This window comes from Opisthocomus hoazin, chromosome 7, assembly GCF_030867145.1.
Source record: "Opisthocomus hoazin isolate bOpiHoa1 chromosome 7, bOpiHoa1.hap1, whole genome shotgun sequence".
Classification (NCBI taxonomy): Eukaryota; Metazoa; Chordata; class Aves; order Opisthocomiformes; family Opisthocomidae; genus Opisthocomus; species Opisthocomus hoazin.
Genome location: NC_134420.1, coordinates 57,398,702 through 57,456,195, shown reverse-complemented (window position 1 = coordinate 57,456,195; position 57,494 = coordinate 57,398,702). Strand labels below are relative to the sequence as shown.

The following is a 57,494-nucleotide window of genomic DNA, read 5'->3' as shown; positions in this document are numbered from 1 at the left end:
AGTGGAAGAGGAGAAATAGTGTTATTCATGCCTTCTAAAGCAATAAACTCTAAATGCAATACAGACTAAGATCAAAAAAGACAAAACAGATTACTTTGTACCTAAAGGATTCTTCAGGTACACTGACTCGACCTAATGGCTCTCAAGTGAAGGGATTTGTCATGTTGCACAGATGCACAGTTCTCCTTTGCTACCCAGCAGTTAGGTATCTGCCTTCTGGAAATTGCTCTGAAAAGGTTGCAACTCTTACTTTACCTGTTACACGTTCCCAAAGAGTTAACCTGTAAATCAAATTACTCACACAGAAGTTGAAAACTTAGGAAATCTCAGCATGTATTGCAATGCCTGAATCAGCTGGAATATGAAGAAACTGGTTTGGGGGATATAGAAAGACATGCAAAGAAATGCTTTTAGGCAAAATGTGTGCACTCTTGATTTAAAGCCAGAATTTCTTATGCAATGGCCAAACCAAACAAGGAGGAAAGAGTCAGCAGAATATTTTTCGATTATGTTGAGGGGGGGTTGGGAATTTTGGTCCAACTTGAAAGTAATGCTTTCTTTCCGGGGTGGGTTTTTTGGGTTTGTTTGTTTGTTTGTTTTTAATTTGGACTCCTGAACAGTTTCCATAAAGGTCAAAATTAAATTAAACATTTCATTCTTCATTTCCCCTTTTTTCTGTTAATTTAATATGCCACAAAAACTAAATACCGTTTCATAATGTACACTATCTAGATTATGCACTGTGTAATCACAGTTCTGCGCAAGACTCAGCACCTACACTGTGCAGAAGTTCAACTCAGTCTTTGCATCACCACCAAGAGACAGCCAGAGCTCGATCAACCGTTGCTCACCATTTCCAAATGAGCAACCTCTGATTGGAATGGTTTGTCTTTTTTTTTTTTTTTACAGTTCACCAAACCTTTTAAAAAACCACAGCTTTAATGTTCCATCTAATGCATTAGCCTTACAAAACAAGATTTTTTTACTCCATTCATACTCCAAGAAGAATGTCTCCATGAACTGTGGTTCTTCATAAAAACTCACATGTTGAGGCAAACCTGTAAGAAAATTAATCTAAAAGAACCACACAAAAAAATCTGGGTCTACTTCAGAACAATGTTTGTAATGTAGCATACACAAACCTCAGCAGAAAAAAGAATATTATTAAGCATATTTTCCAGTTTGTTGCTAAGAAACTGTTGCTTCATTTCACTATTGTCATTTGCAGAAAATTTCAGATTGTTCTTTTGCCACTTCGGTCCTCTTGTTGTAACAGCTATATAATTAAAAGGGGTATAAAGGAAAAAACACTGGAATGTACTCACTGTGCTTTCATTGTCTGTAAACTGGTCTCCCATATTCTCTCCTGTAACTTAGCACCCTCCAGTAAGATCTAAAAAAACAGAAAGATTTTTTTACAAGAACGCAGAAAAGATCCTTAAATTTGTTTTGCTTTTACATAATATATAAAATTTGTAAGATTGTAATCACTGCATTCTCTGTGTCTTTGTGTAAGAATTAGTAACGTTCTCCTCCTACAGTGTCTAATCTGCTACCCTCTGTCCAGAAGTAGTTAATAACACATGCACAAAGACAGAATAACAACAGAGCAAACAGAAAGCACCATTATTCCTCATATCTTCCAGCTATTCGTAGGATTTTTGACCTGAGAGTAGGATCTAACAGCAAATTACTTTACAAAGTTTAAGTGCATTATTATCTATTGTAAAAAAAAGAAGATTATGATTTTTTGTAAATGTCACACAAAACAGATTTATTTACATTTTAGAAATAGGAACAATAATGGCAAAAATCTCAGTGCCATCAGTATTTCAGCAGAGAAGTCTATACTGTACTCTACCAGGAATTTTCTCAACCCTTCACAATGAGCAGGGAAGGGAAAACATCTCTGGAACCAGTAACAGATTAAACGATACTGGGCACGGCACAGGGACTGGAGCTCAGTCTTTCACACAGTGAAATTGCCAGCGCAGTCCCCAAGGCTGGCCTATACGCTCCCACATGGTTCCCTGGGTTAGGGCCAGCCCAGACACTTCCCCGTAGGCAGTAAGGATGCAAGCGCCCTAACTGGGGAGGTTGAGAGAGTTTACCAGTACGGAGATGGTCAAGCCACACCAGTCTGCCTCAGAGCCCAAGAGTCTGCCTCTATTCATAGCACAGAGGTAGCCGATGAGTCCAGTTCCTTGCTATGACAACCATGAACACTGTCTGTCATATGCATGTCAAACTTTATATTAAAACTAACAACTTTTTGCCTTCAAGTATTCTTTACTCATTAGTTGCCATAGAAACTTCACATTTCCTACCTAAAATTACTGTTGGCCACTTTACCGAGTTTCTTCCTGTGCCAGTGTTGTCTTTTAAATTATCCTTCCTTTCCTGGTATTTGAAGACTGCAGTCATATCTACTCTAATCCTGAGTTAAACAAGCTAAGCTCAGCATTTAGTCCTCACTCCTAAAACAGGCTCTTCCTTCCCCGCTCATCCTAGCAGTCCCCTTGGCATCTGCTGCAGTTTGACTTCACCTCTCTTGAATTAAGGTGATCAGAATATAGTATCGCAAATAAAAATTTCAGGGAAGTAATGCCTCCTGTGAAGAATGAATGTGTGTACAGGAATTAGTTTACCAAATGTACTACATGGGCAGCTCACAGTTATCTTGTGATCAGTTAATATGAGGTCATTCTCATCCACAGTGATGTAAAACTAATTAACTCCCATCTTAATAGTACAAATTCTCACTATTAGCCTTAGCTGAATGGTGCTGCACTTTGTATGAGTAAATTCATCCAATTATTCTGGACCTCAATGTCCTTTCAATCTGTCTGATATCATAATTCTCCTGTGTATTAAGAACTGTGTCATCAGCAAATTTAGTACTGTATCACAGTATTAAAGATTAGCCCACGAGACTTCAAGAAACTCCTCGAGTAAACTCCATATATCTGATAGGTTAATCTATTAATATACACACCAATGTGCTCCCTCAAATGAAACATGCATTTCCCTTCCTCTTTAGCCAACTCCTTTCACCTCAAAGTTCTCCCTTACTCCTTGTTGTTAATCATTTTGAGGATGTCCAGATAGACAAACTTTATTTTTCTGCACAGAAAATCAGTTACTCTGTCAGGTGACATGGCCTGACTCCTCCTTTCCCCTCGTTTAACCAGTACAGCATTTTATTTAATTCCCTGTTATCTTCCTAACTTCCTTTATCGTTATTCTCTTCAAAATACATTCTGAACTATCTATTGCATCTGACTGCATCTGCAACCATTGCAAATGTTTCCCTCGTCTGAAATGAAGATATCTTTGCTATTCTTCAATCATGCAGAAAAATCTTCGCCTTGATATATCTGTACTTGAAAAAGTCTTTGCCATTGTAACTAGAGTTAAATATGCCAGTACTCTTAAATCTCACGCCTGGAGATTACTTTGTTCTCGTGGTTTTGTGAATGCATTAGCTGAAGAAGCAGGACTATGTCTTTCATAAAGCATGCTATATACCAAAAATGCTTCACAGAGGTAAGTAAGCAACTCATCTGTGAAGTCAGAAAAAAGGACAAAGACAGAAAAAGAAAAAAAAAAAGCAGGGCAGGCAACGGGGTGTATGATTTTAAATGACATTTAACAGTAGAGAACTAATAAATTGGACAAACATAGGAAAAATGGTGCAGAATGCTCCAGAAGAGAGAAAGAAGAATCTAACCTAAAACTCTCCTCCAGCTAACAACCCATCTCCCAGAGTTACTGTTTTTATGGTGCTATGCCTGAAAATCTTGTCAGTCCTAGAACAATATTCCAGAACTTCTGAATATGAGAACAAAGGCCTTGAGCCCGAGAGAACCAAGATTTTACCTTCCCACTTCAGGACCAGGACAATGGGCCTCATCTGTCATACCAGAAAAGACAGAATAACATATTCTCCAGTCTGCGAAGCACAGGAGGCTTCAAGTACCCCGCAGGACAGTGTCTGCGTCTTTTTCATGTGCAAAATGCACCATGAGTATCAATATAAATCACGGTGTAGTAACATTCTTTTATAAGCAGTAATGGCTATTAAAATCAGTAGCTAAGCAGATACTGATCTTCATGCAAGAGACAAAAAAACAAGAGAGAAACCAAAGAAATTGATTACTAAGTAAAAGCTTACATCAGTTGCTCACACGCAGACTCAGCTGTTCCTGCTGCTGAATTCAGCTCCTGAATCCCCAAATTAAAGGTATTGGTCAAAAAGATCTCTGGCTTGAGCTACCTTAGAAGAAATCTTATATATTTTACAAAATATCAAAATATTAATTGATAAAAATTATAATATCTGGTATCTAATACTGCACAGTAGGTACCAATCCACTATCTCTGGGCTACTGATGTGCAGGACCATAACTTTACAGCTCAGAAGGACAGAAGGATCTGTTGTCAGCTAAAGTTCTGTAATAAAGATATCAAGCCCCTGAATCTCTCTTGGGCCCTGAGACATACTGGCTTAAATTGTTTGGAAATTATTGATAAAATAATCAGATATTTATGTACTGACAGGAGTTATGCAAGCATACAAATAGCGTGACTCGTTAACTATTATTAATACATGTTATTATCTTCAATTCACAATTTCCTGTTGTTTAAATAACCGTTGATCTAAAGAAGTCTTGAGGGGGGTAAAGCAGACATCTGTTTTGTTTGTTGTTGGCATTTTAACCAAGACCTGGCTTTACACTGTCAATAATGGAATTGTATTTACCAAGAGTGTAACAGCTGACTACCTGGCAGCACACAAACGTGCACTTCTTGTTGACAAAGCCTTCTCACAACATACCAAAGCTGTGTCACTTTCAGGTTATGAAGGCCCAGGAAGATTAACATTACTCTAAAACCAAGCAAATGTTTAGTTTCCTTGGTTATCTCTTTTCAAAGCAACTCAGAAACTTAATGCCTCTTGTACAACCAGTTCACACCACAGCAGTAAGAAGAGTTGCCACCTCTATGTAGGTAAGACCATTTTGAACCTCCACACTCATTACAAATAGGCATGTGCCTTCTTTCAAATTAAGATTTAGGGACAGTAATTCTGTCCCTTAGTCTGTAAATAGTATATAGAGCTCAACACTGATCAAGAAGAAGAGTCAGCTGCATCCACAAATGGACTTTTGAGGAAAAAAATCAGAACGTTAAATCTTTCTGTCAGAACAGAGCTGTAAACTCCAAAGCTGTGTAAGGACAGATTAACGGCTAAGAACTCTCCTGTCCACATTCTTTTTAGTCTTTATTCGGGATCAGCATTAAGTCAGCCACACCAGAATTTTGAGAGTAATCAGTTTCTTTTCCTTCTGCAAATTTGCTTTTGCTAATATTCAGTAAAATACAAAGAGATAAAGGGGAAAAATTGTGAACTAGCAAAATTGTCACATATAAATTTGAATCTACACAACCTGGAAGGAAAGATACTTTTAATGAAGGAATGCATAAAGACTGCTGAGACCCCTCATTAAACTTGATCGTGAAGATGCAGTCACAGCTCCTATCAGCAAGCTAGCACTATCTGTCATCGCTGTCTCCAGTTCAGTACTACATAAATAAGGTTTGCTGGTTGAAGCGTTCAAGCTACCATATCAAATCCTGCTCCCTGAACTCACTTTGGGACTCTCACTGGTTTCAACTCATTTCTTACAGAACATGAGCACAAAAGCATCAAATGCTCTTTAGCCTTGCTCGCATGAGGGTATGAATTGGAAGCAACTCCTCGTGTTGTGCATTGGCAGATCTGTGTTAATGATGATGACCTGGAAGTGAAACTGTCCTCAAAAATATTTAATATGCTTCTTTCTGCCCTTGGCACATTAAAAAAATCCCACCAAACCCAAAACCAGTCCTCCATATTCCAGTCTTCTCCCAGAACCAAGAAGCACCTGCAGATACCACAGAAAAGAAATAATTTTAATTGTTGCTGTAATTGCATCTTAATTTACTGTCCTAGTTTCTATCACCTAGAAACCTGTTTTTTCCTCTCTTCCCCATGTCTCATAGCAAAAGCAGCTCTTCACAGTATCTGCCAATCCTTCAGCAGAAATAAAAATCTTCCATTAAAATAGTATGTAATTTATGACGTCTCCTTCCTACACCAAGATCAAACTGCAAAGAGCACTTGATCACACAGGAGGGAAAAAAAAATCATGCTGTGACCTCAGCGGTATGCTTGCTTCTATAGCTATTTGCAACTTTTCTCCAAATTGCACTGCTTCACCCACAATGCTCTTCTAAACAGCGAATAATAAAGACCACATTAACACATAAGCAAGCATGAATAACAAGTTTTTTATTGAATGAGCAATGCTGATGACGTTCAACCTTAACTGCCAATTTTAGAGTTGAAACTTAAGAGGCCCTTTACACATTCTTTCTTGAATGAGATGTATTATGCACACAACAATACACAAATGATCTATAGAGATGTTGATTGTGTTTTGAAAGAAAATTTTCAGTTGCAGGAAAGTAAACAAATTTTCCTATTCCTTGTCAGGGCTGCAGCAGTACGTCTAATCGACACTTTAGCAGTATTTATGCAAACGGCACCACAGCTGCTAATGTACTCGTGAAAGGTAAGGGCAGTGCCTTATTAGAAGAGAGGTGTGTCCTCTTCCACGCTGGTGAAGGAGCTGTCACGACCAACACGGCCAGCCCAGGGGACTGCCAGCCACAGCTTGCCTGCCGTTCGCTTTGTTCAGAATACAGGCTGCAGGAGCGAGCAAAGCTGGCAGTAACACTGGCAGGCAGACAGCATTACTCTGCAGTAACCCGAACACTGGAAAGAGGACGGAGCATCCTCCTTCGTTCCTGCCACCTGCTCACATTAAAGGCTGTCTCCTTCGGCTCGCCATGCAGCCACACAGAGAGGTGCCCTTGAGCTCTCAGGGGCCGTGTTACAGCATCTCACAGAATGGCAGGGGTTGGAAGGGACCTCTGTGGGTCATCTGGTCCAACCCTCGTGCCGAACCAGGGTCACCTACAGCAGGCTGCACAGGACTTTGTCCAGGCAGGTCTAGAATATCTCCAGAGAAGGAGACTCCACAACCTCCCTGGGCAGCCTGTTCCAGTGCTCCGTCACCCTCAGAGGGAAGAAGTTCTTCCTCATGTTCAGACGGAACTTCCTATGCTTCAGTTTGTGCCCGTTGCCACTTGTCCTGTTGCTGGGCACCACTGAAAAGAGCTTGGCCCCATCCTCCTGACACCCACCCTTCAGATATTTGTAAGCATTTATAAGGTCCCCTCTCAGCCTTCTCTTCTTCAGGCTGAACAAGCCCAGCTCCCTCAGCCTCTCCTCATAGGACAGGTGCTCCAGTCCCCTCATCATCCTCGTAGCCCTCCGGTGGACTCTCTCCAGTAGCTCCTCATCTTTCATCTCAGTCAAGACCTTGCCGAGAACCCCCCTCGCCCTCGGCCAGCACCCACGCACGCTCTACCTCGGGGCGACTACACAGCGCCCCTCCGCACGGCCCGGCCCGGCTCGCCCGGCCCAGCCAGCCGTGCCGGTGAGGGACGCGACAGGCCGGGACACCGGGCTGATAAGACGCCCGTCCACCGGAGGCACCACCCACTCACTCACTCACCCACCCACTCACTCACTCACTCACCCTTCCTCTCTCCCCTCCGCTCCGCTGACAGGCGGCGCGGAAACCCGCCCGGTACCGCAGCCACTGCCCTCGAGCCCGCGGCTCCCCAGTGCCGGCTGCCCGCGCACCGGCGGGAACTGAGGCCCGGGAGCCCGCGCTCCTCCCCCCGCCGCTGGGGCGCATGCGCAGTGCCTCCTCCCACCGCCCACCCCAGCACCGCCCCCTGGGGCCGCGCTAGCGGGCGCTGCGCAGTGACGTCACGCGGCCATGGCGGCGCCCAGAGGCGCACGCGGCGGGCGGCAGCGTTAGCGGGGCCCCGCGGCCGCTCCCTGTCCCTCGGGCCGTGTCCCGCGGCCGCGCAGCGCGGTAAGCGCCGGGGGGGGGACACCCTCAGCCGGGGGCTGCAGGCCGGAGGGGTCCCTCGGGCCTCCCGCGGGTGCCCGGCGCTCCCGCGTGCGGCGGTGGAGGCCCGGCCGGGCCTGTGGCTGGTGATGCCCGGGATAGGCAGGGGCGGGAGGGCTCCGCGGCCTGCGGGAGTTCGTTCCGGCGACTCTGGTTATAACCCCGGAGCTGTTCCAGGAGCCAGGCTGCAGGCCTGGCCTGCTGTAGGTATAAGGCCATTCATATTAACAGTATTTCCAGAAAGAAAATAATTATGCCTTTCATTCCCATGGGTTTGAATATAATCAAAGTAATCCTCATTCTTTTGATCTGATGCCCTGCTTTTTATCCCCCAGTTTCCTGTTAGGTAAAAATGAAGACCAAAAAAGGAGAGAGATTCAAATCTTCCTTTAAATTGAAACAGAAAGGCATTGAAGTCATTGGAAAATGGAAAACTGTGCAAATCGACCCCAATTTATTTGCTGATGAGGATTTTGGAGATATAGTATGCCTGGAGGAACTTACAGAGTACAAACCAGTAAGTTCTTCCGAAGTGGGGAAAGTAAAAGAAAAGAAGAGAAAGGCTGAGAGTGTTTCAGAAGAAGAGAATGAGGAGGAAGAACCTGGCATCCCTCCCAAAAAGAAAAAGAAAAGCAAAGACACGAGAAGCAAAACAGATAAAAACAGTGAGCATCAAGAAATTGATGTGGTGGTTGACAAAGAGGCAGAGTCTAACAAAATAATCGAAGCAGCAAATTGTGAGAACCATGGACATGTGGCTGAGAGCACTTCAAGCACAAAGGATGCTCCAGAGAAAAAGAAGGTGACTAAAAATAAAGCTTCTCAAGCTCAAGAAGCTCTTCCGTCAGTAACTGCTTCTAAAAAAGTGAAAAACTGGACAACAGAAGTTTTATCCGCCTCAGCTGATCACAAAGCTGATGTGTCTGCGTGGAAAGACCTGTTTGTCCCTGAACCAGTGTTGCGGGCCTTGAGCTACCTGGGCTTTAGTGCTCCGACTCCTATTCAAGCCTTAGCCTTGCCCTCTGCCATCCGGGATAACATGGATGTTCTTGGTGCTGCAGAGACAGGTACAAATCTGTTAAAACTGGTTGTATATACTGGGAGCTTCCCATCTCCCCTCTTTGAATGCAGCTCGTTACGAATTTTTATATGTAGCAGAAGAAGCATTTATGTGTAGGAGAAGAGCTGGTATATTCCTCATATCCAGTACATTAGTAATGATTCATTGGGAAGCATTAAAACTTTGTAACTTACCAACAGTGTGCAAAGCTATGAAGTCTCAATGAGTTTTTATGCGTTTGACAGAAGTCTGTTTTTCTGGTGTTTCTCAAATTGTTTCCTATTTTAGGAACCGTAAGGCGATACACTGCAAAGGGCAGAGTTACTGAAACCAACAGAGTCACGTTCCAGCAGCTGGACTGCTGTGGATGTCCCCGTGCCAGGGCAAAGCAGAGAGCTAGGTTCCTCTGAAGATGATTCAGTACTAGCTTGGAGCAGTAAATAAATATTAGGCACAGTGTTAGGCATTGTGGGTATGGTCTTTTATCATAGCGAGACAGGCCCACGCTGTGCACTGTCTCTGGGATTGCTTGTACATTGTGACCAGCCCTTCTCACTGCTTGTGCTTGAAGTATTACATTGATCCATTAACTAGAGAGGTGCTGTCTCTTGTCCAGCTTGTGATCAGCTCGTGACTTTGTCTTTGAGCATTGGTAGCCTTCGGAAAATTTGTTATAGCTTCTTCTTTACTTACATAGTGCTGCGGAGTCTCAGAGCAATACTTTCTCTTTACCTGTTTTTTGCTGCTCATATGTTTGAAGTTTTGTGTTTAGCAGTGCAGCATTTTTTTTCCCCATAAAAACTAAAAATAGGAAGCACAATTGAAAGCTGCATTGGTTTAAAGGTTTCTTTTGCATTCTTTTCATCTGTTCCAGTTGCTTTATCTCACTGCTTGTCTTGTAAAGCCATTTACTGCTCACGAGCATGAAGGTATAGTAACTAATAAGATACGCAGTTGTTTGCATTTTTATTTTAATTGGAAGCTAGGCTGGTGCTATTAGCTTTAATAAGATTAGAAGGCCCTGTGGGGAGTGTTTTGAAAATGGAACTGAAAATTTAAATGGTGTCTTTGTGCTGCAAAAAAGCACTATTTTGGCTGGAAAGCAAATCCCTCTCTAGCTACAGAATGGAAAGCATGGTTGGTGGCAGGTTGTGTTGTTGCTGTCTAATTTTGCATAACCCTGAGGCAGTAGGACTGCGTTTTGCTCATTTATTTTCTTCTTTCTTGATAGAAAGCCAGGTTCTCTCCAGAAAACCCAGTGGGTCATTGGTGTTCCTGTAGAAACATGAGAGAAGATGTGGGCAGTTGTCTGTTAGGAAGTGCTGCAGCTGGGAGAGGCTGAAACTCTCTAGTTCTTTTTTCTACATCTTACAGCTTCCATTGGCATTTGGCCTGAGATGAAGGTGACAGGTGAAAGAACTGTTCACCTTCCCTTTTGGTAGCAACATAGGGAAGAATGGCAAGATTTTGATATGGCAGTAGATCCCTGTGGAGATCAGATGCAGGGGATGTCAAGGCTTGTTGTTTCTGTAGTGGATCTAACCAGTTCTGGAACTAGTGATTTTTTTTGTTAAGGAAACGGATTTTATATCTGTAAAAGCTTACAATCTAAAACCATTTAGAAGAGTTTGAATTGGCTTGAGCTGGAGTATCTGGGGGTACCAAGATGCACTTTTCTCCTGGGTTTGCAGGCCTGGCTATGGTCTGTGATCTGTGTATTGTGAAGATAACGTGCCCTGTGAGGTGATTATTGGTTTAATTTGTGGGTGAATCTAGTGCCTACAGTACAGTCCTGATTATCACAGCAGTAATCTAGCTGGGTGCAGTACTGACATTTGCACCAGCCAAATTGCATTACATTTAATTCAGGATCAGCAGTGTTCTTCACCTTAAAAACGGATGTTCTGGTAATGAAGAATCTTGTTGTATAAGTGTTCTGCAAGTGCACACTATAAACAGTTTGTGCTTTGAGTGCAGAAGTCATGAGACCTCCCAGACATGCAGAAAGCTGGGGAAGCGTGTGCGAGGACACTTTGTAGCAGTATTGGTCAGGATAATGATGCTGGGCTTAACTGTTTATTAACTAATACTAAGGTTCTCCCCTAAATAGGCAAAATTCTGTGTTGCTGAATTTGGCAGACCCTAATGGGTTTGTAATACGGACAAACAGTGCTCAAGGAATCGAGATGAGATTGCCAGAGGACTGCTTCCCAGCAGTGGCTTATTACAGGAATGGCAGAGTAGCGTCTTGTGCTCTGGATGCTGCTTTTGTGGTCAATGAACTGATACTTGTGAGAACCTTAGCTGGGGTGGATGTGCTGCCAGGCTTCTCCTGACATCTTTATTAGTGACAGATAGTTCAGAAGGGAATATGAGGCAGGGATGTGACTTGCAGTTTGGTAGAGTGAACCCCTGAAATTAAAGTCGGGGGGCATTTTTGTATTTAACAACTCCCTTCTCTCTAAAGTGGATTATCTGTTTTAAGTCAGATTTATGTGTTTCGATTATGAAAATGTGAGCTGGTGATAGATCAGGAAAGTAGACGGTGGAGTATTTCAAAACACAATTTCTTAGAAAGTCGTAAACACAGTACTATAAAGTGAAGATGGAAGCAGATCCTTCAAGTACATTCCAGTTTGTCCTTGGCCTCATTTGCAATTCCTTTATTTGGAGAACATTGATCAGTACTGTCAATTAGGGCATGGTATTCTCCTTACGGGGATACAGTTCTTTAAAAATATCTTGGCTGCAACTGCAGCATTTAAAAACCACTTTCAGAACAAATGAATCTACCTGACCTGCTAGAGATTGGAAAAATACCTGTTCTCCAGAAAGTATGCTATTGGTAGCCTCAAGGAGATGTATAAAGGGAACAAGAGAAAAGATGCTGCTGCTGCAAGTTTCTGGTTTCTAAAGATAAAGATTTTGTCTGTTACAACTGTATGTTTTAAGAACAGTGTGTGAATGGCTGTTGCTTTTCTCATCTTTTCAAATAAATGACTTGTCGGTCTGTATTACTCTTCTTATTTGTTTTTTTTTAGGAAGCGGCAAAACGCTTGCATTTGCAATTCCAATGATTCACTCTGTGCTGCAGTGGCAAAAATCAAATAGCTCGACAAGTAGAAATGACAGTGTTTCTAAAGAGTCCCATCAACATCGTGGTGAAACAAGATGGGAAAATGAGGATGAAGCAGAAAAACTAACCCATCAGCAGGCTGAAGATAGCGGAGATGAAGATGATGCATCTTTCACAACAGGCTGTGTGAAGGTGCTGGAAAACTTCGAATTTGATTCTGTTGACAAGGCACATGCTGTTGGCGCCCATAAAAAGAGACCTCTTTTAGGACTGGTCCTTACTCCCACAAGAGAATTAGCTGTACAAGTAAAACACCACATTGATGCAGTTGCGAGGTTTACAGGTATGTAGACCCCACGTGCCGTGTCCTGGATTACGCTGCGTTTGGATCCTGGCAGTAGTGTTGAGCCAGAATGTGTGCCACGGTTTCTTCCCCATCATAAAACTGGGGTGGCTTTTGAAGGGTTAGGCTTCGTAGTCACTAATATTCAAGAAATGCTTTAGGATTCTTCAGTGAGATGCATGTGGAAGTAAACAGTTAACGTGGGATATTTTGCTTTAAAATGTTTCTTCCTTCAAACAGCTATTGACTCATGCTTTGGCAACACAGAATCAGCACTAGATACCCAGCCACAGCTGAGTTTGTCCTGGTTTTGGATGATGTAGGTTATATATAAAAAATCATTTCATGTTATATACATATTCTGTATTTTTTTTCATAATTTCCTTTTTTGACAGGTACATCAATCGATATAGATACTAGATAGATACCATTTTGCTCTCTATATCAAAAAAAAGAAATTACGGCCATAAATTTTAAGGGTAGAATGCATTGCTAGATTGTCTGACTTACTGCAGTCAGGTCACAGCATATTGCTGGGTGACACATCTGATGAAAGCAATTCCATCCTGTTCCTTTCTATTCCAAACCAGACATCAGCACATCTGTTAGGTGAATGAGTGAGTATGTGAAACTATGCAGGATGGGGAGAACTGGGAAACAACCCCCCAGTCCTTCAGTAGTAGTAATTGTTTAGTTATTGAAGAGGATATGTAGTGTAGTGAACTGCTTTTAAGCACGTCTTCCTTTGGTGTCTATGCGTCCTGCTGTGCTCATCAGTCTACAGCTGATTACAAGGCTAATTTTAACTCCTAGCCTGAAATGGTTGATTTATGTCAGTACAGTTCTGATAGGAGCAGTGCTATTTGTATGTAAAAATCTGCTGCCCAAGTGATGTATAGTTGCTGCAGCAGGAGAGAAAATACGTTTTTTACTGTGGGCTTTCTTTATTGTCTCAAACTTACTTAGAAAAAAAATCCCACCTGGAAGCATGGGATTCCACAAGGTAGTAGGCAGGAGAGATCTCTGGTAGCTTGTATACTGGGGGAATCTTGCACAGTAGCATTGAGTTTGTCATGGGCCAGTGTATTCTTTGAAGAAGCAGGGTGAAGTAAGCCACGTGTGGAGTCTGTGTTTCCAAAGCTAAATTCTTTTTTGTACCTTAACAAACTGCTTAAAGCTAACTTAAGGTCTCTGTGCTACTGTGCAGTCCAGAGCATCATTAACTGAGAGGGAGCATTCTTGTTGGGATTGTCCCATAGCAAATGAGCAGTTATTAGCAAGACAAGCATTTCTCAGTCTTCTTTGTGGAGGGCCTGCTGGTTATTCATAACAGGAACATGCTTGCTTGTGCAGATAAAGTTGACGTAACATGAGATTCTGAACTACGGGTAGACAAAGCTTAACAGCTGTGGAGGACATAGGTGGTTCTTCCTGCTGTTGGAAGACAGGTGCACTAAAAGAAAGACTACTTTATTTTTGGTATCTAACTGTAATGAGGATTTTTCTGCAAAATTGAGGTCATTGCTGTGTTCAGTGTTATATAAACCCCCTGAAGTTTCCTGGCAAAATGCTTCCTAGAAGTTGCAGTATAGACTTTTTAAAATAATTCTTTGAGTGGCTATATGTAAAGATGTTCACTGATAAATTAGTGAGATAAAAACTATTATTTATATGTTCTAGGCATTAAGACTGCAATTCTAGTTGGAGGCATGGCTGCACAGAAGCAAGAACGTGTACTGAATCGAAAGCCAGAAATTGTAATTGCAACTCCAGGCCGTCTGTGGGAGTTAGTTAAAGAGAGACACCCACATCTTTCAAATCTTCGGCAGCTCAGGTAAAGGTGCCTTTTAGAGTAACTGCTGGATACTGAACTGGACATCACTGTGTACTGATTATGTTTACTAGCTGATTAAATAATTTAGCCTACATAAGATCACTTACTTCTTTGCCAGAGTATTTTGTTGAAATGCGTAGTGATGATATTGATGGAGGGAAATGTCAATTAAAGCCAGTAGCAAAAACTTCATTTTTCCTTCAGAAATCTGTTTTTTCAAAAAGAAATGTGGAGTGCTACTGTAGCTACCGCAGCGTAGCTGGTGTTCCTTTGGGTTTTACATGCAGAACATCCCTTAACATGTTTAGCAGGAAAGATTCTTTTGAAGTGTATCGGATTTGTATTTATCTGCGAAAGTGCATTTTTACTGTGTGTTTTCTATTTGACAGGTGCCTTGTAATTGATGAAGCGGACCGAATGGTTGAGAAAGGTCACTTCTTAGAGCTGTCTCAGTTGCTGGAAGTCTTAAATGATTCACAGTATAACCCTCAACGACAGACTTTTGTTTTTTCTGCCACTTTGACTTTAGTCCATCAGACTCCCACAAGAGTTTTACAGAAGAAGCATGCTAAAAAGATGGACAAGAAGACCAAACTAGAATTGTTAATGGAAAAAGTAGGAATAAAAGGCAAACCCAAAGTGATAGACTTAACGAGGAAAGAGGCTACTGTTGAGACTCTGATGGAAACCAGAATCCACTGTAATACAAACGAGAAGGACTATTATCTCTATTATTTTCTTCTCCAGTATCCAGGAAGAACCATGGTCTTTGCAAACAGCATAGACTGTGTAAAACGCCTCAGTTCTCTCCTCACAATCTTAAATTGCGATCCTCTTCCTTTGCATGCCAACATGCACCAAAAGCAAAGGCTGAAAAACCTGGAAAGGTTTGCTGAGCGAGAGAGGTGAGTTGATGTTTTCCACTTCCTAGCAGAGAAGAAAAGAAATTGTGTAAAGGGTAGTGGGGCGAGGAAACAGCTCTTTTAGAGTGGGAGCTGGATGGGGGAGTTAGCTGGGGATGTGAGTCCTCTGTTCATGAGCCCAGGTTGTCAATGGTTAAGGGTGAGGTTTCACAGGATGGTTGAGGTGATGAACTGAAGCGAGTTCAGTGGAAGGCCACCAAGATGGTCAAGAAGCACTGGCTCTGCAAGGGGAGAGTCTGAGGGCATTGGGTTTATATCACCTGGGAAAAAGGCTTTGTGGGGACCTAATGGCAGCCATCCGGTATCTTAAAAGAAGATTATCAAGAAGATGGAGCTGGGCTCTTACAGTGGTGTATGGTAGGTGGATGAGGGATAACAGGTGCAAGTTTGAAACGAGAAATTCAGGCTGTATGTAAGAAAGAGCTTTTTCTGTGTGAGGACAGTCAGGCATTGGAACAGGCTGCTCGTTCTTGGAGATTTTTGAGGCTCAGTTGGATAAAGCGCTGAGAAACATGGTCCAGCCTTATAGCTAATCCTGCTTTGAGGAGGAGATTGGACTAGAGGCCTCCTGAGGTCGCTTGGAGCCTGAATTATCCTGTGGTCTGACAGCTCATTGCTGCTGAAGGAGCTGTCACTTGCCCTGTTGTCAGCCATATGGTTTTATAACCATCCTGCACACCTCTCTGCCCCTGTGCCCAGGTCCTGCAGCTCATTTGAGCCTTCTGTAATTTGGTTCATCTCACTAAGCCATCAGAAAACTAACCACTTGTTGCTGGGTAGGGGTTTTAGATGAATCACCTTCCTGAGAGTCCAGGTGTCCTAGAGCAGTGTGAGAGGAGGGGCAGTTGAGCCTTTCAGCAGCAGTGGGCAGCTGGGTTTACCCTGGCAGGCCTGTCCTGCCATATTAAGAATTATTGTTTCCTGCTGGCTTTGGGATGGCCTTTGTGAGGAGGCTGGTGGTCTCAGTACTTCCATGATCCAGAAGCCTCACAGTTTAGTTCTGCTGTGAAGTGCTGCGTGCTGTCTGACTGCGTGGGAATTTGTACCTTGGTAATCAGCTCAGTCAGGGAGAGCAGAGGTTGAATTGCTGTGATAGATCTGCAGATCACTTGGCAAAATGTCGTGTGAATGGCATTGGTCTAGGCCAGACGGAGCGTTTTCAGAGACTGCAGATTTTCAATGCAAGAAGAAATCTATGAGACCATCTATCACGGCCTCATGCAGATTGCAAGCTGTGGAATTTTCTCTGTTTATTTCTGCTTTGAACCTTGTAGCAATGGAGTATGCAGTCAGATGCCATAAAATCTTAACAAATTCCCGTTACCTACAAGTAACTCATTTCAGTTGCTGGGAGATTTTTTTAAAAACAAATTGTTCAATACCCTAGGGAGACTTTTGTCTCTGTAGTAGACTGCTTATATAAAAGAATGACTTTTTTGAGTAGTGCTTCATTTCTAGGGGTAAGGAGAAACACTAATTGTCAAAACAGAATCCTCCCCTTTATAATTCTAGCTTTTAATTTACTGAGGGAACTTACTTGAGTGCAACTTGGTAGAAGATATTTCAGCCCCAAAAAGCTGCCAATTAAATCTATGATGTTAATAATGTGATTTTTCTCAGCTGGTGAAACTTGTAATAACCTATCTGTCCTGCCAAAAGATCAACTGTGTTGTTAATGGTCTGGTCATACCAAGCTGAAGATATTTTTTAAACGCAGCCTGGGCAGAGCACTGAGAAATGTAATGAAGGGGAGCACACTCCCCTGCCAAGTGATTGGATTAGGTCATTGAACAGTGATTTGCGCTAGCGTTCCTGTGAATTGGGAGAGAATAAAAGCATAGGAAAACAGGATCCAGCAAGGTAGTGAATTTCTTTGTTGGAGACAGAGTAGACCTGCTGAAGGTAACATTTGCATTTTTTTCTTTTGCTTTAAGAACTGCTGTTTCAAGACTGCCTCTGATGTAATAATGGGTATAATTTGCTGTAAGGGCAAACAAATGGCCTTTCCAGCAGATGATACGGTACAAATCTGTTCCTTAAATTGCTGTGGTAGAATTCCAGGTCACTGTGTTTTATGTTCCTTGGCAGATGGTTTAGTCTTCAATCTTATGTTTATTAAATGTTATCACTTTCTCAGCTGTGTCCTCCTGACAACAGATGTTGCAGCTCGTGGTCTTGATATTCCCAACGTGCAGCATGTCATCCACTACCAGGTTAAACATTTTTTATGTTTATGCTTTTACTGTTTTGGTTTTGAAATGAGCTTTTGCTGATCCAAACCATGAACACTATAAAGCTGTTATTTTCAGTCCTGTGTATAGTATAATCCTGAGTATTGAGATTTAATCATTATTAATTTAACTCTCCTTAGTGCTTTGTACTTAAGGATCTCATTGCTGCAATGACTGACTGTAGTAGGTAGCACTTCATGAATGTGTCATTATATATCAGGAATGACATAACAGATAAGATTGGGTAAGGAATTGGCTGGATGGTTGCACTCGAAGAGTTGCGGTCAATGGCTCAATGGCCAAGTGGAGACCAGCGGCATGGACAGTGGGATGGAGTGCACCCTCAGCAAGTTTGCTGATGACACCAAGCTGTGTGGTGCGGTCAACATACTGGAGAAAAGGGATGCTATCCAGAGGGACCTTGACAGGCTTGAGTGATGGGCCCCTGTGAACCTCATGAGGTTCAGCAAAGCCAAATGCAGGGTCCTGCACATGTATAGGGGCAATCCCAAGCACAAATACAGGCTGGGTGGAGAATGGATTGAGATCAGCCCTGAGGAGAAGGACTTGAGGGTGTTGGCTGATGAGAAGCTCAATATGACTTGGCAATGTGTGCTCATAGCCCAGAAGGCCAGCCGTATCCTGGGCCACATCAAAAGCAGCGTGGCCAGCAGGTCAAGGGAGGGGATTCTGCCCCTCTGTTCCGCTCTGGTGAGACCTCACCTGGAGTCCTGCATCCAGCTCTGGAACCCGCAGCACAAGAAGGGGATGGACCTGTTGGAGCAGGTCCAGAGGAGGCCACAAAAATGCTTAGAGGGCTGGAACACCTCTCCTGTGAGGAAAGGCTGAGAGAGTTGGGGTTGTTCAGCCTAGAGAGGAGAAGGCTCCAGGGGTGATGGCTTTAAACTGAAAGAGGGTAAGTTTAGATATAAGAAAGAAATTCTTCCCTATGAGGGTTGTGAGGCACTTGAACAGATTGCCCAAGGAAGCTGTGGATGCCGTCTCCCTGGCAGTGCTCCAGGCCAGGTTGGATGGGGCTTTGAGCAACCTGGTCTAGTGGAAGGTGTCCCTGTCACCATTCTGTGATTCTCCTTGCTTTTTGCTTAACTTTGATACCCAGAGGTGTCAAAAGGCTCAGCCCTGTTACTCTTTTCTGAGGACACATACAATTTTTTCCTGCTTTGCAAAGGAAGTGACAGCGGGTCAGAAGTTAGGAGAGACTCACAAAATATTATGCAAGGAAGAATACTGGATCAGAGAACAAGAAAGTGTCTCTAGACTTTTTTAGTTTACCTTCAGCTGTGTTACATGCAGTGTACTATGTGTATCTAAAAAATAATATTCTCTGGTAGCCTCTTGGCAAAAGCATGACAGGCTGCTGCTAGCTTTCCATGGCCATCTTCATGGTTTTTCTGAATATTTGCAGGTCCCTCGTACTTCTGAGTTGTACGTACACAGAAGCGGCAGAACAGCCCGAGCTGCCAATGAAGGCCTTAGCCTGTTGCTGATTGGCCCTGATGACTTGATCAATTTTAGGAAAATTTATAAAACATTGGAGAAGAGTGAAGAGCTGCCATTTTTCCCAGTTGAAACCAAGTGCATGACTTCTATCAAGGTAAAGAAACCACAATCTCTTTGCAGCCTGAGTAGCTGCTTGCTTACTTGTGTGACTGCTTTGCCCATCACGTTCTTTCCAGGGTTCAGATGAAATTTGCTCTTCAGAACCTGGATTTGAAAATGAAGTTAATCACACTATCTTTTTTAAGCAATATTTGTGATTTCTTCTCAATAACTGGCCCAAGTTTATGTTCAAACAGAAATATTACTTACGTTTTTCTCCCACATTGTTATGTAGAGCTGCTGCTCACTAGATTCCCAGAAACAGTACAGGGACCAAGTATGTTTTGTGGCTGGGGAGCTGGGACAGCTCTGTTACAGGTGTTGCTTAAAGCCTCTTGTGTTAGGAACACACTAGAGAGCAATAGCAGGTCCATGGATTTTCAGTGGTATTCATCTGCCTCTTCTCAGTCAAAGTAGTGAGTTATCTGCTTTTCTGAAAATTCCTATACTGTGAGGCCACAGCTGCCACTGAACCCTGTCAAACCAGGTATGTTCCTTTTCTAGGTTATTGCCTGTTTTAAGGAGAATTCAGTCATTCACTAACTCGCAAGATAGACATGGTTAAGATTTACAAATCAATATATTTTAGACAGCATCTAGTCACTGCAGATTTTCTACTTCTCGTATAAGAGGGCGTGTCGTGCCTCAGCATTCACTTAACAGTTTGGGTGACATCAGCCATGTACAAATGGGACATATTTAAATACTGCGTTTGAGAGCAGTCCAGCTGGGGTTGGAGTGTCTGAATGCACAGTCATTGAGAACAGGAGAAAAATGCAAGCAGACAGATAATGCAGCAGATATCTTCCTTATGATATTCTGGTTCATGCTTATCCAGTTGGCTTGGACTGAGCCCAGAGTCCACCCCAGTGGCAACAGCAGTATCCTCACCTTGGGAATAATGTCAGCAAGTTTCAAAGCCAAAGCTTTCTGCAAATGGGGTATTTAGCATGAATCTTTCAGGAGATGCAGCTTTCTGAAAGAGGAAGAAAATCAAAGAAATGCTTCCACAGACTGATTTTGCTTCTCTTGGTAGTGACAAAGAGAATTTCATTCCCCCTCCCCCCCTAATCTTTCCCCCCGCCCCCCTCCACCCACTAAATGTTTCTGGTTCCTGAAGAAAATCTGTTGTTTTTAGAGTGTTTCTTCAGAGGTCCCTTCTGTATTTCTTGATAAGTAGTTCTTGGCTCTTATCATGCTCTGTCAATTAATGGGCAAATAAATATTGTTCCCACACTTAAATCTTCCTGCCCCCATCTCACGATCTTCTCTTCTATCCATAATAGTTCTCCTTTCCCCAGAAAAGATGTCTTTGTAATTGTAATTACAGGACTCCAGCCTCCTAGGCCCTTCACATGGTCAGGTCTCATTTACACTTTGCCCTAGGCTTAATCACAAATCTATGGTTGTTGGGACTAATAGTGCTGCTGGTTCTTTATGTCTGTCTCTCTGCCGTGCTCCTTCTCTGGTTCTGCATGCCTTCATTCAAGTTCAGGAAAAGTCTTGAAGGTATTTCACAGTTGAGAGGAATAAAATCTGTGAACCAGGGTAGAGGAGAAACCAAAAGAGGACTGAAGTTTTACAAAGGTGGAAAAACTATTTAAAATTTCTTGTAATGATCTAAGGAGAAGTGACTGACTTGTTTTATTAGTCAACTGCAAGTTTAATTGCGTCTCTCTCTGTGTTTTTATTATCCTGGCAGTTCTGACTGGTGCTGTAAGTGTGTAGCACCAGACTATTCCCTTGGGGTGGTCAGGGTGTCCTGCACAGGGTTTGTTTTGTGCAACCGCAGGCATGTTCCAAAGAGCAGAACTCGCTGCTGGGTTGATTATTATTTACTGTCAGTGCAGATTTTCTTTCCATAATGAATTAGTTATTTAAGGCAGCTTGGCCCAGCCTGAAGGCTGCAAGTGAGGTTGGGTTTACTGGACATCTTTGTTCCACCTGCGTGCAGCTGGGAAGAAGGACAGGACATTTTGTCCTGTGCCTGAACAAGATCAGGTGCATTTCTGAAAGCATGAGTAGCTCCTTCTGTACGGCCTGCAGGGGCTTACTTCAGAGTGGGACGAAGCTAGCGGCTGCCCCTTATTGCTGAGGCTCGTAACTTTAAGATCTAGTTGTACTATGTAAATGTGTAACTTAGAAGTGATTGGTATCTGCATCATGATTTGTCCTTGATGCTCCTGAATTGTTTGTAATGATTCGTTTAAAGAATGAGGAGTTAACATTCAGGCGTGTTTAGTAGTTGAGATGTTTTAGAAGTCAGAGTCTACTATGGATCTGAAGAAGGAAAACACTTCAACAAATGCTGACATGTCTTTATTTTGGGGGGGGTCTGCTGGGACAGCAGGAGGGAACAAAAGTGTCTCTGCACCTCAGTTGCATTGTAATGCATGCTTTCAAACACTGATTCTGCTAAAGTGCGCCACATGTAAGCCTGATTATAATGTCTAAAATGTACTTTTGTTGCAGGAGCGGATGAATTTGGCACGGGAGATTGAAAAGGCGGAATTTTTCAACAGTCGGGCAAAGCAACACAACTCCTGGCTCCAGCAAGCTGCAGAGGCTCTTGAGATTGATCTCGATGATGACATGTTTATGGGCAAGTAGAAGTGCTTGTTTATGGGTATGCTCAGTTGGTCCCGTAACACTGATGGCCAGAAGCAGCCCCACCATGGCAGAGGGACTTTTAAAACCTGCAGGGCAGAAGGGGAAGGAAAGGAGTGCCATTACTTAGTGCATGGTGTTGCTGGTGTTTTCAGGATGATTGTGCAGTAGATAGCACTGGAGCAGAGGGAGTGAGGTGTGACTATTCTGGCAAGTTGCAGACAAGTCCACCTGTCACAGGACAAGAACTGTTTAGCTTCTGGCAAACATTTTAGGGTAATTTAAAAGCCCAGTATGTCCTGCTTGAGTCTTGTCGCCTCTGTGTCAAAGAAAAAGCTGTTTCTCCACTTCTGCTTATCTCTCCTACCTCCCTGTAGTCAGGCAGCAGGACAGGAGCCTGACAGCTCTGTGTGGGAACACCTAGCAAAAACCAAAAATTATGTGACCTTTGTGTGGGTTAAATGGCCAATACTTATATTCAAGTTGCTGAGGTTTTTCATGGTGTGTTAAAAGTAAGTAATTTATTACATTTTTTAAATTAAATGTTCTGCAGGCTGTGCCTGAGGAAATGTGTAGGGCTGTACAACTACAGGTGCCTGTTAGTTCAATGCCATGCAGCTTTGCACTGCTTAGATGCACTGTAAAATGCCACGTTGTGTTTGAATTTTAGGAGCTGAAGGTATGCTTTCCTACCAGTTCTTTGAAGGCATGCTGAACAGGGCTCACTTCAGCTTAAGCTGTCTCTAACCAGGTAGCTGCTGAATATGCAGATGCCTTAATTTTGAAGCATGCGCAGATGAATTTTTTTACTTCCTTTATTCGTGGCTGCACTAGCTTGTTCTCAACCAGTTTGCAAGCAAGCAGTCATCGTCTCTGTCCAAACTGTTCAGGAGCGCTCTCAGATAAATAACACTCAGCTGTTTTGTTTTGACATAATCTGAGTATGCTGTGCTTTGAAATGAGTTTCAAAACAGCACATCCCGTCCCAACTAAGTTGTGGCTCTCGAGTGAAGCACTTTCTAATTGCCACCCAGAATCTTGCCAGATCCATGCTTTGAAATACATTCAGTCTCCAGTTCTTCCGTGGCTTGTTGGAGACCAATTAAAATCTCAGTCGTTCCTCCGATAAATGAAATGCCTCTTACACTGTTACAAATGGTTTAGTAATGTCCTTTCAGTTTGCGTTACAGAAACCTTGATTTCGTTTAGTCTCTCCAGTTCAGGCCTCTGAGCCTATTAACTATCTCCCATCTTTTCTATGCCCTTCTTTCTCCTATGTTATTAAATTTGAGCACCTCAATGTTTCTAATGTATAAGGAGGAAAGGGATTCCTGTTTTACAGGTGTTGAAATGAGGCACACATACAGTAACGAAATGCACAGAAGAAGCTTCTGCCTGAGCTAGAAGCCCTGGGTTAACACCTTACCTTCTGGGCCCCCTTTGCTTTTGTTCCCGAGTCTGTTCTGGGTTGAGAGCCAACTGAGTGATTCACCAGAATGATACTTGGCCTATAGTTACTTAGTAGTCAGGATTCTGCATGATCTTGCTATCTTGTGGGGAGCATGGGTGATGTGAAAGTGTCACAGATGACTGGAAGACTGTATAGGAGTTGAGTGACCTCGTTAGAGAGAGAAAGTTGAAATTAGCATCTGCCCCTAGCACTGCAAAAGCCAGGTGGAAAGAGGCCAGTGCAAGTTCTTCTCTTGTTGTAACATTCTATATCTTTGATTTCTGCCCCAAGGAAGAAAACCTAGTGAGCAAGAAGAAAGCCAGAAGCAGAAGATGCTGAAGGGGATGAAAAAACAACTAAAACATATGTTGTCCCAGCCGCTGTTTAAAGTCCTTATGAAAACCAAATACCCAACACAGTCTGGAAAACTACTGCCGCCTCAGACATCAGTGGGCATTTCAGAATCTGCTCTGGGTACCGTGTCCAAACAACAAGCCAAGAAGAAGAAATCAATGAAATTAAATTAGATAACTGAGCAAGATCACTCAGTGTGACGGAAGCAAGGACAATACTTATCAAGGCTGTCAGTGCTTATGGAGGAACTCAGCTAGAAGACACGTAGTATCAAGAGGATGTTGCCTGTGTCTTGGTTGTGCAGGCACAAAGCAAAATGTTGATTTAAAGGGCTATGCTAACATGCGGTTAGTTACTGTTGAGTCTTGTCCTGGATCTTGTTTTCTTACGTTCTTACTTAGTTTTTCTTACTCTCTGTATTAATAGAAGTTAATGAGTTTTGAAATATCTTTGTTTGTTACTCCTTTTTGTGAGATGAGTAAAAGTTACTGGGTGAAATTTACAGTGGGCATACTCTAATAATAAAACTTGATTTGAATTTTAATGGCCTGAAAGGACAGGGGAAGGTAGGCTGTATACAGTCCGAGTACAGTCTGAGTGGGTGATAGTGGGAGATTTGGCTTTTACTGCAGCCAGTTCAGTGGGAAAGGCAGCAAATATAGGTAGTGTTACCAGCAAGTCTGCAATTCTGGTTATGGAAATCTCTCCCAATATTCTTTCTCCTTTGATAAGATTTCTTGGTTCTGTTCTCTGCTGGGTCTAACTCCCTTACTCCTGTGTTAAAATGTTTTAGAATGTGCAAAAAAAGTCAAAGTGGCAATGGGCCAGGACTGACCTTGGGAAGTGTGTAGATTTTTGAGGAATAAGTGTTGCTACTCAGTGTTTTATTAATTAATATTTGGAGCTAAGTCTGTATTTAAAACATGTTAGAACCCTGACCTTTGCTTTAATGGAAAAGATGATGATGTTGTGAAATGTCATTTTTGAAGAGTGCTGCCTGGTAGTCATGCTTTTAAATCATTTTAACCTAACCTGGGCAAATATTTTTTAAAACCATTTCTACAAATATGTGAGAAAAATATATTTTGAATTTTTATTAGATTATATCAGCTGCGAAACCCAAAGTCTGCGTCTGTTTTCAATCACATGAGATTTCTAAATTGCTAGTAGCTGATGCCCTGTGCACTTAGCAGGCAAGGAGAGGGGAAAAGCACCCAAAAGGCAAGACACAGCGGTGGGATCTCTATTGATGGGAGCACAGGGAACTTTCACCTGCCATCGCTAGATTGGGCTGAGTTTTTGTCTTGTACAGCATAGAACCAGTGTCACTGCCGTGACAGAAGGTGCCGATTTACTCAGCTAGTTAAAAAGAAATTTGTTAGTGGAGTTGTATGCCCCCTCCAGCCACTTACCAGTTATGTGAGAATAGCAAACTCTTTACTCCTTCATGTATGTAAATAATTGAACACACACACACACACACCCCGCCCCAGTCTTTGGAGGGCTTGTCTCTTGCTTCCTGCCTTACTGAAGAAGAGCTGTGACAGTTTATGAAGCTTTCCTTGCAAGGCACTGGTTATTTCACACCCTGCAGAGCAGAGGGGGGAAGTTTTTTGGGGGCGGGAGGAGATGGTAAGATCTGTGTCCTCACCTGTGTGAGAAGATGACACATCTTTTGAGTTAATGTGATACCTGAAAAATAAAACCAAGAATTAAAAGAAAGTTCCTTGTAAGGAAAACTGAAAAAAGGAACTGTGCAAAGGCAAGCATGCCTTCATTCCTTTTCTGTGCCATTTTAATCACATTCTTACATTATGGAAAGGAAATTTGCATTGGTTTTGCATCCCTGAAGGTACTGAAGACCAGGTGGGCCTTTTCTGCATCTTGTGATGTATTTCTGCTTACAATTCATCAGCAAAATCAAGGCTGGATCCTGACACCGGCTCTGCACCTCCTCCCTTGTCTGAAAACCTGCATAAGGTAAGACAGTTTTGGCAGTTTCCAATTCCATGTGATCATGAGGAGAACTGAGTTGGGGACAGTGAGAGTATTGTTATTTCATCTCCATTGCTGCTGTGAGGTTTCTCGGCTGCTTCTGTTTACCTGCATTCAACAACCTAGTTCTCACACTCCCACCCCTCCATCTGGCCCTTGGCCCACCGTCTTGCTAAGATTCCCCAAGACGGAGCATGACTCTTCTGCCCTCCTCGCCATCTTCATGCTTGCCTGTGGCATGCTCTGTTGCTGGTTTTCTCCTGCAGCCTCCGATATGCTCAACAGGAGCTCTTAATGCGTAATCTGCTGATGCTGCACCCCCACAGGAGCTCAAGTGGAGTCCGGACCCTAAAAATATCTCAGTGTCTTAAAAAGAATACTTGTCTAGCACTCTGAAAGCTCCCTCGTGGCTGCCTGCTTTGCTGTGTCCTTATCTTGCCAGGATACCCCGAGTCTTCTACCTAGAGGAAAAACCTTATACTTGCTTTAGCTAATTTAAACAAATTATTAAACAGTAACTAGAAAATATTACCACTTAGATGCCCTCCTCCAGTGTGAACTAGGTTACTGCAGGAAGAGAGGAAGGCAAAGGAGAATGTTTTCTCCAGCTCTAATTATTTGCATGTGTGTCACAGTGTAAACTAGACGTGAAGAGTTTTACATCAAGTACATATGGGCAATTTAATTTTAGTATTTAATGAAATACGTAGTATCAAATGATTTCTGTAATGCTCTACTGGCACAGCAGTTATGCTAAGGCCTCAAACAAGTACTCGGGTGTAGCGGCAGCTGATGTCTGCTGAAATACCCATTAATTAAAGGACTAATTAAGTCTATTTAGGATGTCACAGCAGCTTCCAAGTAGACTAATAAAAGGGTGAGTTCAGCAGAGTGTTGGTATGGGCCAAGCTGATACAGAGCAACCGGTACTACATAACAGAAAATTGAAACCCTAATAGCTTCTGAGCCTTCATTTTTATTTTGTGAATATGTGGGGCCAGTTGACCTCATCCTTGCTGCAGTGTTCTTGGTCTGCCATACACCTATCAAGAGAAGGAAGAGTCCCTGTAGTTTAAGACATCTGCTGAGGAGATAGCTTGGACAGGATCTCACATATTGGACAGCAAAGTTTCCTGACATTCCCCATGCCTTCTCTTTCTTTCCCACCCCATATGTTAATAAAAGAGCAAGTTAGCAAAGCAGAAGCTGGAGCACTGCCTTGCCATATGCCGGCAGCCAAGGCACGTGGCTGGCCATGTGGCATAGGGGACGTAATTTGCATCTTAGTGAGAAAGGGCAGGGTACTACAGTCAATCTGTGTATCCTCGAAAAGGGGAAAGGGGTCTTTGCTCAGGAGCTTGCAGGGCTCTTTGACAGGGCTTTAAACTAGATGTGAAGGGGGAAGGGGAATATATATCAGGCAGACCCTGGGAACTACTGACCTGTCAGCCTCACCTCTGTGTCTGGGAAGATCATCAAACATCCTAGAAGCCACGCTAAGGCACATGGAGGACAGGGAGATGATTTGAGACAGCCAGCACGGCTTCACTAAGGGCAAGTTCTGCCTGACCAACCTAGTGGCTTTCTATGATGGCGTGACTACATCAGTGGACAAGGGAGAAGCCATGGATGTCATCTATCTGGACTACTGTAAAGCCTTTGACATGGTCCCCCACAACATCCTTCTCTCTGAATTGGGGTGATGTGAATTTGATGGGTGGACTGTTCGGTGGATAAGGAATTGTCTGGATGGTCACAGCCAGAGGGTAATGGTCAACGGCTCAATGTCCAAATGGAGATCAGTGACAAGTGGTGTCCCTCAGGGGTCCGTACTGGGACCAGTGCTGTTTAATATTTTCATTAATGACATAGGCAGCAAGATCAAGTGCACCCCCAGCAAATTTGCAGATGACACCAAGCTGAGTGGTGCAGCTGACATGCCCGAAGGATGGAATATCATCCAAAAAGACCTATATAAGCTCAAGGGGCCTCTGTGAACCTCATGTGGTTCAACAAGGCCAAGTGCAAGGTCCTGCACCTGGGTCAGGGCAACCCCCGATATCAGTACAGGCTGGGGGATGAAGGGAGAAGGACTTGGGGATACTCATGGACGAAAAGCTGGACATGAACCAACAATGAGCGCTCGCAGCCCAGAAAGCCAACTGTATCCTGGGCTGCATCAAAAGCAGCGTGGCCAGCAGGTCGAGGGAGGTGGTGAAACACTGGAATGGGTTGCCCAGAGAGGTAGTGGAGGTCCCATCCCTGGAAACATTTAAGGCCAGGTTGGTTTGGGTTCTGAGCAACCTGATCTGTTTAAAAGTGTCCCTTCTCACTGCACGGGTGTTGGACAAGATGACCTCTAAAGGTCCCTTCCAACCCAGAGCATTCTGTTTCTGTGATCCAGGTCCCTAAGCGGGAAAGAAGACAGGGAAAGGATGCTTTCTGATGATCTCACCTCATACTGCCTAACACCAGGAAGAAAATCTGGTGAGAAACACTGTGCTTTCTTGGGTGTTAAAATACCCACTGCTTTGTCCTGTGCTAGCAGGGTGTGTTTTGGGTGCCTGAGTGATTCCACATTGTTTGATAAATGGCTTGGTGCGGGAAGCAGCTCAGAAGACCATGAGTTGAGTGACTAGTAACAGACTGCTAATACAACAAGCAACAATATGTAAGTAATATCCAATAGTCCTTGCAGAAAAGTAGGATGTTGTCACAGGTCATAGCAGTGGGGAGAAGGGAGCTACCAGGCAGAAGGGCTCTCTTTTAGGAAGCGGTCCCGATTTTGTAACCCTCTATAGATCTCTTCCACTCCTCCCTCTGATTCTTGGGCAGATGTCTGTTATTTTTCTGGCCCATGTGCAACTTCCTATTCCAGCTTCATTCTGTGAAAGGTGTACTTAAGGGTTTCAGTGTTTTCTCAAGTCAATCAAAAGCTCCTCATGGGGCTGGCCTCACAGAGTTGCGAAGAAAGAGGAAAATAATCTGTGACTCCTGGGGCAGGTTCATCGGCCCGGGGAAGCAAGTGAACAGAGCTGCTGCACTTGTTTGTCTTGGAGTTCAGCAGCTCTTGCTGTGAAGCTGGAAGAAATTGTAGCCTGTTTCCACAGCAACCAACTTTAGATGGTACAAATTGCCAAATTCCTGTAGGTGAGGGCTGCAGTTAAAGAACACAGACCCAAATACTGGATTGGAAAAGGAGAAAGGGCACTGCAAAGTACACACAGGCCTTGGTACCACTGGGCTAATTAGAGGCCTCATGTTCTTTTATTATTGATGTAATTATATCAGTCTAATCAGTAGTGTGGTTGCTTTTATATTCCCTTTCCTCATGGGAATACCTGCACTAATGTAAGCAATTTGGGTACTAACAGGTGCTATGGATTTATGCAGACCAGCCACCATAACAGAGTCCGACCCTATGATCCCGCTGATCAGTGTAAAGTCCGAGTGAAGGTTTCCTATTCCTCTTTTATTATTTCTCCGGTTACAGCTCGAGCTGGGTACCTCTGGAGAGGGACCCCTATCCCAGATCACGCCTCTCAATTATACCCGTGCCACCCAGCACTCGATCCCCAAGTCCAGTCACTTAATTCTGGTCGGTGGTCTCTTGATTTCTTACTCGTTTTCACTGTTATTGGGCTGGTCTTCTTCTGAAGTTACCTCATTCTCTTGGAATTGTTTCCTTGGTCCTTACCTTCTTCATTTCACTCGCATCTGCTGGATTCAGCTTGTTCTGTGTTAGCAGCATTGGTTTTATCAAAAAGTTTACTCTCAGTCATCTCTTTCAGCGTAAGGCTTCACTTCCTTTAGCTTCTAGCGCTAAGCTGCTAGTGCTAAATGAGGCTATTGAGAGAGAGAATAGAGTTAATCAAATTTCTTCTATAACAGTCCTCCCTTTGTTTTTTTTCAGGCATCCCTGCCCATCTATAGCTGTTTTTCTATGAGGACTCTTCGCTACCCTTGCATAGATTTCATAAGGATATTCTGTAAACAATTCTAAGTACAACTAAAAATACAGCAGGCTATCAGAAGCATAATAACCACATGTAAAATATTTTTTAATGATATAAACTACTGGAACATAGTGATAATCCCCATCCAGAGAATAATTCTTCTAACCAATCATTTTCAAGGGGTTTGTATGCACTTTGGGCTCCTTCGCAGGCATGTATTTCTGCCTCAATCACCTTCTGTTATATCTTATGGGAACAGTCATTTATGTAGATACAGCACAAAGATCCAGTTAATGCAACACGCCTGTTTGAAATGCCAGGAGATAATCTAAGGCCAGCTTGTTTTGAAGGGAAAAGGTTCTTACTCGCTGCATCTCCTTGCTGAGGGATTCAATTGCTGTTCCTGGATCATAGATAGAATCTTCAAGTTCTGAAGCAACCTTTTCTGAGACCATTTGTAGTCTGATGGTATATCAGCCCACACAAACAATGGCAGAGCTGGTCCTTAACAGAATTTTTCCTGTAATGGAACATTCTATTACTTTACCCTCTGTTAGTGGATTTCTCCATGTGCTTTCTAGTGCCTTTTCTAGTCGTTGAAGATTTTGTTCTTGGGTTTCGATGAGGCAAGTTTCACTGATCCTCCTAATTGTTCCCTGAGGTAATTTAGAAGTAATGGGTAAAGATGGCACCCCACGGGCTGTGTAACAGCTGCCTGTCCAATTGGCCGGTAGTATTTTATTAAGCTTTTTGGCCACAGAAAAAATAGTGGCCTTGTGCGGCCCAGAATGGAGAGTAACGTATACATGTTAGGACACTGGTATGTAAGATTAAAATCCCACATCTTCCCAACAGAAGGTCAAAACCGTCTTTGTCCTCAGATACCCAAGTTCTATTTAGACTACATTGTCCTTTACCTTTCCACACTTTTACATAGTTCTGGTGTCGTAAGTTGAGAAGTTGCTGCAATTATTCACCTGTGGCCTGAAGCTTATAGTTTCAAAAAATGGGATTTGACCTTTACGGGAAGTGTGGGTGAGTTAATGAGGTATGGGTGCATACCCAACAATCTGGTTAGTTAGGCTTAGTATCGTTGGCCCACATGATAGGCCAATGATACAAAGGAATTGTGTTCCTTATAACGAAGAGTAGGGGGTATTAGTAAAAGCAGCAAAGAAAGATATTGTACTAACACAGTTTTTGGAATACCTCTCACAGAATGGTTTTGTCAATGCATGGTTGAACCCATTTTGGTGATGGTTTGCCCATTGTTTTCAATCAAATGTACAAAAGAAAAAGAACCAAAACACCTACACAAAGAAGGGTTGATACCAGAACCAAGGTAACCGCTCTACTCCTAAGAAGGCATAGAAGACAATCTACTAAAAAAACATTGAGTCTTATGGCTAACTCTTCTTCACTGGGCCGTTGGTTCCACCTGCCCACACAGCACCAGTTTGTTTATTCAGCTGCATCTCTTCTGGTTATATTTCCCCAGCTCCAACCTCAATGATGTTTTTCCCAATGACCTTTATGACACTTACTAATACACCACCCAGGATGACATGGGCCACAATTATTGAAGGATAACCAAAGTCAACCGTGCTGATGTCATCTCAAACCTTGCCCTCTTGGAACTGAGCCTGGAGTGATTGCCACGCTATGAGGATGGTGGAAACACCAAAGAGGACACGGTCCTTGATTTATGGTCTCTGATGGTCCACTTGGTCAAGCAGCCATGTGACTCCTCCATCCGGGTTGCTCTAGAAAGAAGGCAAAATTGACATAGTACTGGAATTTCCTTCAGCCTTTGCAAGCTCGAACAGTCTCAGTTTCAATCCCCAAGGTAGGATTGATGGAGTCCTGCAGGGTCAACGGTGGTCCATCTAACTGATATTCTCTGGGCAGTCATTTAACATGAGAGTGATGAATCCAGTTATCCTTTTCTGCAACCTTTACAGCAAAGTAAGAGTTAATAACACAGTGTATGGACCCTCCCATTTAGGGTCCAACTTTGTTTTGTGAGAGTGGACTTTTATCATTACTGTATCTCCAGACTCGAGATCATGTACTTGCATTCCAGCTGGTACTGGTTGAAATGATCTGGCTTGTGCCTATTTTCTTGCAGGTGCTTTCGTATCCCCAATACAAATTTGGTAACTCGTTCATCTCTGTCTAAGAAGCTGGTCCTAGTGGGAGCAAAGGTCCCAGGTACAGCTAAGTGCCTGCCAAACACTATTTCTGCTGGTGACAACCTTAGAGGGTTGGTGAGGGGTCTTTTTAATATCCCATAGCACTATTCCTAAAACTTCAGGCCATTTCAAACCTACCTGACTACAAGTTAGAGCAACTTTATTTGAGCGTCCTGTTGATTCTTTCCACCTGTCCTGAGGACGGCAGATGATATGGAGCATGTAGTTGTTGCTGTATTCCTAAACTTTTATAGATACTGTTTAGTATTCTAACTGAAAGATGAGAATCCCTATCAGATTCTATGGTTTAGGGTATTTCTTCTCTGGGAATGATTTCCCACAAAAATGCTTTGACCACTCCTGCAGTATCACCTTTCCCGGTGGGAAAAGTTTCTACCCATTCTGAGAGCTGACCCACAATTACCACCAGGTGCTTAAATCTACTCACAGGAGGCAAGTCAGCATAATCAATTTGCAGTTTTTGGAATAGGAAGTATGCTCGTGGTTGTCCTCCAGCCTCCTGCTTGAGTTTTGCATCGGAAAACTTCCAACATGTGGGACAAGAACTCACAATCCTTTTTACTGCCATATGTATTCCGGGGGCTGCTCACATTTTTTCAATCTGGTTAACAATTGCTGTCATCCCTCTGTGTGTTTTATCATGAAACCACCTAGACAAAGTCATTACATGTTTTCTTGGTAAAATGGGTTTTCCCCCAATAGTCCGAATTCCAGTTTCATCTTTCACAGCCTCCCAACTTTCCCATGGAGCCTGTTCTTCCTGAGTAACGTCTGCATATATTTGGACTGGGTTATTCATCTCTGGCCAGTTCTCAGCAGAGGAATTTGTTATGGCAGAACACTCATGTATATGTTGGTAGATAGCAGCTTTAGCTGCTTTGTTTGACAATTCATTATTTCTTTCAGTTTTGCTGAATCTTTTGGTAAGATCTGGACAGCATACTACAGCAATTTCCTTTGGAAACATAATAGCTTCCAGCAGCATTCAGATTTCAGTTCCATCAGAAATATTCTTTCCCATCGAGGTAAGGAACCCTCATTCTTTCCATAGCATGCCTGTTGCATGACACACTCCAAAAGTGTATTTAGAATCAGTATAGATAGTTACCTGCTGATTATATCTGCACGAGGCTGCTCTTGCTAATGCAGTTCATTCAGCCTCTTGGGCATTCACCGAGGATTGTAGAGGTTCTGTTTCAAGTACGTCAAAGTTTCTCACCATTTCGTAGCCCGTGTGTCTTTTTCCATTCACGTAGTGTGACGATCCATCTGTGAAAAGGGTTGGATCCGAGTTGTCTAGAGATTGACCCTGTAGATCTTCCCGTAGGCAGCTGAAGAGAAACACTACCTTAGCACAATCATCATGCAGCTCACCATCAGAGGGAACAGGCGGTAAAGTTGCTGGATTCAAAACATTACATCTTTTGAAAGCAGCATCATCTGCATTTAAAATAATTAGTTCATAGCGATGTGCTCTTTGTGGGGACACTGCTTGTGCAGCGTGTTGCGTAAGAATCAAGTCTGTTTCACATGGGATGTATATGGTTATTGGGTGACCCAGGACTAACGGTCAGCTTCTTTCCATAGTAGTCACTGTTGCTGCTGTTGGTTTAGCACTGCCGCTGCAGGATCCGACAGAGTTGAGCAATATGCCTCAGGGCAGCTTTTGAGCAGGGACTCCGCTGGGGACATGTTTAGAAAAAAATTTTTTAATATCCAAACCTGTCTGCTGCACAAAAGTAGAGACTGTTAAAAGTCTATCAGCTTCTGCTTCTGGGTCTACTCCGCCTCCAAACATTCTGACTTGTTTAAAAAATCTAGAGAGAAATGCTGAGAGTTGTTCCTCAGTCTTCTGTTGACATTCCCCTGTTGTAAAACAATTTGCAGTTTTTTGTCCTGCCAAATGTATAGCCTCTTCAAAGCCTTGTCTGGCTAATTGTAATGGTCTGTAGTTGGCATCTACATTATGATTCCACCTGAGATCCACAGTCAGCCAGGCTGTCTGGGCAGCTGCATCTCCCCCTTGTTCCGCCCAGCCATGGTTCCCATCAAGAATTGCCTGCTTTCTGTCATCTGGGGTGAATAAGATTTGAAGAAGCATCTGCGCATCTGCCCAAGTAGGGTCATAGTATGTAGTATTCCTGTAGTATTCCTTTCATGTTTGTAGCATTCCTTTCATGACTTGTAACACTTTCTCTGGGTTCTCTGTCTGTTGACTCCAAGCACTCAAATCCTGGGGACGCCAATGTCGGTAGACCCTTGTATTGGCTCCCTGGGGCACCTGGACCAGGCACAGCAGTCCCCAGTACTGGCACCATCTGTGAAAGTGTCTGAAAAACAGAAGTAGATGAGAGCTAGGGGGATAGAGAAGCCAAAGCAGAGAGTGGAGTATAGGGTGGGGCAGATTCCACAAGTGTTTTAGCAGATGATGTACTCACAGTATTTCTAAAGGAATTTTTTCCACTTTTTCTAGGCTTTTCTTTTCAGCTAGTGAATGCCCAATTAATCCCATACATACCAATAATCCATTTGTCCAGGGAACCTGTCCTTCACATGTTGACGTAGGAAGGTTAATTCCTGTTCAAAGGTTCCCTGTGGTGGCCACCTTTCTGCTGGATTGTCCTCTTGTATAAGGAGTGGCCAATCCTCTTGGCATAATGTTGCTAATCTCTTTTTCCCTATTCCTTTTGAACCATCGATTTTACCCCAGTTTTCCAGTACTTCAGCTAAGGGTATCCCCTTTTCTATGCTGAAAGTATTTCCTGTTCTACAATTCCATGTCTTATGTTGATCAGGCCATGCAATTCTCCTTTAGTGCACTATTTTACCAAAATTTAAAATTTTGAAGTGAGAATTTAAGACTCACCAGGTTCGGTGCATCCTTCCACCAAAGATCCCAGGTGGATTCCCTGTTGGCTCCAGTCAGATGTTTGGAGAGGAGAGGTTCTGATTATGGTTGCTTAGTGTCCCATCTAGGTTGCCAAACTATTACGGATATACGCATGCTGGCCACCATAACAGAATCTGACCCTAGGAACCCGCTGATCAGTGTAAAGTCCGAGTGAAGGTTTCCTATTCCTCTTTTATTAGTTCTCCGGTTACAGCTCAAGCCGGGTACCTCTGGAGAGGGACCCCTATCCCAGATCACGCCTCTCAATTATACCCGTACCACCCAGCACTCGATCCCCAAGTCCAGTCACTTAATTCTGGTCGGTGGTCTCTTGATTTCTTACTTGTTTTCACTGTTACTGGGCTGGTCTTCTTCTGAAGTTACCTCGTTCTCTTGGAATTGTTTCCTTGGTCCTTACCTTCTTCATTTCACTCGCATCTGCTGGATTCAGCTTGTTCTGTGTTAGCAGCATTGGTTTTATCAAAAATTGTACTCTCAGTCATCTCTTTCAGCGTAAGGCTTCACTTCCTTTAGCTTCTAGCGCTAAGCTACTAATGCTAAATGAGGCTATTGAGAGAGAGAAGAATATAGTTAATCAAATTTCTTCTATAACCCAGGAATATAACCCTATTATATTGCTGTACCAGTATTAGTAATAACAATACTGTAAGGTGGAAGGCATAAGGTGCAGTAATTTCAGACTGTTTCTTATAGTGTTACTTCTAAGCTGGCTCAAGTGAGGTCATTTCCATCTTCTCAGTTCTGAGATGACTTCACAGTGTGGTTTTCTTGGCAAGTTAAAAAATTGTGAGACTTAAATTTGCTGAAATATTTCTCATTATTTTTGTTCTTTGTTTCCCTAGGTTCTCTAAAGCTCCTAAGTTCCAGCTGGGAAAAAAACATTGTTCTTGCGCATATATAAAAGTATAAATATGATTGGAAAGTATGTCCTTTTTGTCACAGAAGTTTTCAGAAGGCTATTTTCTAGTACATCATTCAATTATATATGAGTATACACAAACACACAATGTGACCTAGCTGTTAGCTAATACAACTATGTATATCTGTATAAGAACAAAGTACTGTTATTAACAACCCCCCAGGAGTTCTCATTCATTAAAGAAATGAAGTATACATTTTCCAAATGATAAATAAACGTAAGCTCAAAAAAACATTGTCATCACACATTTCAAAAAGAAACAAGAAAAACTGAATGTTCAATCTGAACTAGACCTCAGCCAAAAAAATGCACCTTCCTTTAAGCCTTGAAACAGGATACTCAATACTGACTGTGTAGATGTGGCACTTCAGGACATGGTTTGGTAGGCATGATGGTGTTGGGTTGATGGTTGAACTTGATGATGTGCTTGACAGCACAAAAATAAACATTGAGAAGTATTTATCAGGAGCTGGTTTATTAGAAAAGGGTACCATCATCTATCCCAGCACTTTTCTGTACACAAAAGTCTGGGTGTTACCAATAGCCAAGGACATGTTTCTGCTTTCAATGAAAAAAATGTTTGTGTGTTCCATTATACTTCATTTTACTGCAATGCCTTATTATTTAAAAAACCCTGAACAACAAACCAAAAACCTAGGCTGGGAAAATTGCCTCTTGTAAAGCATTGGTCTGACTGAGAAACATTTATCTATTGTATATCAATGGAAGCTGTCTTTGTTATTCCTGCATTTTAATTAAACTGTTCCTCATATACAGAGGGTCAAACCAGAATTCAGTTCATGATGAATTACAGCCTCCCAGAGCTGGGTTACAGTGCAAGAACAAACAGCTGTGAGACACTGGTTCCACTGCTGGGCAAAAAATGCCATAAATAAACATTCCTGCTCTTTAGCGTACTTAAGACCATTTTATATGCTCTGAAAAGCAATGCAGGCTCTTGAATATATGACATCGTTTCCACAACAGAGGTCTAATGCACAGGTACATGCAGCACTGGTAAATGTGCTTTGCTCTACCAAACAGCAAAAGTGGAGGAGTTAGGGACGAGGGAGTTAAAGAAAAATATTTTCTGTGACCTTGGAATTGCTAGAACTACATGTTCTCCCTCTCTGCTTTGTTTTTAAGCTATCAGCATAACTTTTCAGATGAGTTAATGTGAAAAGTAAACACTCATTTAGAAAAATTGATTAAATACCTAAGAGTGTTGGGGGGGTGGAACTGGATTTGAGTGACAGCTTTACAAGTGGTGCTTGCCAATTCCTGACAGCTCTTATTAGTTACTGATCCAATACTATTAATATAGCCAGAACCGCCAGGTGTAGACTGGGTTTCTGTGTGCTGGTTGCTTAGTGAGCATCAAGCAAAAGATTGTCCAAATCTCGTAAGCCTGATCCCATTTGGGTGTCAAATCATTCGTCATTTTAAAGCCCTGGGAGTTCAGCAGGCTGCATTGTGTGCATAGACAGGCATCTTTCCCAGTTAAAACATTAAAAGATTCTGGCTTTATCTGGTGAATGGTGAATATCAGGCGTCATGTTTGTGTGCCTCCTGCACAAAAATGCCATGATCGTTCAAAAACTTTTGTCAGGTTCTGGAAGGAAACCTTCAAATTCAAAAGGCTGCTGCTGTTGTGAGAAGTAAACAAGCCTTCTCTCTGCTTTAGCCACTGGCTTTATCCATCCTGGCAAATATGATAGTACATTTTTCCCTAGCCAGCACTGAATTTGAAGTAAACAAATTCACTTTGCTGCTGGATTATAAAGTGCACAGCACATTGCAGCAGTGGGTGTGTTGATACATAACTCCAGTATTAGTTTCACGCAGAGGTCTCTTATGCGGATGCTGTTTTGTCCCATGCACGAAACTTCACCAGAGTGAAGTTGCTGCACAAGCAGTGGTTTTTCGCCTTGTGGAATCCTACCTGCCCCTTGCAAGAGGGAAATGAAATATGGTAGGATAAAAGGAAGAGCCTTGCTCTCCTCTCAGTTCTGCTTCGCATCTTACACCTCAAATCTCCTCACCCCTGGCTGTAGTTACCCCCATACCTTTCTGCCCCGCTTCTCTACGCATTGTTACAATAATAGAGCGTGAGCTGTTACTCTGTCTCTTGCTGGTTCTTATCGTGGCTGCATATAAATCCCTCTCAATCCCTCTCTTCTTTTTCACATTTGCAGGTTTTCCCATATTTATTTATTAAGCTATTGCATCAAAACTAACTCTTGCCAGGTGTAATTGCATTGCCATAATCGAGAAGACAAATAAAGTTCCTAAAAGATGATAAATACTCATAGTAACTACATTCCTGATAATTCACGTGGTGAATAATGGAGCAAACATCAAAGTTGTTAAAATGTCTCTTGTTAATATGATTTTTTAGAAAAGATTCACAATAGGATAGTGCGGTTTGAATTTAAGCTACTAAAGCTAGGGCATTCCTAGTGTGGGTGATGCATTTCCTTTCAACGTATTCCTCTTCGAAGCAAAAACCTCTGTCCCTGCCTGTCAGCTCACCTCTGGAAAGAGTCTCTTCAGCAGCCCTTTTCCCAAGCACATAGGAGCACATTAAGGGGAGCTAACAGAGGCCCTAAGATTGGCCTTTCTTCCTGTTAATCCAGCATTAACACAATTGCTGTTTATATCGCTGAAACCTGGCACGTTTCCTCCCCTGGACAGCCAGCACTCCTTGCTGCTGAGCGGAGCGGAACACTGCCCGCCCCTCCTCTCATGTACGTGCCCCTATGCTCGGCACTAGTGAGGCCACACCTCAAGTACTGTGTTCAGTTTTGGGCCCCTCATTGCAAGAAGGACATTGAGGGGCTGGAGCATGTCCAGAGAAGGTCAACGAGGCTGGTGAGAGGTCTAGAGAACAAGTCTAATGGGGAGCAGCTGAGGGAGCTGGGGCTGTTTAGTCTGGAGAAGAGGAGACTGAGGGGGGACCTTATTGCTCTCTACAACTACCTGAAAGGAGGTTGTAGTGAGGCAGCTGTTGGTCTCTTCTCCCAGGTTACTAGCGATAGGACGAGAGGCAATGGCCTCAAGTTACATCAGGGGAGGTTTAGATTAGAGATTAGGAAAAATTTCTTTACTGAAAGAGTGGTCAGACATTGGAACAGGCTGCCCAAAGAGGTGGTTGAGTCCCCATCCCTGGAGGTGTTTAAAAAATGTGTAGATATGGCATTTTGGGATATGGTTTAGTAGGAATTGTGTTGTTGGACGGATGGTTGGACTTGATGATATTAGAGGTCTTTTCCAACCTATGATTCTACGATTCATCATCCCACTGGCCATAGCTGTGTCTCAGGGCTGGCCTCAGCGCTAGCGGCTGCTGGCCTCTGCCGGCACCCACCTCCACCTTACCCACGGGAAGAGCAGCCCAAATGGGGGAAGGCTTGGGACAGACCAAAACATTGACAGAAGAACAGAGAGGAGGTACTTTTCTGGGACAGCTGGGTTTGTTTCAGCCCTCGTTGGAGTGCTGGAACATGTCCAAAGAAGGGTAATGAAGCTGGTGAAGGGTCCAGAGCACTTACGAGGAGCGGCTGAGGGAACTGGGCTTGTTTAGCCTGGAGAAGAGAAGGCTGAGGGGAGACCTTATCGCTCGGTCCAATTACCTGAAAGGAGGTTGTAGCGAGGTGGGTGTTGGTCTCTTCTCCCAAATAATTAACTATAGAAAGAGATTAAATGGCCTCAAGTTGTGTCAGAGGCTGTTTAGATTGGGTATTAGGAAAAATTCCTTCACAGAAAGGGCTGTCAAGCATTGGAACAGGCTGCCCAGAGAAGTGGTTGAGTTACTATCCCTGGAGGTATTTAAAAGATGTGTAGACATGGCGCTTAGGGACATGGTTTAGTGATGGATTTGGCAGCGTTAGGTTTACAGTTGCATTCATTGATCTTAAATGTCTTTTCCAACTTAAGTGATTCTATGATTCTACATGGTGCTCCATTGGCCGCAGTTGTAGTACAAGTAGGAAAATATCCTTACGTCTTGCTGATTTCTCAGAGTATTACCTTTGCCCACATTTTGTCCCATTTTCTGTAACTGAGTGTTGCTCCTTGGCTTGTTTCTCCACAGGATGAAGCTAGAGAGAGCTGCCAGTGTTTCTGGTCAAGCAGCCAATCTGTCTGGCTGCATCTAAAGCAGCTGCAGCATCGCCTGGAGGTGCATCAGGTAGGAGGGCTCATCTTCAGCACCTCTGCTGCACCTTACTCCCCACCTCGAAGGCTTTATCCCTGAACACAGCAGCCTGGCTCTGCTGTCTGGTGGCTTTTTCAGCCACCTCAGGAGGCGGAGGGGAGACCTTATCACTCTCTACAACTACCTGAAAGGAGGTTGTAGTGAGGTGGGTGTTGGTCTCTTCTCCTAAGTGACTAGTGATAGGATGAGAGGAAACAGCCTCAGGTTGTGTCAGGGGAGGTTTAGATTTGATATTAGGAAAAATTTCTTTACTGAAAGAGTTGTGAAGCATTGGAACAGGCTGCGGAGGGAAGAGGTGGAGTCCCCATTTCTGGAGGTGTTCAAAAAATGTGTAGATACGTCACTTCGGGAGATGGTTTAGCAAGCATGGTGGTGTTGGGTTGATGGTTGGGCTTGACGGTCTTAGAGGTCTTTTCCAACCTTCATGATTCTATGATCACGTGGCATTAAAGATGTTTCAGGCTGTTGCATGGAGTGGCTTTGGTATGCTTTTTGGGTTCCCATCAAAGTGTCAGTGCTGTTTCTAGGAATTTTACTTAGCAAGTGACCCTCCTGTTCTGCAGATACCAGGCAGAGCTCAAGGACAGCTTATCTGGCCTGCCCAGGCCAGCAGGAGACAGCAGGCTCCGTACTTCAGAGAGTGTACTGACCTGTAAACATCAGGGGAGGACTATTCACTTAAAGATACCTGATCCTTAAGCCTTTTTGTGTATTCTGAAGCCATTCAGATGCAAAGTCAGATAAAATGCTCTATTAATTCTATTGGCTTGGGAAAAACATCCATCAATGTGGTGTTTTGCTTAAACAGTTGTAGTAAAATTCAGGCTAACTGGAATTGGTGGGTTTGGGGGGATTATTTGGGGTTGTTGGGGTATTTTTGCCTTCCTCTGTGTTGTAGAGCATGGTGACTTTTTAGACTAAGATATCTAGATGACCCTTACAAAATTGTCTGCTACAACAGGAGCCACCAACACTGAAGATGTCTTCTCTGCTTTGCTCTCTTCTGGTCACACACAGTTTTTGCATCTTGTACTGAAGATCTTCGGTTTGCGGCAAATGTGTGAGTAAGGGTTTTGTGGGCTCTGAAAAGTAGAGACCATCTTGCTCTTGCAGACCTGTCTGAATACAGGCTTACAAAAACTGTCATTAAGTAGGGGCTTATGAATTAGAGAAAAGGCAAACGCATTAGTAAGGCACTTCATGCTTGATTTACATCTGGAATAACAACTCTCTCGTCCTTTTTAATGGATCGATACTTTCGTTTTCTCTCCAGAGGGGAACATCCAAGTTCTTTGAAGCACTTAAAAGACGTTGAGAGAGTTTTGAACACCTTCTGAGTTGAATTTCGTTGCGTAGTTCCCAGAGGGCAAAACTGCAGCATTTTGTTTTTCACAGGTGGGAGCAGAAGAGATGGGCAGCAAGAATCACAGAATGTTCGGGGTTGGTAGCGACCTCTGTGGGTCACCTAGTCCAACCCCCCAGTTAATGTCACCCGTGTTCATCGCTCCCCGGTGTGTAATGACTGGAAGGGCGTGTGCCTGCGGATGCAACAGCGTCTGCACGCCTTCCGCCTCACGTATATCGTCGCCCAGCTAAAGTTATTAGCAGCTATCCAAATAATTACTTTCCAGAATGTCTTTATGACAGCCTTGGGCTGCTCCGAGCGGGACATTTCGGCAGGGAGGAGGAGCAGACGCTAGATGGCACCGACGCACTGGCAAAGCCGGGGCAAGGCCGGGCTGGGCCGCGCTGGGGGGCCGGGCTGGGCTGGGCCGACATGAGCCGGGCCGAGATGGGCTGTCCTGGGGTGGGCTGAGGTGAGCCGGGCCGGGCTTGGCTGGGCTGAGCTGAGCTGGGCTTGGCTGGAGCGGGCCGCCCTGGCATGGGCTCAGCTGGGCCGGGCTGGGCTGAGCAGTGGGCATCCTCCCCTCTGCCAGGGGCCAAACCTGGGGTGCTGCAGCCGAAGCGGCCGGGCGGGAAGCATGCGGGATGGTGACCAGAGTAACTATGCCACGTCAGTGTAATACACTCTGCTTTGTTAGCCTCGGCAGGAGGTGTCACAGGCCAAGTTTCTGTGTCTGTAAATGTTCCTCTTTGTGGGTCATGGGTGAAATCATGGGCATTGGATATTCTCATCACCCCTTCACTTGCCCAAACTCACTCTTTCTTTGGTAACTCATTTATCTCAGCAACAAAGAACACAAAGCAAATTAGACTTTAGCCTCACTTAAACCATCAGCGTTTTGCATCTATTTTGTCCTTATGCCCCCGTGCTGACCTGTGTTTGTGCAGTCCCAGAGATGAAGATGATCACAGTTGTCCTTGAAGTCTACCCTAGCGAGGCAGGGCAGAGGAAGCTGGAAAACTTCTAGACAAAATGATGGTGTGAAGCAAGTGCCAAATATGGGAATGACAGCAAGGACTGGTATTCCGTAATCAGATGAACAAACCCCTGTTGCTGTTCCAAAGCTTTTCAGACGCAGCAGCTCTGGATTGTTTTCCCCATGTGCCTTCTGCCTGAAACAAGGACGTTTTAACTCTCCACACTTTTGTTGGTAAATGGCCCCAGCAGACACCTCTTGTGGGTTTCTCATTTGGGGAAATCTCACTCAGATGCTTCACTCATTAGTACTTACACTCTAGGGAGCCCTCATTGTGATGGTCACACAGGCTGAGGCCAGGTCTCCATTTATGCTGGTTGGCTGCATGCGGACCTTGCATGGGGCAGCAGTAGGGCCATGGGAGTTTGGGTGCATGCAATGGGGCCGTTTGCCAAGCACGTCTTGGGGGTGGATATCCACAGGCACGACCCAGGGGTGACATTGCTACCCTCTGTTGGGCTTCACCCAAGAAGCTAGAGTGGCTGGAGCCCAGTTTGCTCAAGTTCTGTTGGTGCCTGCAAAAGTACAAACCCAGGGAAAGCCATAAGAATGGGCTCTCCACCCAAGTCCCCATGTCATTCCTGGGGCATTGGGCACAGCCATGAAAGACAGCAAGGGATGCTGGTCACATCACCTGCCCTCTCCTGGCTTTAGTTTCTTGCTCTAAACACTCGTGGTGAAAGAAACTCAATCCAGAAGCCAGGCTATAAAAAGTGTGAAATAAATAGATTAGGTACAGCATCAGCTTGCACCTGATAAATCCTCCCATTTATCAGCAAACAATGATTTAGGGATTCCCACTTCTTCACTTGGTCTCACACTGCAATCTTGGAAAGCCTGTTCAAGAGTTGCAAGAACTCTTTTGTGGGATGACTGAGCCACAGCAAGGTTGCAGAAATATGAGAATCTACTAGATGAGTTCTAACATGACTGTTAGAAATAGGGGGGCTATTAAATTTAAGAGGAATCTACTAGATACTTGCTCTTAACTTCTACTCTTGAGCTTCATAAGCTTTTATACAGTCAGTGTTCGTACTCAGTTTTATGCACTTCTGTTGCCTGAGAGTGAGTCAGTCAGTACTTTTTTGCTGTCAGTATTCAGTGTTTCCAGCAATTTTCCCAGTGCGTAGGGCAGAAGCCCTACCTAAAGTTTACAATTCCTCCTCAGGTTCCTACGAAGAAGTGAGAGTATGAATCAAAAGTAGGCTGGATTTAATTCAATCCATAGCATCAAACACTACCCAGAATTAATTCTAACACTGAGAGCAAGACATTCACATCAAGTAACACAAAGATGCTTCTTCAACTAGGAAACTGAGCTGAACTACAATTGCGCCTGTTTAATCCTATAGTGTTGATGTGGTGAGTGTCTTGTTTTAATGAGACACGCATGTACCAATTCTGTAGCTGCTGAGGGCATGCAGCCATTTGGCAGTAGGGTGATTTGTGAAATGTAGGAAATGCCATTGTGGATTGCAGCAGTACACCAGCTTCCATCATTGACAGCAGTCAGCAGCAGCTGTTGAGAAGGAAAAACCAACAACTGGTGACAGGCAGATGTGGGTTAATCAGTCCTACGTAGAGTTCTCATACTGATTCCAGAAATTAGAGATCAGAGTAATCTTTGAAACACAACTTTCTTATCATCTGGTGTACTTCAGAAGCGATTGATTTTTATCCTATTCTCTTCTCATTACTTTCCTTCTCTTTCCTTTGTCCCTGGAGAATGTGTTTTGGGAAGAAGAGATATGACTGTTCTAAGCCCAAAATGGTATGTGATGGGAGAAATCTCTCTTAAGCATGATCCTCTTGCTTCGTGAATACAACATTTTTGTGTTAAAGTAGGTAACTTTGGAAATAGGTCCAGCTTTATCAGATTGCTATCTCACCAGCTGATGCCTTTTTATTAGTGTAAAAATAAAACACGGTCTTCTTTCTGTCTTTTCCATTAAGTAATTAAATTGATAGATGCTATTCAAAATCTCGTTTAGGATTTTAATATTCTTGATGGTTTTTTACATTCATTTAACAAAATCAGTCTTGCTTAAAAAATGTAAAACTTCAAGTGTTTGACCCCATTGCTCTAACACTGAGTGAGCTTCAGGTTAAGTTTCAACAGTGTAAAACAAGATTTTAATTGCTTGGTTTGAGGTAAATCTGTATTTGTCTCTGTCTTGGATCTTAGCCTTGGTATTCTATACATTACTTTATGCCTTTGACCTCCCTCCAGGGTAGGGTCCCTGCATGAAGCACTGTGCATGCAGGTAGTAAGCAGAGCCAACCAAAAAGTGAGAGGTCATGGGAAACTCTTGGGTTTAAAAAAAAAAAATATGTTTTTGATCCAAGTTGGGTGGAAACCAACATTTTTCTGAATTTCCAGCAAACCGAAACCTCCGCAGTCCATGGTGTGGATGGCTGGCTGGAACTCATACACTTGTAGTTCCACTGCTAATAGCATCTGTCAGTGCCCAGGCAGCTGCAGGAGGCTCCCGAAATCCCCGCGCTGGGGCAGACCCGTGGGCACGCTGGGGTCCATCGGCCCCAGGGCAGGTGTCAGGAGCACCTGTGCTATGGCCACGACCTGTCAAGCTGCCTCTGCTTCCATAAAAAATTATCGATCACAACATTGCCTCTATTGCCAGTAAAAGCATTATTTTGTTCTACCTTAATTTGGCTGATCCGAGGTTAACTGATATTCCTATCCAGGCTTAGGAGTACAGTCCCTAGTATCATGGTATTTGTTATTCTCGTGCTCTCACTGCTGTTCTCTGGGAAGGCACATCTCCACCTAGCTATTCTGGGCACCTGGGAAACTGGCAATGCCACCACCTCTATGGAGGAGTCCTCTTCCTGCGACCAGTTGTACTAAAGAAGGGATGCTTCCAAGGCAGTGGTGTGAACTTATCGTTACTAGCAGTCTGGTTACTGCCAATATCTTGACTGTGAAGCTTCTGCAGTTTTTCAGAAAGGTGGATTAGCCTTAGTACTGTTAATATTATTCTACACTTTTCTTTTGTGCTGTTGCTTGATTGCTGCCAAAGACTGCAACCACTTCATATTTTTCAGTGTAAGATTTTTTTTAACTTGTAGTTGTTATTCAGTTTGAGTAATAGAGTTTTAATATGGCCAGAGTCAATTATCCCTGTCAATCAGCAGCTTTAAGTCAGCACAATTACTTCCACTGTATAGGGCAATAAGCACATTCTCTTGAAATATAGATACCTATGTGGTTTACGAAGCACTTTATAAGCAGCATACCTGCTTTGTGTTTCTGCATTATGCATTTTTATCCCAGCGTATCCCAAGTTGCCAATATATCCTAAACAGAGCCATGCAAGCTATTGTTCTTGGGTAAGGGAAGACCACATCTTCAGTCACGACAGTGCTCATGACTTGTGGGGGAAAGAGACAGGTCAAAGCATCCATCCAGCTGTAACCCAGCTGGAATGGTATCAGTGCCAAATTAAATTGCCATTTCACCGAACTGGTAAAGCCAGCATTCAAACAATGGTGAGGAATAGCAGTGCTTTTCTGCCGCTACCCTGCGTGCAGAGCTGCTTGGGACCAGTGCAATTTGGTTGCATTTTACACTCTGCACAGACTAAACAAAGGGACAAAGATGAGGAATGAGACATTTATGAGTTTGGTCCGTGTAACAGCCTTTGATTTATTCCAGAGGAACTGAGAACAGTGTGGGCACCATTCTTCCCTCATAGCCCTGTCACGGAATAAAGACCACAGCAAGTCCAAATTTTTGGTTTTCTTACAGAAAAAAGGACTTAGGGTGGCCTAAAGAAAAGAACAAGGAAACAAAAATTATATGCAGCAGTTTACCAGTTTTAGTTTAAATGCTTTGAAGCATTTTGGTAGGAGAGGGGAAGCGAGAGAAATTACTGCTGAAATAGAAAGGTTTCATTCACTGGAAGATTCTGACTTAATTTCCAAAATCATGAAAGACTGCGGTCAAAAGAGGAGCTGTAATGCCTCTTTAAAGTCACATTTTACATTTGCAGCTGTCATTCTCATCTTAAGATGGCTCCTCAGCCTCCTCACCCTGGGAAGCCCTGGCCTCACTCCCTGGGAGTAGAAAGGGGAATCCTGGCCTCTGCGAAAGCTGAAGGATACAGGGAGCAAAGTGAAACTCTAGTCTAAAGACTCAGTGACTTTCATTTTTCAGGTATTTACAAAGTAGTATCTCAAAGGGAAGTTACATTTTCAGTCAAACAACACATTTTTGGAAAGTTTTGTTTTCATTCAGAAGCAGTTTCAGCATTAGCAGTGCCTATTAGCAGTCGTTCTGTTAACAAGATTCATTCCAGGACTGGTGCACGACAGCCTTCTCCGTGTGACTGGTGCTTTGGCCTTTCATCTGCGTGAATCTGGCTTTATCCGCAGTGACAAACACAGGAGGTGAGACCCACGCAGCAGTCTTGGGCAAAGAAGCTCGGAGAAAAGAGAAGGTGCCAGGAGATGGGCAGAGGCAGCCAGAATGAGTAGGATATGCCCAGTCACCTCTAAATCCTGCTTTTTAAGTCGCAGTGAAGCTGGTGACATAAGATACCCATGATACTACCCATGGTGAATGAAACCTTGCAGAGCTCTGCAGTACTGGCTGTCCCTTCTGTCAGCAAAGCACGCTGCCCCTCAACTGGCTGACCTGGACAGAGTTACTAGGGTCATGTTTTCACATGCACAAACTGCTCTTCAATCATTTCTCTTAACACCTCAGCAACAAAATCACTTGCCTTCCTCAGGCCTTGAAACACATTCTTATTTTCTTTGTTATCTTACTGTACAACTTAGTTTGCTGTTGGTTGTTGTTCTGACTTTGTCCTGAGTTTGTTGTACAGTAGTTTGTTATAAGAGATGTCTTTTAAAGGTTTCTGAGCTCTGAACTGAGCTTTGATAATTTCTATTTATCAAACAACATCAGCTTCCAAATACTTTTGCATTGAGCCTTCAATAACATAGGAAAATTCGTATCCTTCTTCAAATGAGCACAGCTGGAGTGGTTTTGGTGGTTTTGTTTTGGGGTTTTCTTATATCTGTACAGCCCACAGGGGTACTGGTTCACTCTGGGTCTTTAACTATACAGCAGCACTATAAGTAGTAACTATAGCATCAGAATATCATTAAAATGTCTGAAATGTGGAACTTCACAGAATCTGAAGTGACTGAGTCAGTGAGCTGCTACATCAGACTTTTCTGAAAGAAGAAGCAATTGCTGTTTGTTTTCCAATGGACTGACTGGACATGGAGCTGTGGTACCAGCTGGAGAAAAGATGTTTCTCTCATCCTCTGTGTGATCAAGAAGGCAACTTTCATACATAACATCATCCAGGGCAGCCCAGTGAGCAGCCCAGTCCTGTCCAGCCAACTGTTCCATGCTTTGGATTAAGGGCCATCACTACCACACCCTCCCTGGAGAGCATAGGGGAACCAGAGACAGCCCTCTCACCAGCAAGTACCTACCCAGGTGCTCAGCACTGTTGGTCCCCATATCCACGTGACTTTCAGGGATATTGATAGAAAGGTGGGATTATGCTGTTTTGGGCAACGGTATTGCGTTGCTCCCTGCTAGTGACTTTTCAGGTTAAGAGGGGTTTTCAAATGCATAGGACAATACGGTGCCTCCTGTGAGAGGAACGCACCGCAGGGAACTGTGATATACAGGTTCAAATCCCCAGTATCCCAGGTCAGCTGTTTAGCACTATTTAGCAAAAAAAAAAAAAAGGCCAGTGGGACCCAATCACAGGGCTAGATACTTAGTTCCCTTTGCTCAAAAACCCCACACTCGCTATGAGGCATTACCTAAAGACTGCTGCTAGGGACATTATGAAAAGAGCTTGTGTGATCTCCTTTACCTTCCCATAGCTTGGGCAGCTGATTTGGGATTGAAGGGAGGAGGTGTTCCCACTGAGGAACCAGAGCCGCTGGTGCCCAGCCCTACACGTAGCCTGCCCCAGAACAGAGCAGCAGTCACTGATTTTTCTTAAAGCACTGCAGCAAAGAGACACAGTGTTCATCTCTTATCAATGACACGGTGATTAGAAATGAATCTGAGGCTCTTTCCCCATCCTTAAATTGAGAGGTCCAAATTACATCTCATGGCAGTGCCGGGGCAAGAGTGAGGCGGGGACAGCAACAAGCTCTGCAATGGCAGCTGCCCAGGATGAAGCTTGGGATTCACAGGGTGAGAAGGGAGCAGGATCTGCAGCACAGTGGTGGGACATTTTGGAGAGCGTATGTGAATCTGCACTCCTGGGCTCTGGGCCCAATTCCACACCTGCAAGCCGGGGCAGCAGTGCTAGCTCTTACAACCGCTTGCCTACCTGTCCTAAAGGTTAGCAGCCTTGGCACCAGTACCACTCCTTGTTGAGTTTGGCAATTGGCACAGGGCATGAACAGCACTCAATTGCTGTCCCACACAGCTTTTACTAGCTGGATAATTCTTGGTGACTCAAGGAGGGCTGGTCTTGAGTGGTTTGATGCCAGAGCTATTGAAACTGATGCTACCTTTGAAATGAGACAAAAGACAAGGAGTTTCAGGCTAGATCTGAAAGAACTTGATGCTGCCTGCAATGAGTGCCTCTAGCTTCATCAGCTGGTGAGTCACTTAAAAGTGTCTAATCCAGTGACTCTTAGGAAACAAAGCTTTAGCAACCAACTCTCCTGTTTAGACTGGTGTGAGGGAGAAGTCAAGGGCTTGGTTTGCTGTAGCCTGGTGCAAGGCAGTGTCAGATGCTTCCTGTCCAATTTGGTAGGGGTTTCCAGCAAGCTTGGTCTTGGCAGCCTGCAGGAGAGCTGTGAATGGAACACGGTGTTACGACATTGGAAATTTTGGGCAAGATGTTCACCAGGCATAAGTCAGCAGAGCCCCTGTGTTTTATAGGTAATGAATCACCTCTCATGCAGAGGATGGACGCTGTGATAACACAGTGCAGCATGTGTGTTACTGACCAGTACCAAAGAACCGCCATGGTACCATGGGATCTGCGGTGCTGGTTTTGCATCCTGCCCTTTCTTGCTCCTCTGTTCCTGATCACGTCATCTGGCCCTGGAGAGCCTCTGCTCTCCTCCACCTCTTCCACTGCAGAGCTGAGGAGCCCCCCAGGACTGGACTGCCATCAGGGGAGGAGTGTAGGAAGGAGGATGAGTGAAAGAGAATTGCACCCCACTCTCCTCTTTTGGCTGCTGGTGCTTTCAGAGCTTCTGGGTGGTCTCAGCCATTGAATAATGGACTGGGGAGGGGGCTGTGTTCTCGGGGGGGCGGGCAAGGGCCAGACTCAGCGCAGCCTTTTTTGACTCCACTTTTGGGGGGAATTTCAAGGGACTGGTCTAAACCCCATGGGCAAAGTGAGCTGGGTAAAATGAGGAGCTAGTGTGGCGAAAGCAAGAGGCCAAACGCCTCTGAACCCCACTGGCCTCCCACTGGAAAAGCTCTGAAGTGCCACGGTCTGAGTTCAGCACTGTGAATGATTCCAGCAGCATCACTCATCACTGTTCCCACGGTGATCAGGTATGTAATACTCTGTCCATTTTGTAACCCCTTCTTTCTCCCGGAGAAGAAGGAACTAAAGCAAGGGGTTCTGCACTGATTTCAAGGTGGATGCCCTGAATCAGAGTGCACCAAAACATACATTGATCCCACTCATTCCCAGCACGACCAGTGTAATGTCAAAGTTATTTATTACCAGTGTGTCTCCATTACGCAGCAGTTACATCTATTTTTACCAAGCTTCGATATGCAGGGGAAACAAATGAAAAACAGCATTAGAAGAAAAAGTAGTTAAGGAAAACCAGCTAGCCTGATGCTGATGTTGGCAATTTTAATGTGTTGAAGCAGCAGTGCATTAATCTAAAATAGTGCCATGTGGATGCTTTCCACTTTTCCTCACCACATTGTATTATTCCACCACTGCCCACCGGTAGCTTGATTTGTGCCTTCTTTGTAGCATCTTGTGCTGATCTGGTCTCCAATACCAGACTGCAACTTTCCAGATTTATCACTGGCTGTGTCACTAGGTGTATGACATAAACTTTTTCAGGAGTGAATTCTGGCGATGAAAAGGAGAGGATTCTCTGCAGAAAACCATTAATTGCCTCAAGTCCTCTCCTAACCTACAGAATTTGAGTCTACAGCTCTGCTCACCTCAGCCTGTGCTCTCACTATGGTCTCATCATGCGGCTGTGCTGCCCCTTGCAGGCACACGCTGTAGCCAGGAATACAGGCACAGGGAAGCAGAAAAAGGGAAGAAAGGGTTTCTGTACCCCATTAACTAGTCTCAGAGAGTACTGGGACTATTTAGTGTTCTTCACATATCCCATCTTCAGGATTTCCTGCTCTGCCTATGAAATGTATGTAGATGCAAACTAGGTCCACAATCGGGTTTTTGAGACCAGAAGATGAGCTGATTTCCTCCTTCCTCTTTATTTTTGCAAAGTAAAATGATTTGTCTTGTCTTAATAGGGCCAGGATTTCAACTGAATATTGAGAGAGCTGAAGCAAGGTTCAGAGTTAGACCCAAAGCTGTAACAGCTTGGGAGCTGTCTTTGGGTGTTATTCTGGGCCCTTCCCCTGGCTCCTCCTCTGAAGGAGCACTTCTCTGCATCTCTTTTATCTCTTTGTTAAGACAGGATTATTATGCTAAATCACTTTAATACAGGGCTTTGGGAAGGGCTGAAGAAAGCCCTTGAAATATTGATGGAAAAACCATTGCAGTTCTCACTTTCTAGAAATGTCCATATATAGCTAAACTTAGGCAGTCTCCAAGGGGATTTATTTATCCTAGCGGACTGCGTGCTCTGTGGCTTTCTCCAACGGTACTCTGCTTCTCAGGTTTACATTCCCAGGCGCTGAAGCCTGAAAAGATCAGCCTTGAAGAACATGTTGTTACATATCTCAGACGAGAAGTGCAAGTCTCTGTGTCCTGGCTTTATATCCTGTCTGTTGTCAGATCACCTAAAAGGAGCCTAATCCACTGCCGTTACTGTTACAGGCTGGCAGCAAGATGAGACTAGCAACACTTCACGCAATGTGCATACCACACAGGCATAGGTGCGTGTGCTGCTGATGACCTATAGCCCTTTTTAGCACCTCTCCCCCCAGTATTTCAGTTGTTTAATGTATCTATTAACTTTAGAGCAATATGTGTTCTTTGCAGGGAAACTGAGGCACGGCATTACGTGGCTTTTCGCCAGTCGGTTTGTAACTTGCTGGTAGATGCTGCCTGCTGCTGCCTGATCAGCCGGTAATGGGTAGTTCTGCGCTTGCTAGCAATCCCACGTCGTGCTGGGGCCGCATGCGACGGGGTGGCTAACAGCAGCATGCCTTGTTCCTGGCTCTGCCCCAGCACAAAAGCCCCGCGTGAATTTCTGCCCCTAGAGTCTAGGATTGCCAGCTTCCCAGAATCGGCCATTTCTACCCCTGGTGACAAAGCAGGGCTCCAGCCCAGTACAAATCCCTTTGGGAGATCCTCTTTTTCTTTTGGGAGCTTCCCAATGATGCTGCTGCTTTTGTCTCTGTCCCCATTTCTCCCTGTGACTCCAGCAGTTTTCTGTGCAACTTGCTCACCTGCTGTCTGAGGTGACCGTTCTCCCGGGGGATAAGTAGCTCCAGCCCTTTGGTTTTTTGCATGAGCTGCTGCCCATCGTCTGAAGCATGAAAGCTCACTCATCAGCACTTGGATGAAGAAAGCAGAAAGCTCGCTGGCTGTTGTGCTTCTCAGTTGCAGAGAGGTGGCCAGCTGTGATGGCTTCCAGTTACCAAATGACTTTCCAAGTGACCATAAGCCTGCTTCTGGGGCTGGGCTGGGACAAGTCTGGTCCACAAGCACCAAGGCTCTGCAGGGGGCCATGCAGCTCTGCCTTTGCTGGCAGGACCACCTTCTCTTGCCACCAACACGGAGGCAGACCTCGAGCAGCTCCGGTATCAGCACTTGGCCACTACTGAGCAGAAGGGTCAGCGCCAGGAGGAGTGCTGCCCAGGCACAGCCCAAGCCTGTCAGGTGCCCCCTGAGCCTCCCTGGGACCTGGCCTGCAGTGTCGGATCCAGGGCAATGGTCTAGGAGACAGGCTTTTGCAGGACTGCTTCTCTTCTCAGTAAGGGCACAGTTTCTCAATTTATCTCAATTAAAATAATGAATAAGGATGACTGATTTAACCAAAAATATCAGGAGTAATCTTTTAACCACAGAAATCAGCTTCAGTAGCAACATTTTGTAAATGGCTCAAAATTCGGCTTCAGTCACCATGACTGTGTATCGCCATGGCCTGGATTGCACTTGGCCCCCCTCCAGGAATCCACTTGATATCCATGAGAGACTTCCAACAGGGAGGGAATTCAGGCTGTGCGGTGGCCACTGACACCACTCATTTGACAACAGGGATTTTTTTCTAGCCTGCTCAAACGAGGGGGATATATTTTATATTTACAGTCAGCAATAACTGGAGACACGTTCCCCTCTTCAGCTGTTGTATGTGAGTCTGGGGCCTAAGGATTTCTTGCAAGAACATGCCATTCAGCACCCCAAAGAATAGGATTTGTAAGTGGTGTGACTCTGTTGACCTAAATACTGCTCTGTAAACCATAAATAACATGCTTAATAACATCACGATTTTTGTGTTATCATGTTCCCATAGCAAGGTTTCAAGGTCATGCTGGTTTTTTTTGTAGTCATCTGACAGGATGACTAATTTCCTTATCAACTTCTGGTTTGTACCAGAAAGAGTCTCATGCTTCCTGACGATAGCTCTCACTGTGGGGTCCCCACTGTGTTCCAAATAGTCGGTAGAAGGGCACAAGGGAATGGACCACAAAGTGGATATAGGTGTCACCTACTTGCCTATTACATATACCTCACTGTCCTTTCTTTGCACAGTAGGGGCCAAATCCTGCTGATGTACAGATTTCTTCCTGCGGGATATGTTATTTTGACTGTTCATGGACCTCTGAGGAAGTGCCTGCACCTTACAAAATCCACGAAGGACCAGGGCCTTTGCATAGCAGCCTAATCTCACTGCTGGGGAGCATGGCTAGCAGTGGGAATCAATTCAAGATGATTAGTTAGGTGCACTCGTATCTCAGCACTCAGCTTGCTCCCCTCTACTGCATCTGGAGGTCATCTCAACAATCATGAATTCCAAAAACAGAAATTGTGAGTTCTTTGTGCTTGCCAGTTTTTAAATATGGGAGTTTACATTTTCAGGTTCTTTGCCTGCAACTTTGAAGGGTCTTGAAACAGCCCCTTTAGGAAAAAAAGCACACCATACCACCTTCCCCACCGCTACCTGAACAGTGGAGACGACTGCTACTTAATCTGCTGAGTCCAAAGCATCAGCTAGTCTGAGGTGTGAGAATATTATGTAGAGTGAATGTCTGACAAAAGGAAACAACCCTGTTTCACTCAGAGAATGTGGAAAGGTAAGAAAACAAGGTGACTGAAGTGATTTCACTTCAAAGTTTTGTCATGGAAATGTATTGAACTGAAAACTTTAAGCTTCTAATCCCAGAGAATCTAATTTCTGGAAAAGATGGTGATAAGGATGGAAAGGAGGAAACTCTTCACCAAGTCAGGTGTTGCTCCTTGAATAGAGAGTGAATACAGCCAGAGTCTGTAGTGACCTGAGAAAATTAATCCAGAGCGAGACTTCACACCAACAAATGAAATGGGTTTTTAAGAGAACCTGTTTGGTTTCAGTATTGTGGGGGTGTTTTTTTGTTTGGTTTGGGTTTTTTTTTTAAAGTTTACATGGGGACTTCTGTGTCCTTCAAACAAGCAGGCTATTCCTTCAAACAGACTTGATCTCATAGTGAAAGCAAGCCGGTGACTTTTCATGGCTCAGTGGCTAAATGTGGCCAAGAGATAAACTATTTATAGGCTTAACACCTGACTAGGTGTTAAATAGTTCTTGCTGATAAACTTTTTGGTGCAGAATTATCACTTCAGACTGAGACTAGATGAAAATGGAAAGACCTGGAATGCTTGAAAGGATTCACTTACGATTTAAAATGCATTTAAGAAAGTGCATTTAATGCATTGTCTGTAAGTTATGTGCAACTCAGCAGGATTAGAGGCTTTGGTAAAAATAGGGAGGTCCTTCACCTGTATGTAAACAACACATCAGTGAATTTACTTAAAGGAAAATCACCTAAATGTTTAAATTCAGCATTAAAACACAAACAGGTTTGTCTACACCAAATAAGCCTTCTGCAAGCTGGATCTATGTTTAGCAGCCTCCACTGGGTGGTAGCCCCCCTCATTCTAACATAAATATTCACTTGATCCCAGTATATTTGTTATAGAAGCAAGATAAAAAAATATGAAGGCTTGTTGGACTGACTTGCTTGTTTGGAGAAGCTGGCAGAGCGTAGTCGACCTTAGGCATGTAGGGGTGGGCGGTCAGGGAGCAGGACTGTATTCATTTGATAATGTAATAAATGTTTCAACATATCACAGCCCTCTTGGTTGCCTTGCATGGGGCCACAGGGGTCACAACCAATTTGCTGAAAAACATTGAGCTATAAAACAGACTGGAGCCTCTTCTACTGAAACTGTAATCCTCTAATAAATAAGTGGAGAAAAGCAGACTGTCACTCACAAAAGGATGGAAGCAGAAGTGCAGAGCTGTCTCCCATCCACACTGCTCCCGTGCAAGCATGTGCTCTGGGGCCATTTTAGGGCAAGGTCCACAGTTGCCTGGAGGGCAGAATCCAGCCATGGGCAAAACTTGAGTCCTGGGGGCTGAGGGTGTGCCTATGTGGCCTGAGAAAAGTGCTAAGCAAGGCCAATAGACTGCAAGTTGTCCAGGCAGGTTTCTTCAGGTTGGTTCTACCCAAGTGTTGTGTGGTTGCGTGGAGCCAGGAGCACAACAGACCTAACAGCCAATGATGGGAATAGGAAGCAAGGGGGTCAGGAAGCTCAGGGTGCTTGTAGCCACTTTCAGTCCAGTCTGTGCTTGCAGTGATAGTGTGGTGGAGCCGTCCAAGCATCGCTGCCCTCTTCCTCAGCACAGCAGCCCTGCTGACCACAGTACATGGTTGGAGTCTGCAGGTCTAAGAGCTCCCTGTGCCAGAAGCCTGCTTTAGACCCCACCTTCAAGTAGTAGACAAGCTCAGCAAGGCAGAAATGAAACACATACTTTGTGAGTCCTCTCAGCAACTTCATTTCATCTTGGTCTAACCCAGTTTCCAAGCAGACAACATCATCAATTGCTGTGATGCTGCTAAGCTGCACTATGCAGACCTGACTTAACTTTCTACCCAAGTGCAGTTGTACTGGTAAGTTGAAGAAGATTTCTGTCCTTTGTGCTGGTATCAGCTGGAGAAATGTGTGCTCTGAGTTTCCAGCCATAACACTATGCAGATCCCACGGTCAAATTGGGCTGCAGCTATCATAGAAGGGATCTTGGTCCCTTGTCCTCTACCTACAGCCTGACAGCCCGGCACACAGGCTCAGACCTGGGGAAGTGGGTCTGACTCGCTCCCTGCTGTTCCTGCCACCGCTGCCAGCCACACCCCAGCACACCGATTGCTGGTGACTGTACTTACCGGACTGCAGCTCGGGAGCAAAGGGAGGCAGCGACAGCTGCTGTTATTACAGTGAAAGAGACAGCAGTTGCCTTAGAGTAGCACTTACTGTCAGGCAATTCATCACTGGGTTTCAGTAGGAAATCTCCACATACCTCTTATTTAGCAGCTTTCCTCTCTAGCTTCTGCTGCCTGCAAAGATAGTGAAGAAATACACAGGACTGTTTTAGAAGAGTTAGTTGAAACAGTGAGAATGAAATATGTTGTTAAGGAGCTTTTAATTGTGTGATGCCACACAAAGAGGATTTCCATGATGTTGGAGGAGTATATAAAAACAACTGTCCTTTGAGGGGGGAATCTGGTAGCTCTGACAGTTCAGCCTCCCAATGGCCTCCTGAAGTAACAGGAATGCTAATAATCATAATACTTAGTAACAGAAAGAATTAACATCCTGTGGTATCAGACATTAATGAGATCTCCTCCGAGATACTGTGAGCAGTGTTCACGGGAGGCAGCCTCAGCCCAGACTGGTGCAGGCAGCGAGACCTGAGCAGGGCAGGGGAACTGAGAGCCTCTCTGGGACAAGGGGAACTTGGCTGCCTTAGTGCTAGCAACAAAGTATCCCAGAGTGGAAACCAGTGCTTTCTATAAATAAAGCAAGGGCATAACACCAGGGAGAATGAAGAGCCGGTTAAGCTAAAGCACAGACTTGGCAGCAAAAGAAATAAAGGGCCATGAGTGAACTAGAAGAACGTCTGTAATCAGAGCAGAGAGGTCTTGGACAATATATCACTGGGTGTAGTGGGAGCTGAGGCTAGAGCCATGTTTGATGCTGTCCCTTTGCATACTGTCATTGCACTCTACAGCCCCGTGAAAGCCCTCCAATGCTGGAGGTGCCTAAACCCCTCAGCGCCCTCCCCCAGGCACTGAGAGACCTCCAGGAGCTGCACGCTCTGCATCCCCACACACCCAGCACAGCTCAGGCCGAGCAGCTTCGTGCTTTTTCTCGCACTTGAGCCCCGTCAGAAGTGGCTGATCAGCAGCTGATGAGCATGGGGGAAGACACTCATGTAATAACTGGCCCCAGTGTCATTGCTGAATCTAGCCCAGAGGATTTCACACCACAAGCAAAGATCTAGGCTTCAGTCTGTGCAGGCTGCAGCGCTGACTCAAGGGTCACGGTAAAATACGGCAGTGACTCCTGCCACTGCATGTGGCATGTGCACTTGTGAGAAAGGGAGAGAGGCAGCAAGCACACCACTCTCCCCTGGAGAAAGACTATAGTTTGCAGCTCTCCCCTTGCTCCAATGGACTATGCCTGCTGCTTAAATTTCCTACTGATTGCAACATGTGTGAATGTGCAAACACTCCCCATGAAGAGCCAGAAGAGGGTCACCAAGAGATGAGGCAGAACTAAACCCTGACACCAGGGCTCTCTCTCCTAGCACAGAGTGAGAAGGATACTTACATCTTGTTGCACTTGGCAGCCAGCTCTGCTCTCTGCTGGGATGCAGCTTCCATCCTTGCTTTAATTTCTTGCCTCTTGGCAATGAGCTCTGCTGTGACACAATTGACTTTGACCTCTCTCTTTAGAAGTGGATGCTTCTAGAGTGTGTTTACACTGCTTTCCAGCGCCTTGCCGGGGGCCTACCAACAGAACTGGCTTTGCAAGTCAGTAAAGGCACACAGCAAATCCCTTTGCAATTGCATAAAGCCAAGCCAGAGTACAATAACTCTTTTCTCTAAAGCTGGCCAAAACCTGAAGTTCCACCCCTTCACCCTCACAGCACAGGCATACACTTTACGTGATGACCCCAAACCAGGACAGAAGTATGACACTTTTAAGA

At 44.2% G+C, this 57,494-nt stretch overlaps 1 protein-coding gene across 3 annotated transcripts; it reads left to right on the top strand.

The window, feature by feature from the left end:
• The first annotated feature begins 7,895 nt into the window (after positions 1 to 7,895).
• On the top strand, positions 7,896 to 23,973 carry DDX24 (DEAD-box helicase 24). 3 transcript variants are annotated; one of them, XM_075426802.1, is made up of 9 exons: positions 7,896 to 7,994; positions 8,366 to 9,097; positions 12,132 to 12,509; positions 14,190 to 14,343; positions 14,733 to 15,248; positions 17,404 to 17,479; positions 18,924 to 19,112; positions 21,590 to 21,719; positions 23,466 to 23,973. In XM_075426802.1, the coding sequence occupies exons 2-9, from the start codon at positions 8,383 to 8,385 to the stop codon at positions 23,699 to 23,701; spliced, it is 2,394 nt and encodes a 797-aa protein (XP_075282917.1). In that variant the 5' UTR covers positions 7,896 to 7,994; positions 8,366 to 8,382; the 3' UTR covers positions 23,702 to 23,973. The 3 variants fall into 3 exon arrangements, with proteins under 3 accessions (XP_075282917.1, XP_075282918.1, XP_075282919.1); XM_075426803.1 differs by lacking the exon at positions 7,896 to 7,994 and adding an exon at positions 8,160 to 8,237; XM_075426804.1 differs by lacking the exon at positions 7,896 to 7,994 and adding an exon at positions 8,215 to 8,233.
• The last annotated feature ends 33,521 nt before the right edge of the window (positions 23,974 to 57,494 follow it).

Coding starts and splice junctions, on each gene's coding strand:
- DDX24 (XM_075426802.1), top strand. CDS start 8,383: ATGAAGACCAAAAAAGGAGAGAGATTCAAATCTTCCTTTAAATTGAAA. Junction 15,249..17,403: donor AGGTTTGCTGAGCGAGAGAG/GTGAGTTGATGT, acceptor TCACTTTCTCAG/CTGTGTCCTCCTGACAACAG. Junction 17,480..18,923: donor AGCATGTCATCCACTACCAG/GTTAAACATTTT, acceptor GAATATTTGCAG/GTCCCTCGTACTTCTGAGTT.